General features: G+C 33.5%; 2 protein-coding genes across 2 annotated transcripts; both read left to right on the top strand.

Moving 5' to 3' along the window:
- The first annotated feature begins 31,416 nt into the window (after positions 1 to 31,416).
- Positions 31,417 to 43,708, top strand: LOC120090984 (EH domain-containing protein 1). The gene is made up of 16 exons (XM_039048731.2): positions 31,417 to 31,816; positions 31,909 to 31,988; positions 32,320 to 32,388; positions 32,469 to 32,532; positions 32,731 to 32,786; positions 34,828 to 34,870; positions 34,962 to 35,023; positions 35,121 to 35,234; positions 35,400 to 35,502; positions 35,727 to 35,776; positions 41,868 to 41,996; positions 42,071 to 42,322; positions 42,433 to 42,512; positions 42,794 to 42,920; positions 43,084 to 43,227; positions 43,304 to 43,708. The coding sequence occupies exons 1-16, from the start codon at positions 31,732 to 31,734 to the stop codon at positions 43,487 to 43,489; spliced, it is 1,644 nt and encodes a 547-aa protein (XP_038904659.1). The 5' UTR covers positions 31,417 to 31,731; the 3' UTR covers positions 43,490 to 43,708.
- A 13,717-nt stretch (positions 43,709 to 57,425) lies between these two features.
- MGE1 (Co-chaperone GrpE family protein) lies at positions 57,426 to 61,832 on the top strand. Its single transcript, XM_039047495.2, has 6 exons — positions 57,426 to 57,749; positions 58,347 to 58,512; positions 58,585 to 58,778; positions 58,907 to 59,074; positions 59,476 to 59,604; positions 61,374 to 61,832. The coding sequence occupies exons 1-6, from the start codon at positions 57,603 to 57,605 to the stop codon at positions 61,488 to 61,490; spliced, it is 921 nt and encodes a 306-aa protein (XP_038903423.1). The 5' UTR covers positions 57,426 to 57,602; the 3' UTR covers positions 61,491 to 61,832.
- The last annotated feature ends 10,257 nt before the right edge of the window (positions 61,833 to 72,089 follow it).

Here is a 72,089-nt window from a genome sequence, read left to right as displayed (position 1 = left end):
AAAGTTTTCTAGGTTTTTTGAAAATATTTTGGTTTAATTAAAAAGATTTGAAAAATGATAAATCTTTCTTAAAAACGTGTGAAAATAATATTGAATTTAAATGATCTTACAACATTTATACTTATATAATTTTGACTTTTAGAGTATTAAAGTTAAAGATTATTTAAGTTTTTGTATGTTTACAAGCATGGTAGGAGATATGACCAAAACAAAATTACGAATCAAGGACTCAGTGATCCCACACTCGAGGTTAGCGATTGGGCACATAATGTCAGCAAACGCACATCTTTTATTGTGCAACATTATTTTGTTTTGGTCATATTTTCGTCAATACAGGTCTATTTTAACTAAATGTCTATTCATTTTCATACATTTCTTTTTGTTATTTACGATGCTTATAAAAATGGAAAAATTTAAAAGAATATAGAATTTAAATAGCCTTACAACATTTAAGCTTATATAAATTTGGCTTTTGGAGTATTAAAGTCAAAGGTTGTTTAAATTTTTGTTCAATTTACAAGCATTGATACGAAAAAATATTTGCATTTAGCTAAAATGAAGTTATGTCGATGGAGATATGACCAAAACAAAATTGAAAAGTAAGGACTTAATGATCGTGCAACTGAGGTCAGTGATCGCACACCTTTTACTATACAACGGATGATTTTGTTTTGATCATATCTTCGTCGATACAATTTCGTTTTAACTAAATAACCAATTGCTTCCCTATGTTTTTTTGTTTTCTTTCCAACTATACTTATAAATTGAGCAAAATGTTAAAGCATCTTACTTTTGATCATATTTTGTTTTTTTGTTTTCGTTTTAACTAGATAACTTTTTGTATGTGATGTTTTGGTAATATAAGAAGAAACATAAATATAGGAGAAACCCAAAAACAAAGGGAGAAGCGAGAAGTGATTTATTTAAAATTGAAGGCAAAGTGCATATTTCACATTTCAAAAGTTAAAAAAACTATGTGTTAAAAAAAGAGGTCAATTACATAGACGTTTTTGGATTTTAGGTTAGTTTGGGCTGTTAGCATAAATTCTTTATATCTATATTGAATAGATAAACCCTAGGATCATTCATGTCAAATTGTCAAGAATAACATACCGGATTCCATTGCAAAATTGATGATAGCTTCAAGATGATGATGGATGACTATGGTCTTCCTCAACCAAAAGTCTGAATGCCCTTAGTGGGATCTCTCTCTAGATGGGATTCAAGAAAGACTGAGTGCTTATATTGTTTTGGTATATCGGGGACCATAGCCTAAGGTCTTTTTATATACTAGTTCAATTAGGGTTCCCATTAAACCCTAATTAACTAGAAATTGACTTCTACCCATTAAGTCCATACTCAATTAGGAATCTAGGGCCTTAATTATTTAGATCACATAATAGGGCCCAATCTAATAAAATAACCCAATGTGATAAATTATTAATCCACATACATAGCCTATACTTTAATTAAACATATTATTATTTAAATATGTCTAACAATCTCCCACTTGGGCTATGTCTATGTACCTAATATAATTAAATCACATAAACCTTAAGCGCGCATAAACATGTTATTTCAATAATAGAATTCCTCTTTAGTTCAATCTGGTCTGTCTCCTGTATTAGCATGGAATCAAGGCGGCTTTCGTCACTACCCTTGTAACTAAACCTTCCTTGATCACCAATTCCAATACATTCAATAACATAGATCAAGTATAGATGGACAGCATGGAAACTACATGCAAAATGATTTAGATCATGCCTGTTTCCAACTGGTCCAAATTCCTTAATGAGATCATTCTAAAAAAAAAAAAAACTTTATGCTAAACTACATGCATGATAAACAAATTCAGATATAAAACATAAACCATCAACTTTATTCTATATAAACAATAAACAAAAAAAGATCAAAGAACATCCTCAATAACAAACCCCCACTAAACCATGGAATCAGAAAAGTGACTAACATCCATGTGAGCAACATGCTCATGAAAAACTTTAGGTGGTAAACCTTTAGTCAATGGATCTGCCACCATAGAGTTTGTTCTTATGTGTTCTATCGAAATTTGACCATTCTGAACTATTTCTTTAACAACCAGAAACTTCACATCTACATGCTTTGACTTCGTATTGCTTCTATTGTTGTTGGAATACATCATCGCCGACTTATTGTCACAAAATAATTTTAGTGGTCTTTCTATGCCAACCACTATCCGCAGCCCAGTGACAAAATTTCGCAACCGTATTCCATGATTGGATACCTCATAACATACTATAAACTCTGCAGCCATGGTAGAAGAAGCCATGAGTGTTTGTTTAACACTTTTCCAAGATACAGCTCCTCCAGCCAACATGAAGATATAGCCTGAAGTGGATCGCAAAGTGTCTTGACATCCAGCATAATCAGAATCAGAATACCCAATGATCTCTAAAACTTCCGATCTCCGATAAGTGAGCATATAATCTTTTGTTCTCTGTAAATACCTCATAATCCGTTTGGCTTCTTTCCAATGATCCATCCCCGGGTTACTCAAATATCTGCCTAACACTCCAACTATGAACGCAATATCTGGACGCGTACATACTTGAGCATACATTAGACTTCCAATGGCTGATGCATAAGGAACCTTCTGCATCTCTTTAGTCTCGAGTGTGGTCTTGGGGCATTGGCCTAAATGAAATTTATCACCTTTAGCGATCGGGGTATCTCCCGACGCACAGTCTTTCATGCCAAATCTACTCAAGATCTTTTCACTGTAGTTCTTTTGTGACAATCTCAAAGTACCTTGAGAATGATCTCGCAGTATTTCAATTCCTAATACAAAAGAAGCATCATCAAGATCCTTCATCTCAAATTTTCTTTTGAGAAATCTTTTAGTGTCATGCAATAAACCTGCATCATTACTAGCTATCAGTATGTCATCGACATATAACACCAGAAAGATTGAATTACTCCCACTGAACTTGTGATATACACAATCTTCCACAATGTTCACCTCAAAACGAAATGAGGTTATCACTTCATGGAATTTGTGATACCATTGATGAGAGGCTTGCTTGAGACCGTAGATGGATTTCTTTAATTTGCACATCATAGACTTTGAATTATCAGACACAAAGTTTTCTGGTTGCACCATATAAATCGTCTCATCAATGTTCCCATTGAGAAACATAGTTTTTACATCCATCTGGTGTAGCTTTAAATCAAAGTGAGCTACCAATACCATGATTACCCTAAAAGAGTCTTTCGATGAAACCGGAGAGAAAGTCTCTTTGTAATCAATGCCTTCCTTTTGAGTAAAACCCTTTGCAACAAGACGAACCTTATATCTTTCGATATTGCCATATGAATCCCTTTTGGTTTTAAATATCCATTTACAACCTATGGGTTTCACTCTTGATGGTAGTTCGACAAATTTCCAAACGTCATTGTCTTTCATGGATTTTATTTCTTCTTCCATAGCACTTATCCACTTTTGAGAGTTAGAATTTTGTAAAGCTTGTTGGAAGTTGATTGGATCATCTTCCATTACGCCCACATCATCCTGATGTTCTTGAAGAAACACAATATAATCATCTGGAATTGCACTTATTCTCTCTCTAGTAGATCTTCTTAGTGGCACTTCTTAAGGTTGTTGAGTTTGAACTTCAGGTTCAACAACGGGGACTTCGTGTTGTCTTGTTCTATAATTGGTTCAATAATGAAGTCAGGAATTGGAGCCTGAACATCATTTATAATCACATGAGGAAAAGAAACCAATTCCTCTTCGAAGACAACTTTCCTTATGTTATCTCCCACCAAACTCAACATCCTCATGGAATCTAGTATTTCCTGTCTCAAACAATGATCTAGAAGTGGGATCATAAAACTTGAAACCCCGAGAGTGCTCAGAATACTCAACAAAATAGTAGCTAATAGTTCTTGAGTCCAATTTCTTTCATTAGGCCTATAAGGCCTAGCCTCAGCTGGACAACCCTATATGTGAAGATGCCTAATACTAGGCTTATTTCCTATCCACAACTCATAAGGGGTTTTGGCTATTGCTTTATTAGGTACCCTATTAAGGATATATATTGCAGTCTTTAGTGCCTCACCCCAAACGGATTTTGGTAGAGAAGAATGACTAATCATACTTCTTACCATATCCTTAAGTGTTCTATTTCGCCTTTCCACTACACCATTCATGCTAGGTTTGCCCGGCATAAGATATAAGTACCAGATGCACGAGTAAATTTTCATTTATCTCGATATCAAGTGCCTTTAATTTACCTGCGAGATTGGACATTTCCATAATGTACTCCCTTATGTTTCCATATCTCATAGAAGTTAAAGAAGTCAAAAGACTACTTGCTTCCTCTTTCTCATTTTTAGCAAAATATTTCTCAATTTGAGTAAGGAACTTATTAGGATTTTCACTTTCTGTGATAGAGCCCCGAAAAGACTCCGGAATGGAGTGCTTAATGATCATCATACACATGCGATTTGACCGTTCCCATTTCTCTATATTAGCCGTATTTGGCTGTTCCTCAGTAGAAGTAAGTTTATCGGTCCTTAATGCAATGTCCAAATCCATACACCCAAGAAGTATCTCTAGGCTTTCTTTCCAAATCTTGAAGTTCGTTCCATTCAACTTAGGGATTGAACTTAGATTTCCAGATATTTAAGTAAGACCAACTGAAACAATAAACAACAAAACATATGCTCACGACTAAAATAATTTCACATATGTGGTGGGCCCCTTTAACAAGATACATAGCACAACATTGATGTCCAGCCTTTGGGCAAAAAACACCAATTGTAAGTGGTACTCTCAACGTAGTGATCAAAGTACTGACAATTAACTCTGTCAAAAAATAGCCTTTCTTTGGACCGACTATTTTTCACATGAGTAATCCTTATAATTGTCACATACTTATTACCACATGCATACCTACAATTTGGCCAAATAATTATCTTCCTTTAGACCGACAATTATCGGCATAAATTCATGAATATGCACATTTTATATTTCATAATTAAAATTATCTAGATAATAGAGGCTACTTTGGTAACATATTATTTTTTACCAATTCAATCTAAAATATAAGATACAATAATATAATAATATTATTGTACAAAAAATAAAGGAGGAAGAACACCAAATAGTCTTTTACAAAATTCACTTAATAATTGCATACATATAATACAATTAAAGTAACATAAACATGTGAATATCACAAAAAACAATAATATTATAGATTTTAATTCACAAACTTATCAATCAAGAACTAAGAACCCTTTTCAAGAATTTCACCAAGTTATTAATCAATAAGTAACATAAACAAGTGAATATCACAAAAAACAATCAAATTGTAGATTTTAATTCACAAACTTATCAATCAAGAACTAAGAACCCTTTTCAAAAATTTCACCAAGTTATTAATCAATAAAACTTAGATTCACTAAATTCAATCATTTTTTTTTGAAACTCATATTCATCAATTAAGTATTAACATAATTTTTCAGTTAAAAAAAAAAAGAAAAAAAAACAGCGACAACATTAACTTTTCCATTACTAATCAAATTTAAAACTGAACTCATAAAGTCATTCATTAAGAATTAAAGAAAAAAAATTGATAATTAAAACCAAGAACAACTGGCAAGACTTTAATCGGTAATTGATCGATATCTTCACTCAACGGCAACTCCAGTCAGTCATTAACCGAAAGTCTTGATGGGTAAAACTTGTAGCAACTAAAGACCTAACTCCTTCGATCGGTCTTTAACTTTTTTTCCAGTGGATTTAATCACATTGGTGGACTTTTGTCAAGAATGTTGAACTGAACATCCTTAATTTTGACAATAATAGAACTAAGGTTTTTTCTTTTTCTTAAAAAAAAAACTTTAGGAAACCACGTTCAATCAAAATAATCAACAAAAAAAAAAAACACTTTAATCCACCACTAGCACATCAGTCATAATCGGTAATGGATATGCCAAATACCACAGACAAGAATACGGGTTGCAAGAACACATATTACCAAAGAAAAAAATGACCGCCGAGATTTCCATCCTATCGTCGATGAGTTTACAACGCTAATATAGTAAGCCGACCATTTTTTTTTAATTCTTTAAATTCTTTACCGAAACCAAAATTTAATCAGCAATGCCAATAGAAAATGCATAAACTAACAATCCAACATGAAATTCATGCTTTGATACCACTTGTTAGCATAAATTTTTTATATCTATATTGAATAGATAAACCCTAGGATCATGTCAAATTGTCAAGAATAACATACCGGATTCTATTGCAAAATTGATGATAGCTTCAAGATGATGATGGATGACTATGGTCTTCCTCAACCAAAACTTCGAATGCCCTTAGTGGGATCTCTCTAGATGGGATTCAAGAAAGACTGAGTGTTTATATTGTTTTGGTATATCGGGGACCATAGCCTAAGGTCTCTTTATATACTAGTTCAATTAGGGTTCCTATTAAACCCTAATTAACTAGGAATGGATTTCTACCTATTAAGTATATACTCAATTAGGAATCTAGGGCCTTAATTAATTAGATCACATAATAGGGTCCAATCTAATAAAATAACTCAATGTGATAAATTATTAATCCACATACATAGCCTATACTTTAATTAAACATATTATTATTTAAATATGTCTAACATGGGCAATTTTCAAATTTAATTTGGGGTTAGTTTGGGCAATTTCCATCTTATATATATATTAAGAACAATGTTTAAAGTTTCGGTCTAGGACATTTACACCTATGGAATGTAAAAGATAATTCCAACTATGGATCTTGGTTTGTTGACATTAACAGGGCATTTACGAATTTTTTTTTTTAGCAAATTATACAAAATACCCCTAAACTTTATATTGTGTGGCTTTAACTTTCAAAAGTTTTAAAAATGCCTTCAACATCCAAAATGAATTTAAAAAAATACCTTATTATAAGTTTTGTATAGAAATTATTAGTATTTTATATAAAAAAAATCTATGAACTCTCAAAAGTTCAAAGATACCCTTAATTTTTTTTCTTAAATATCTTTATTATTAGTATATGAACATAAATTATTAGTACTCTCTTAATTCTCTATTCTCCCTCTTTTTCTCTCATCTCTTTCTCAATACCCTTTAATTTTCATTTTTGTTAACTATTTGACATTTGTTTATTGAAAGAAAATAAATAAATAAAACTCTCTACTTCATTAAGATATATTAACTATATAAGAAGAAAGAGAACAATGGTAACATAAAAAAAATTTATGACTTAAATATTTTAACGAAGATGTAAGTTAGTAGTTGGGTGTGTGTTAATAGTCAAATATATTTTTTTATGTTTTAAAGGAAAATTTTGATTTTCGAATTTTGTGTGATTTTATGTTTTAGACTTAAAATTTTGGTTTTTATTTTGATGGTTAAGAAAATTGGAGTAAGAATTGAAAAGGAAGGAAAAAAACGAGTTTAAAATTAGTTCTTTTGGAACTAAGTAAACCTCAAACAAATTGGTCCTTATACTAACGTTAGAGGCATTTTAAAGTTTTTTTTTTTAAAAAAAAATTAGAGTTATTTTTGCAAGAAGGTATTAACGACTTATGTTTATATATTAATAGTAAGAGTAGTTTTAAATTTTTTTTTTTAAGTTTAAAGGTATTTTTAAATAAAACACTAATGATTTTCATGCGGAACTAACAATAAGAGTATTTTTTTTTAACTCTTTTTGAAAGTTTAAAGATACTTTTGAAACTTCTGAAAGTTTATGGATATTTTTGACACAAAGTGCAAAGTTCAAGAGCAATTTTTTATGATTTAACATTTTCCTTTTTTTTCCCCATCTTTTAAATATATGTGGGATGAACGAATTAAACCTCCAACTTCAAGATTGATATTAAGAAATATGTCAATTGAACCGTGCTAATTTTGACTTACATTTTCATTATATCATCGAATAATTTAAAGTATATATATATATATTTAAAATATCAACAAAATTATGTTATCTTATATGTATGTATTAAATGGCAAAAACATGTTCATTGTCTGTAAATATAGCAAATAACTTAAAACTCACCGCTTAAATGGCAATCTGATTTTTTTTCAATTAATTCCAACTTTACCCTTAAAATGCAGATACATCTTCTTTGTTCTTAATTAAAACGAAGGTGGAGAAGATTGAAAAAACTAGAGACAATCCAATTATCAAATCCTCATCCTCCTCCGACTTCCTTGTTCCCAACACCTTCATTGAATAAAGGATGTCCTTATATTCCTTATATATTACTTTCATGTGCATGTAGATATTTGCAATTGCACCTATAAAATTACATGAATGTATATTTAAATATGAGTATATTCATATATCTACCCTCATTTAACTTTAAATCAGTAACATTAACTCACACACTGATTACAATAATGCATAGATAACTCTTCATGGTGTATTATATTCGTACATATAGCTGCATAAAAGTAAGTTAAAATATGACTATATGGGTATATATACTCTCACATAATATGAAATCAGTAGCCTCAATCCACACACATATATATTAAAATGATTGATAGGACCACAAATGTTCATCCTTTGTGGGTGGATCTTGTTGATCCAAACTTTACAGGATTCGTGCTAAATATTCTGAGGTCAAGGCCATTCGAGGGTAAAAAGATCTGTGATGTTTTCTCTCTATTCTTTATTGGATATCGATGATATTTCATTTCTAGTTGAAGGCTCGTTGCTTCTACTTTTACCGGTTTGAAGTCACTGTCTAGAGGTGATAGTCGGTTTAGTTTTGTTGGTTTTAGGGCCAACCAAGAACCAAACCAAACTAACCAAACTAATCACTTTTATAAAGAAAAGACCAAACTTGTTACTGCAATGTGATTGACTAATTTTATTACAGGGCTGCAATGTGGTTGGCTGATTTTATTACAGGTACAACTTGAGCAACATGTTGTGCGACATGTCAAAGACATTGTAATAAAAATTGTTACATATTTGGCAGCATATTCTGCAAAATATCTTTTCCATATATGTCTACGTGATTTGCAGATTTTCGTATCTACCTTCCTTATTGTCCTGCAGAGAATATTTATTCACTCTAGAAATGTATTCCCATAACTAGCCTTATTTATATTATACTCTTACTCATTTTTTTAGCTAGCCGCCTTCTTAGAAAAATGTGTATTGAGAGTTTTGAGTTTAGGGTTTATCTAAGCCTTAACCTCCATGTATTGTTATTGAAAATCTTTGTACTTGTAGTTAGAATTTTGGTCTACAATAATTGTAGAACTCGGAAGGAGTTTGACTTGATATTGTATTTAAGGGGAGTTTAAGTACGTTGAAGATGATGAAAACTCATATTTAGGGAAAGCCTAAATATGATGAATGTGAGGGGATCTCACTCTTAGGGGAACCTAAGTATGTTATATTGAGAGGATCTCATACAAAGCTTGAAGAAACATTATTGTGGAAGTGAGGGGAGCCTAGGTTAAAACTGAAGAGGAAGCTATATGTGAGTCACTAAAGAGGGAGTCTATCAGATAAGTACTTTTATTATAATTGCTAAACTCTTTATAGTGAAGTATCGTTCCACCCCCCAGACATAGGTGATTTTGCACCGAACTGGGTGACCAATCTTTGTGTCGTTATTTTTTTTGTTTGCTTTTATGTTGCCCACTTGTCATAAATATTGTTTGTGACATTGTGATTGACATTGTATTTTGTGTCAGATCTACCTAATTTTTCAATTGTTATCAGAGCGGGTTAACTGCTAGTTCATTAAGTATTTAATGGAGTTGATCAGGGAAGGTAGATCAACTACTGGTCCTCCTATTTTAGATGGAACGAACTACTCGTACTGAAAAGCTCGAATGATTGCTTTTCTAAAATCTATTGATAGCAAGTCATGGAAGGTTGTCGTGATTGGATGGTCTCCTCCTCAAGTTGTTGATAAGAATGGAGTTATCAGTCTGAAACTCGAAAGAGATTGGACAGAAGCTGAAAATGAAGCATCGTTAGAAAACTCTCGTGCTCTGAATGTAATCTTCAATGGAATGGATAAGAACATATTCAGATTGATCAATACTTGTGTTTCAACAAAGGAGGCTTGGGATGTACTTATTGTCGCTCATGAAGGAAAATCTAAGGTGAATATGTCAAGACTGCAATTCTTGACTTCCAAATTTGAATCTCTGAAGATGCTTGATGATGAAACTATTGCAAAGTTTAACGTGTGTCTTCTAGACATTGTCAACGAATCTTTTGCCCTCGGAGAGAAAATTTTAGAGGATAAGCTTGTTCAAAAAAAAATTATGCTCATTACCTAAAAGATATGAAGGTCACAACTATTAAAGAGGCCCATGATATTGGCAACATGAAAGTTGATGAACTGTTTGAATCCCTTCGAACATTCGAAATGTCCCTTGAAGGTCAACTTGAGAAAAGGTCCAAGGGAATTGCACTACAATCCTCAATGAGCAATGAAAGTTCTAAGAGCAACAATAAAAAAGCTGATGAAAATCTAGCTTTCCCTTATGGCAAAATAGTTTGGCAAAGCTCTTAGACGATGGGACAGACATTCAATATCCCGTGGAAACTGTGTCCTTCCATGTCAAGGACATTAGTAACTTCAGCAATAACCTTGATCCAAAGCTTCTAAAAGTTCCTGCAAAGAGGATAGAAAGTGATAGAGGAGTCAACAGTAGTCAAGGTGTCAAAGAGAAACATTTTAAATGTCGAGAATGTGAGGGGCTCAGACACTTTCAAACTGAATGTCCAAACTTTCTAAGAAGACAAAATAAAGAATATTCTGCTATCATATCAGATGATGAAACTGAGTCAAACAATGACTCTGACAAGGAAGTTCGAGCTCTTATAGGAAGTTTTTCTCTTGAATGTTCTAATGTAATTGATCATTCTAATGAATGTAATTCTGTGGCAGGAAAGGAAACATAACAAAATGTAATTACCTCTGAATCCTTATCTTTTGAAGAAGTCTATCAACTGTGGATACAGGACTCTAAAGTCTTGAAAATTCAAAAGGAGAGAATAGAAAAAATAATTGAAGATAATCATTGTCTGTTAAGCACCATTTACAAGCTGAAGAAAGAGTTAAAGGCATTAAAATTTGAACTCAAATCGATGCCAAAGTTTGTTTTCATGATGAACTCAAGCACTGATGATCTTAATATGATTCTATCATCTAGCAAGTAGGTTTCTAATAAGCGTGGCATCGGGTTCAAGCAGTAGGGTAAGTGATTCTATAAAGGTGAATAATCTTTGTTAAATCATTTTGTTCCAGCCCATGACTCTCTAATGTCAGTCTCTTTGTCAAAGACAAAGGATGTGTCAACATACCCTCAATGTTACAATGAGAAATTAATATGGATTTGTCAATGTTGTGGAAAGGTCTGACATATTTGTCATTACTGTTTTGAGAAGAATTAGTCATTTACCTTCTTGGAATTACTCTAAAAAGACCTTGATGGTTTTCAATTCTGTCAAATCAGAACATAGAAATAGATTTGAATGGAGAATTAAGAAGTCTGAATCTTCTTTTGAGTCTCAATGTCAAGTGACATTCACCTCTCTTCGTTCCTCAGGAAAAGAAGACCGATACTTTGATAGCGGATGTTCTCATCCATGACTGGTGAAAAGTCATTTGTCACCAATGTGCAATCATGCAGTTCTGGTCATGTTACTTTTGGAGATGGAGTAAAAAGGAAAGTACTGGAAAAAGCACAACCATTGTACCCCGGTCTTCCAATACTGGAGGAGGTCATTCTTGTATAAGAGTTAATGGAAAACTTAATCAGAATAAGCTATTTGATCAGGGACTTATTGTGAGCTTCTCAAAAGATAAATATTTGGTGACCAATAAAGACAATGTGAATGTCATGTTAGGTACGCGCTCATTTGGTAATTGCTACTTATGGACTCTTAATGCTGTTAATCATGTTTTTACCAGTCCTAAGTGTCGAGGTGTATGCCCTAAAGCCTCATAGTTTTATGTTAGTTTAACCAATGGTTGATAGATTTTATATTACTTGTACAATAATCCATTAACCTAAGATCCAAGGTTATTATGTAACTTAAACATGTATGTGGAGACATATAAGTAGATCATGTTTAAATAATAACCTAAATGGTCTATAGTATATGGATAAGGTTGGGTGTCTTATCATGGCAACACTACTGATACGACCCACTTTGTAGTTGTTAACTTCTGCCTATGAGGCGATCCTTTGATTTGTTGGGTGAGAGTGGCTAGACTCGCCGACTCAATAAGCCTACCATTTTGGGGATTCATCTGATTGGGGAGCTGGAAACACATCTACACAAGAAGGAATTCAGTCCTTCCCTATACTTAGGGTAAGAAGATAAATTGTTTCCTTACGGGCTAATTCCGGGGCTTGAACAATGAGGCGCCTCACCCTCCCCTAACCCAAGAGGGATCCAGTCATAGTTAGACTATGACTAATTGTTCATTGAAGAGATCAATATTACTTAAGGAGTTAGATGTAACTACAAGAGTAAAATGGTAATTTGACCCAGCTGTACTTACAAGCAATTTGTGAATGGTCAACACATTGTTGATTAACATCCTAAATTTTTCAGGTAATTTGCATTAAATTATTTTGAAATATTTGGACGTTATTTTGATAAATTGGGGCTAAAAATTTAATTTGGGAGGCAAGATAGTTAATTTAAAAAATATTTGTAAATAATTGAAAATTTAATTCGATTTAAGGAAAAATTGGATTAATTTATTTTGGGGAAAGTGTGTTTGTAAATTGATTAAATATTTGGAATGATGTAATTTATCTCAATCTATTGTATGTTCCCTTTAAATTTGGTGGGGCCAAAATTAAGTTAATTGAAGAAGTTAATTTGGTTGAGATTAATTTGATAAGAGATTTGGAATTTTTGAAAATAAAGAAAAGGAAAAAAAATTAGGATTTTGAAAACTAAAAAGAATTTGAAATTTAAGAAGGAAATTGGACATTGTGATTCTAAATTTTATCCTCTTTCATTTTAGAGTTTGGATCAAAATTGGAGAAGATAACTAATTTAAGTTGAGTTGATAAAATAAATTTGAATTTAATTTAAATTAAATTAATTAGATGATGGATTTTCTAATTAATTTAAATATAGATTTCCTAATTAGAGAAAATGTCTTATTAAAAAAGGAAATGTAATCTATCTACTACTTCAAGTAATGGAATCCCAAATAATTTAGGATTAGGAGAATTTTTCCTCTATAAATACAACCATCACTTCATTCCAAGAGAGGTCAATTAGAGAGAAAAATCCCTGTTACTTTCATATTTTTTTAGCTGGTCATTGTCGCTTGCTGGATCTTTATTTGTTGAGTTGTTGATAGTTTTTCTTTGGATTCCTTGATTGGTTCTTACACACTGAATTTTGGGCCAACTTGATTTACCTATAAGATTTGGAGCATTGATTCAAGTTTTTGAAAGTCATTAGTGTACTATTCAACAAGTTTCGAAGCTTTGGAGCCATAATTGGTGAGTATTAAGACTATGGAACTTTTTGGATTAGTTATAAATGTTGAAAATTGGATTTAAATCCTAAACTATGGTTTATGTATATATTTGAATCCTTGAGTGAAGTTTGGAATAAATTTGGAGTAAACAAAGCATTTGAGACATTAATTCAAGTTTTTGTTGGAGGTTGGTTTCTAGGATTAGTTTTAGAATTTCAATTTGAGGTAAGTAATCTTATTACTGGAACTGTCTGTGTCAGGCGATAAATTTAATATTAATTTTGAGGATTCTAAGACTGATTACATCGAGATGCATACGGATAAATAAATTGACCTTGATTATGTTTGAAGCAATTATGAGTGCTGACATGAACTAAGTTAATTTGTTATTATGATTTGCTAGATGAACATTGAGCTTGATGATACGTATTTGCATGTTGTGGAACTATGTTTTATGATGCATGTTATATTTATGATGGTGGTAGCAGTTACCTCTACTCGTAATTAGACACCCATCAGAGGTGGTGATCTCCTCCGGGATTTCACCAGAGCTTTGTGTTTCCTTCGAAATTTACCAAAGGTTTGTGTTTTCTTCGGAATTCACTAGAGGTGGTGATCTCTTTCGAAATTTCACTAGAGGTCTCGTGTTTCCTTTGAGATTCACCAAAAGTTTGTGTTTCCTTTGGGATTCATCAGAGGTTTATGGGTACACCTAACCTACGATATAGTGGGTTCAACTATTCACGAGTTAGCCATCCCATGGAAAGTAGAGTTTTATGCACGTCCCATTAGAGAGTAACATTTAAAGAACATAGATGCTTAACTTGACCCCGGTAGTGGGGTTACTTACTGAGTATTTTATACTCATCATCTTTTTATGTCATGTTTTTCAAGTAAATGCAAAGACGTACCAACGAATGGTTAAAGGAATCTGTGATCATGCCATTGAGACCAGAGAGATGATTCCGCTCATGTTTTCATGTTTTAGTATTTTAAATTCTAGTCTTGATGTTTGAACTTAGAGTTTCATTGTTGAAATTTTTATTTATAAAACTTCAAGAAATTTATTTTGAACTTATATTTTAAAGGGACCCCAATAAAAAAAATTTCAGTTATTTAGATTTTATAAAAGTTATTTATTTAATAAAATTCGTTTGATTTAGTTAAAATTTGTGAGAGAGTCGTTTTGAGATTTATGCCTACATATAGTAACGACCTAATATAAGTCCTAGGGAGTCGGGCCATTACATTGGTTATATCCAATGGACACATAAATATATATATATAGTGTGAAGAGTTCAGCTGTCAATTTTTAGTATAGTGGCCGACAGTTAATGAATGTCGATTAATTTGATTAATAGAATTTAATCAATGAATCTCGTATCATTGAAGCTTCAATCTATAGGTCCAAAAGATCATTTCGTTAGCTCAATGAGGACTGATGAGAATCAAATTCATTTTGGTTTAATTTGAATTGTTCAAATTAATTAAAGAGAATTAATTGTATGAGATTCAATTAAATAATATATATATAGATACATTATATAATGTATGTTGATACATTACATAATTTTATGAGAGAAATAAATATTTAAATATGATTCAAATATCAATTATATAAATATGATTTATATGTTAAAATTTAATGTGAATATGATTCATATTAAATTTATATATAGTTTTATGAAAGAAATTAATATTTGAATATGATTTAAATATTAATTATATGAATATGATTCATATAAACTTTATATGTTAAAATTTAATGTGAATATGATTCTTATTAAATTTATATAGTTTTATGATAGAAATAAATACTATAATATGATTCAAATATTAATTACGTGAATATGATTCATATAGAAACTATATGTTAAAATTAATATGAATATGATTCATATTAAATTTATATAGTTTGATGAGAGGGGTTATTATTTAAATGCGATTCAAATATTAAATTATATGAATGTGATTTATATAAAAACTATAGGTTATATTATATGTGATATAATATTATTGGATTTTATGTCCTAAAACTCGTAGTTTGTAATATCATATTCTTGTTCAATAAAGTTATTATTGAAAATCTTTAGTAAATTTAAAGTCTATATTCATGAATCCAATAAACTAAGGTTCCGAGGCTATTAAGTTTAAGTTTGAACGTTATATAGTGACATAAATGTGGATCAAGTTCAAATATATAGCCAAAATGGTCTATAGTATATGAATAAGGTTGGACGCCTTATTTTGGGGACATTATGGATGCGGCCCATTTTATAGTTAGTACAAACGATGTGATTCTAAACCGTTCATGTGAAGTCATGAAAATGGGAGCATCCTATGCAAAGAGTTTACATAAGACTGAACCATGAAATAGTCACTTTTTATGTTCTAAATGCCGTTTAATGTATAAAACTGACTATTTCGTTAATTGATGACCTAGGTAACTTAATCTTAATCCTAAGCTAACTATAAACTCATGTTCACTCAAAATTATCCTTAGATCTACATAGGTGAGGGCAGCTCAATATCGCTAGCCCAATAAGCCTCCCATTTCAGGGATAAGATCAGGTGGATAGCTGGGAACATAGGGTACAAGACGGAATTCACTCCTACCCGTTATAGGGACAGTAGATAGGTTGTTCCCTTTAGTACTGAATCCAGGTCTTGAACAAGGGGCCCCACCCTCTCCTTGGCCTGAGAGGGATTCGGTTTATAGGTTAGACCTTAAACCAATTTTTCATTAGAGGATCAGTGGAACTTAAGGAACAAGATGTAGTCTTGGGGGTAAAACGGTTTTTATGACCCAGTCGAGATTACGAACAACCTGTGAAAGATTAACTTACTAATCATGGTTATATCAAATGGACACAAATATATCTATAGTAAGGGGAGTGCAACTACGGGACTTTAGTGGAATGACCCGTTAGTTAATGAATGTTGATTAGCTCCGTCTAAAGAGTTTAGCTAGCTAATCTATGATAGAATAATTCGAATTGTTCGAATTAGGTGAAGAGAGAGAAACTGACAAGTATATGTGATATAGTGGTCTTTTTTTTAGTTTAGAGATACAATTTTAATATTTAAATGTTATTTAAATATCAAGAATATGAATACGTTCATATTCGGAAGCTCGGAAATAATGAAAATGATCAAAGATGTAAAAAGTCAAAGAGTTGACTTTTGACTTTGAAAAGTCAAACTTTGACCGACCTTATATTCAAATGTGATTTGAATTTCAAGAAAATGAATACGGATTCATGCTCGGGAGATCAAAATTAGTCAACACGGAAAAGATCATAAAAAGTCAAATTGTTGACTTTTCGGTCAAAGTTTGACTTTGACCAAATGACTATTTTGCACTTTGACTAAAGTTAGTGGGAAAATCCAAACTTTTGTTGGATAATTCCACTAACAAAATAATGGGCTAGATGTTGGCTTATAGTGGAGACATTAAGCCCACTTAGATAGTGGATTCTAGGTGTTGGGTTTTTATGAAGTTATTTCATACAATTTTGCATGACCATTTTCTATAAATATGGGCTTGTCATTTTGGATTAAAAACTTTTGGACATTTTGCAAAATTAGTTTTTAAAAACTGGGCTGAAAAAATCCAAACCAACCCATTTTTCACTCTACTATTTTCATATTTTTCTCTCTCTCGGGTTCTTCATCCATCAGGTCCCACAACCTGGTTCTGAGTCTAGAGGATAGTAGGTCAACTCTAGTGGTTGTTCGGTTCGTGTTTGAGTGGAGATAGACGAGTTTTGAGAGCTTCAAAGATAATGTTTCTAAATAACCCTAATTAGTTTATTTAGGGTTGCATATTTAATTTGTGCAATTAGAGTAAAATCGATTCTCATTTTCGCTGCGCATGCCTATATTTACATCAAATATAAACTATAGGTTATACGTTATATGTAATCTAACATATAACTTAATATTTTTATATATTAAGTTAGTTAATATATATATATATATATATATCTTTTATTATTTTATTAAAATTCAAAATTTGAATTATTAAAAGGGAGGGAGTTATAACTCCCTCAACCCCTTCAACTCCTAAGAGCAAGTAAAAGAAAGTAGAGAGAGAAAAAAACTCTCTGATCTTCATCTCCTTCTCTCTTTGTTCTACAGAAAACAATTTTTCTCAGAATAATCTCTCAGTTCTCTTCTACTTCCCTCATTCCAAATTTAAGTGCAAGCTCACACCTTTACATGGTTCTCGTCCCTGAGAATAATGGGGAAGACCTCGTGATGGTGTCTGGTTCGGTGTTCATGAGATCGGGAGAAGACGACGCGAATTGGAGAGGAACACGAAAAATTAGTCTTCAATGGGTATGTGATATCCTAACCTTTCTTCTTCTTCTAGTATAGTAGAAAGCATGTTTAATTAGTTTTGTTTATCTTGTATTTCCGTCCTCTAATTATTGTTCTGTAAAATTAAAATTAGGACACGATTTCTTCCATTGTGGGGGAATTTCAATCCCTTTACTAAGCACAATGAAGTTGTGTATTTCCCCAAAAGAGTGGAATAGTCATGTATAAGACTAGTACTAAGGGACGACTTTTGATATGATGCAATGTATTAATTGTCATGTTTCCAATTGCCTTGTTCTTGAGTCAAGGTGTGTGTGCCCAAATGCTGAAATATATGGGAAGGAATTTTAATAATTTTAATAATTCTAATTATGGTAAATATTTTCATCCTTTTAATGGCACGAGTTATATTCTGGCTAATTGTGCCTTTAGACAAAAATGGGTTCCAAGTAGTAATTACAATATATTTTTGGGATATTCCACCAACAATCGAGTGCATCATGAGTAGAACTGAAGTTGTTCTATTTTTCAAGAAGTCAGAAGGAAATTTGATTGCTTTTCAAATTTATGGTGATAAAATAGCTTTCATAAGGATGTCTAAAAAGATGGTGGAGCATTCTATCCAACACATGTAAATTGAGCTTGAAATTAGTTTGGTCAAACAACTTACTTACTTTTTGAGATCTTGGGATAAACAGATGGAAGTTATGGAGGTTGTTTAATTGAAATTTTCATGATAACCTTATATCTTTGCAAAACCGTCTTATAACAACTAAAGATATATGATCAAAGAAAGTCAAAGTGGGTCAAGTTAGCTTTTAGAAGTAGGAAAATCTCGATGGTGGTTTTGAAATATACTAGGATTGTTGGTTTTGTGTTTGGTTTGCCCTCAATTGTGCATATTCTACTTTTTATTGCCAAAGTGAATTCTTGTCAAGATACTCTGGCTTTTGAAAGTAAAATGATTAATAGATCAATAAAGAAGAAAAAGAGTTTCAAGAAGGGTCGTTTTCCATCAAGAGTCAAAATCTATGGTGTTCAAGCGTGAGGTCTTTCTTTCTCTTTCAGTGGTGAGCCTACGATACATAATAAAACTAAGAAGGAAAGGTGTGATGTTAAACGGGTTGTCCTAACAATGAAATACCTCATAAGTCATGTCATTGAGTTCACCAAGTATGTGTCTATGGAAACAACATATCAGGCATCTGCTTCCACTAAAGATCTTGAAGGATACATATCTACTGCTAAATTTGATTTTTCTATTGAGATGTCTAGAAATTTGACTTCTTTTGCCTTGCTTGTGTTTACTGAAGAAACTAAAGTTGAGAGTAGAGATCAAATTATTAGTAATATTGATAATACTATGATAGAATCTATGTCTATTGTTGATCATGCTGAGCTATTTGATGTTTTGCTTATTGCACATATTATTGAACCCACTGCTTAGAATGTTGATATGCTTGTTTCTTCTGTTATTCATTTTTGTTGGTCTTTGGGCCTATTGAACTCACTGCTCAGAATGTTGATCTGCTTGTTTCCTATGTTATTCATTTTTGTTGGTCTTGAGGCTAACCAAAAACAAAACAAAACCAATTGATTTTATAAAGAAGGGATCCAAACTTATGTCCAATAATAAAAAAAAAAAACTAATGGATGGGTTTTTTAAATAAAAGTTATCTAACACACAACAAAACTTGTTACATGTAATGCTACATCATTTCTAGAAATATCATAGATAAATGCATAAAACTAAAGTAAGAACATAATACAAAGTCTAGCCTCCTCATAGTCGACTTCAACATGACAACAAGTGAGAAATTCTCCTCATAGTTGACTCCCTCAACTTGGGTATAACCCTTTGCCACAAGTCTAACCTTGAAGGTTTGCATATTCCCATCAACACCCCGTTTTCTCTTATAGATCCATTTGCGACCTATAGGCTTAACACCATCAGGTTGTTCTACAAGATCCCAAACAAAATTGAAGTACGTAGACTCCATTTCGAGATTGATAGCTTTGATCCACTCATCTTTGTCAACATCCTTCATTGTCTTCTTGTACGAAAATGGATCCTCAACATCTTCGTCAGCTACCATAGCTAGGATTTATATTAAATCCATATAATGGACAGATGGGTTCGCAATCCTTCCACTACGTCGAGGTTCCCTTAACACTTGAGGTGGACATGACCTACTAGATGAACCAACGTCAACAACTCTTGTTGAGGTGGTAGGTTCTTCAATAACTCTTGTTGAATATTCACTAGTTTCCTTGGAAAGTTCATTCAACACAATCTTACTGTAGAGTTTATGCTCCCTTATATGGCCCTCTTCTAAAAATGTAGCATTTGTCGCTACAAACACAAGATCGTAGAAGTAACCACCTCTCGTTCCTTTAGGGTAGCCTACAAATAGGCACGATTTTGAACGAAGTTCTAGTTTCTTAAGATTTTCCTCTAGCATATGTGTTCGGCAACCCCAGATCCTGAAATGGTGTAAGCTACTTTTACGACCATTCCATAAGTCCAAAGGTATTCTTGCAACATTTTTAGACAATTCAAAATATAAGTTGCATTATGTATTGCATAACCCCAAAACGAGTCAGGTAAGGAAGCATAACTCATCATAGACCGAGCCATGTCCAACAAGGTTCAATTTCTCCTTTCTAATACACCATTTTGTTGATGTGTACCAGGTACTGAGAGTTAGGATACAATTTCATGTGTTATCAAATAGTTCTAGAATGTAAGATCCAAAAACTCTCTACCTCGTTCAGATCGAAATGTTTTAATTATTTTATTTAATGCATTTTCAACTTCAACCTTAAACTCTTTGAACTTTTCAAAAGCTTCAAACTTCTGTTGTATTAAATAAACATACTCATATCGTGAATAATTATCAGTAAAAGTGATGAAATTTTCAAACCCTCCTCTTGCTCTAATATTCATCAGACCACAGAGGTCATAATGTACAAGCTCTAAGGGTTCTTTGGCCCTATGATCCTTTCCAGTAAAAGATCTTTTAGTCAATTTGCCTTCAAAGCATGACTCACACCGAAGTAAAGAATTTTCTTCTAACTCGCTTAGAAGTCCAATCTTAACTAATCTTTCAATCCTATTGAAATTGATGTGTCCTAACCTTAGGTGTCAAAGACGAACATTTTCTTTACGATAAATTTTAAGTTTTTTATCTTGAGTTACTGCAGTTTTAAACAGTTTAGTATCTAGGAGTGCTTTAGTTGCTAACGGTAGCATAACTATTTTTCAACTGAGCATAACAAAGATCTATACCATTCTTGGAAATAAACGCTTTATTTACAAAGAAATGTACAAAATAGTTTTGTTCAGTCAAACACTTTATAGAAATTAAGTTCCTCTTTAATTCAGGAACAACAAATACATTTTCTAATAAAATATATCTATTCTATAAAGTAAGCCGAAGTCCTCCCACTAGCACAGTTGAGACGACGTGCCCAGTTTCAACACGCATCGTCATCTCCCCAACTTCCTGTTGTTGCCAGGAACTAATTCCCTGAAATGAAGAATAAACATGGTTAGTGGTGCTTGAATCAATTATCCAGGTTGAACCATCATTATCCATTAAACAAGTTTCTAATGCAAGTAAATAATATTTACCTTGCTTTGTCTTCTTCTTTTCTGCCAAGTATTTAGGATAATTCCTCTTCCAATGTCCCTCGCGGTTGCATGGAAACAAATTCTCTTTGCAGCCTTGGCCTTTTTGCCCTTCTGGGCAGAAGTTGGTAGGTTAGCTTTCCCCTTTCTACCTTTCTTCTTCTACTACTTCTTGGTGCCGGAAGAAGAAGGCACAAACTTAGTTCCAGAGGACGATCCTTTGTAGAATTTCTTAGAGAACGAGGTAATATTTGCCTCTTTCTTTTGTTCCTTGTTTTTCATTAAATACTGGAAAGTCTGTAGTTCATTGAGCAAAATGGTCAGGTTGTAGTCAATCCTGTTCATAACAACATTGCTACAAAACTGTAAGAAACTTCCAAGTAAAGATTCCAAGATGAAGCTAACCTGACTAGCCTCATCGATGACAGACCCATTCATCTCCGCTACATTGAAGTGGACTATCATGTTGAGAACGTGATCTCTAACAAATGTCTCCTCTTGCATACAAGCATTGAAGATGTGTTTCAGAGCGTGATGCTTGAGTTATGTAGACGGTTGTCCGAACATCCCCCACAGGGACTCCATGATCTCACGGGCAGTGTTCGTAGGTTCATGCTTCTTGGCCAAGACTTTAGAAAGGATAGCCAAGATATACGATTGGGACTTCTCATTTTCTCGTACCCAATGCTCATATGCCTCTTGAACTTTTTGAGTGGCCAAGACTTTAGAAAGGCTAGCCAAGATATACGATCGGGACTTCTCATTTTCTCGTACCCAATGCTCAAATGTCTCCTCTTGCATACAAGCATTGAAGATGTGTTTCAGAGCGTGATGCTTGAGTTATGTAGACGGTTGTCCGAACATCCTCCACAGGGACTCCATGATCTCACAGGCAGTGTTCGTAGGTTCATGCTTCTTGGCCAAGACTTTAGAAAGGCTAGCCAAGATATACGATCGGGACTTCTCATTTTCTCGTACCCAATGCTCATATGCCTCTTGAACTTTTTGAGTGGCGTTTTGAGCTGGTATAGGAGGACAATCCTCCATAAGGAAAAATCTAAGGTCATCAATAATTAAAATTGTGTTGATTGTTTTTTCACGTAGTATAATTTTCGTTTGTAAGTTTGTTAGCAGCATGTAAGCTTAGTGTCGCGGAAGTCATAATATAATTTGCTGAAACCATAAAATTTATTTATTTTAGTTCTCTATGCATTGACCCATTTGGAAAAACTAATAGCAAAATAATCTAACGCATCCTAAGTGACATTTATTTTACAATGATGTTTCAGTGAGATAGGACAAAAACCACCATAGGGTGATCAGGCGCCCCTTCACGAAAATGAGACTATCTCAACCAATAGACAGAATAATTCCTTGTTACTGTAACTATCAATCACCATTGTTCGGTCTAGAGATTGTTAAACTTGCTTAACATTTTTTCTTAAGTGTAACCCCTCATTTTAAATTCTAGAGTTCCACCCCAATGAGTCAACCGTAAGGAAAAACCAATTGAAGAATAAACTAAAGCAATCCTATCAATTTCTGGAGTTTGAGTAAAAAATCATGCAAATGTCATCCGTATGAGGGAAAAGAGCAAAAGTTCCTCAAGGTCAAGCATGAAAATTTACTACAAACTAATGAGAGAGATCGGGGGATGTATTGACACATGTCCTGCTCCCACTTACTCTAAACACTCACTCCATTCACCTTGGTATTGACCTATACAAACACCACTCGTAGGAGGACACAAGCAAAGGTGCCTTGAGGCCGAGTATGGATCTTACGGTATGAACTTTGAGAGAGAAACGTGAAAAGGAAAATTGTAGTACCATGTACCCCATTTTTCTCCCACTGTGTGTTTTACCTAGGCTTATTTAACTTAGAAAAATACGCCTGCTTATTTTTACCAAGTGTTTGTTTAAATTTGCCTAAAAGTAAAACTTCTTGTATATAGTTAATCAACATTGATTAATGTTTAGTAAACACAACAAACTTTAATCAATAATTGCATGCTTGTAGCAAATCTATCTAATTCACCTTTCCAGATTAGTTCCCAGGTAGGGGTGTTTCGATTCTGTCAACTTAAATACCCAACCTAGATAGAATTAGCCTTAGACAAAAAGTCCCTTATAAATATGTTTGTTACGAATTTAATCTTTTAATTATAACCAATTTAATCCCATTAAAATGATTAAAAGATTAAACTAATTTCTAATCTTATTAGAAATTTTGTGATCTTAGCTCTATGTGAATCATATTTTAAAACTTTTTTTTAAAAATGATTTTAACCTAAGTTTGCATGAAACTATGAATTATTGATTTTAATTTTTAAATTTATTTAATTGTAACAATTATAAAGTAAATTAAACAAATTAAAATCGTTTATTGCATTCAATGACATACTTAATAAAATTATAACATTTATAAAATTATATAAGTTAGTGTCGCATCATGCAATTCCCATTTCATTACTAAACATACATAACACTTATATACTAAAGTAATTAAATAATTAATAACATACATACATCCATATATCCAAACTATATATTATAATGTTTATAATATAAATGATGCACAACTATATTATTAATCATGCAAGGATATATTATAACACTTATATTATATGATGCATGAGCTTGCTATAAAATTAAATCATGCAACTATATATTATAACATTTATATATAAATGATGCATGAATAATGCATGCCCTATGATGAGATTTTACTATACGGCATACATTATGACATATATAATTAAAATTAAACCATACATCAAATCATAATTTAAACAACAATTTATGGATCGAGATTGGACTCCTAAACCTTTAATTAAATTAATATAATATTTATATTAATTTAATTAACCAAAATAATCTATTACAAATAATAGTCAAACCGGTCCAAAATAAGTGAACCGGGTCTCGAACTGCACGAATCGGACCGCCCAGCACTGAATCGCCCACAAACCGCTCGAACCAAGTGAACTAGACATGAATCAACTGAGCCACAAATCAAACCGCGAGCGTTGCAACGCTGTGACCTAGCATTACAATGCTATGGAAAGAACATTTCATTCGCCTCTTTGCAGCGTTGTAACGCTACTGTACAGTCATGATCTTCATCAATTTTGCTCCGACATGGGCCTCGAAACCATCAGAATATCACCGAAAAATTCACAAACGACACAAACTCAATAGCTTTAAATGCCCAAAACATCAAACTAATTTGTAAAGAAAAACAATAAAAACTGCTGACGAATCCAAAAATTATCCACAATTGCAAACCATTCACATTCCATACATTCATCAACATGAATAAAATACATAATGCGACCCACCAATTCTGTAAAATAAATTCTGAAAATTAAAATTGGGACCAAGAACCTACGCTCTGACACCAATTGAAGAAACTGTGAGGTCCATAGCAGAAGCGGGATCGGTCTCAAATTTTAGTTTCACATAAATCAAAATTTACAGTACATTAATTATGCATCAAAATAAAATTTACAACATTCATTCAACAAAAGAAATTAGGGAAAAGGAAGCAAAAACTTCTTCACGAATCCTCTTCTCTGAATCGATCATGAACACGTCAGTGAAGACACCACCACAAGAATTTCCTCTGCATTCTTTGTAGGGGATGAGAATAATAGGAGGTGTCGGCTCTGTGTTTCTTTTGGGGAGAGTGAGAGTGATTTAGAGAGCACTAGTTCTTCGGAGATTTTTCAAATCAAATAAAAATCATAACACACCTTCAACCTCTGTGAAAAAATCCTCTATGAAGAAGATTAATCTCCTGTAAAACTACCCCACTAACCACGTTATTAACAAAATTAAAAGGATGGAGGTTATTTCCTTCCCATTAATTTTGAAAAAAAAAATTAAATTAAAATTAGTTTTATTTAAATAATAATTATATATAATAACTAACTTAGTATATGTATATATAACTATATGTTATATCATATATAACACATAACCTTAGTTATTAATTCTCTCAATAATATATGATATTTAATATAAATCAAATTCATATTAAATTTAATTATATAAATCCCATCCATATAATTAGTATTTGAATTATATCACATATAATTAATTCCCTCAATTAATTTGAACAATTCAGATTAATCCAAAATTAATTCTCAATAATCCCTGTTAAACCATAGATGGGACCTTATGGACCTGTAGATTGAAACTTAAATAGTACTTGAATAATTAACTAAATTCATTTAATTAAATTATTCAACATCCATTAACTATCGGTCACTTCACTAAAGACTGACAACTGCACTCTTCGCACTACAGATATATTTCTATGTTCATTAGATATAACCAGTCAACGGTTCAATGACCTTCACAAATTGCTCGTAAGTACAAGGACTAAACTTATCGTTTTGCCTTTATACTTATATCTAACTCCTTAAGTACCACTAATCCCTCTAATGAACAATAAGTCATAGTCTAACTATGACTAAACCCCTCTCGCCCCAAGAGAGGGTGTGGCTCCACATTGTTTACGCCCCAGAATCAGCCCTTAAGGGAGCAATTTATCTACTTACTCCGACATTAGAAAATGAGTGAATTTCATCGTTCCCAGTTCCCTAATCAGACAAATCCCCAAAATGGTAGGCTTATTGAGTCAGCGATCTGACCACTCTCACTCATACAAATCAAAAGACTGCCTTCATAGGCAGAAGTTCACAACTCACTTAGGATTCAGGTCATGTCACCTATGGTCATTCTGATGAAATGTAAGTCTCTATTATTAACGGTGTTATATAATAAGACTAATCATTTTGTGGTTTGGTCTTATACAAACTCTTTTATATAGAATACACCGGCTCATATGTCTCTACATGAATGATCAAGATCATACCATTTGTAGCATTTTACAACAATTGTAACATCTACAAAGCGGTTCGTATTTGTAATGTCACTAGGATAAGAAACCCAGCCTTATCCATCTACTACAGACCATTTAGGTTATCACTTAAACATGATCCACCTATATGTCTCTACATACATGTTTAAGCTACAGAAGATAACCTTGGATGTTAGTTTATTGGTTTGCGGGTTAATGCTATTAAATGTCGATTAAATTATTAATGCTATTAAATGTCGATTAAATTATCTCATACTTTATTGAATAGATAAAATTGTTTGTACATTATAATTACAAACTACAGAACCCACGAGATTTAGGGCATCAACCCCAACATTTATATAGATAGCTTTAAGAAGATATTCAAGGAAAGAATAAATCGACTCTACTAGGAAAAAGAAAGTAGCCACGAAATATGCAAAATTCTGTTGACAAGTAAGGAAAAATCTTCTGCATAATTTTCTGTCTGTCACGAGCATGTTATAAGATATGTCACACATTTTATAGAATGATGTTGTTCATGTTCTGTCTGTAATAAATAAGCCAATCATACTACAATGTGATGACAAACACCCCAATAGTTTTTATTTGGTTCGACTTATTATTGGTTTTGTTTTTGGTATTGTGCGTTTTTTTTTATTTTTTTATTTGTACTTTTGTTTGTGGGCATTTTTACCATTTTCAAATTAAAATTGGCCTACTTCTCCTTTTTTTTTTTTAATAGATTGAAATTGGACCTTTTTGTTATTTTTCTTGGCACTTTTCCAAATAACAAACATACATGCTCCATAATAAAAAACAAATATAGATGCATAATAATAATAATTAAAATACTAAAAGATACCTAATGTTAGAGTGTATTTTTAAAGGTATATATATATATATATCCTCGGTTCGGTTTTTAGTTGGTTCCTCAATTAAAAACTGATTCGAATAAATAGTTTTTGGTCTTTTCAAATGCAAATAAAAATTTCCAATTTTATACTAAAAAAAACTAAACAAAGCCAGTGAATCAGTTTGTAGAGAGTGTTTAAATAACCCGACAACCCGAACAACCCAAACTACCCAACCCAAAGTATAAGGGTTGGGTTGGGTATCGGGTTGCATTTTCAAAAATTCAAATTAACCCAACCCATCCCAACCCTATATATATATAGAAAAGTCTTAAAGAGAAAACTTTAGCAACGGTAGGAGTTACTACTTACGCCAGCACCTGACGAGCTTACCTGAACCTTCCTTCGCAACAAGAAGAGGACTTTGAGGCCTAAACGCCGAGTACCCAATTCACACATGGATAATTTTCATTGCATACATATACTCAATCCAAATCGTTATCTGTCTTCTGTTGGTCAAATCAATCCCTCTTGAAACAACATTAATGGAAGCCAAAGATACACCCTCACTTATATACTCATATGGTTGACATCAAACCTTATAAACATGATAAGTTGAATTTTCATAGTGACATAATTTTATAAGAATTCATAGAAATGGAAAAGTCAGAAGCATATCTAGTAGCAGATGCAAAGAGAGCATAGCCAGGTTATAAGGCTCGAGATAGAAGATCTACATTAACCAGCTTACCTTGCAACATCCATCAAGGGGTATCATCAGTAGCAGGGATGTTGCCAGTCGATTCAAACGTTGTTCTACAGAAATCACCACCTACATAGGTATTTACAAACCTAGTTTTCTTACTGGCATATGATCTTGGACATGTCTTGTTGGCTTGATGCACCGGCAGAGCTTCCAGATTGAAGATTTTGACCATATGGTCGATGTCCCGAAGCATGTTCAGCTACAAGAACCTATCTAAAGCACCCTGAGTAATAAAATCGAGATTGACCCCTTGCACCCAACCTAGTTTTGGGGCTCAAGTCGAGTCTCCTCGGATCTCACTTGTCGTTGAGTCTACCTCTCCACTCTCTAGCTTCAGCTCGTCTTCATCTCCACTCTCCAACTTTCGATTTCTCTTTGTCTTCAACTTGTTCATCTGGTCTGAGTCCCTCACTCTCGTTTGCATCAATCGCTCACCATCATTCGCCTCAGTCCCATTGTCTTTAACTTTGATTATTTCTTAAGATTTTTCTTTCGTTTAATCTCTCACCCTCGTTTGTCTCTAGCTTTAGTTCGTCTTTTCAACTTCAGGTAGCCTTCAATTCTTTCTCTTTTGTCTCCTTCACCCCAGACTTAGCTTTAGCTTTCTCTTATATATATATTTTTTAATTTCATATCTTTATATTTGGAATCTCAAATTCCAGTGGTCGATTTCTTGAATGTGAGATTTGTAAAATTGTAAATCGATTTATGAATCGTTTATCATGAAGTTGTGAATTTTAAAGTGTTTGTATTTCATTGTTAAGGTTGTTTCTATGTTATGTTGGTTTTTTGTTATTTTTTAAGTGCGTTTTTCTCTGTTAAGGTTGTTCTTATGCTAAATTCAGGGTTCATTGCCTTGTATCCAATGTTTCAAAACATAAAATATAGTGGAAGTAGTGATGATTGAATGGTGGAAAACAACTGAATACTTTATCTAATGTTTAAGAACTAAATTCATGGATTCATGGATTCATAGAAGGTTGGTTTTTTGCTTGACTAATAGGACAAGCAGGGGAGAAAACAGTAAAAGAAAAATGAAAAACAAAAAGAAAAAACAAACAACCTGACAACCCAACCTGAATTTTTAAGGGTTGGGTTGGGTTGGATCGGTGACTAGGATATCCAACCCGAGAGATGGTCCAAAAAAATTTTGGATTGGTCTAAAAAAATTTTCCCAACCCAACCCAACCCGTGTACACCCCCATCAGTTTGGTTCCATTCAAATTTTCAGTTTTTCATTTTTTATTGAACTCCTACCGTCAACATTCAAGTGATATATCATTATGTAAGAATCAATTCCTAGTATATTTTAATGCGACTATAGGAGTATATCTATATTGACCCTAAGGAAAATGATCAAGTTTTTTCTTTTTTTTTTTTTCTCTATTCAACCCCCATATCATTAGAGACAAATGGAATGGATTTCAGCTTTTTTGTTGGTAAACTTTTTGGTCGACCTTAATATCCTCTTCTAAGCTGAAGAGTTGGTTAGCTTTTCCCTTCTTTGCAACACTGTGAGTTTGCTCCGGTTCAAGTCACCCCTTAGCCAAAATCCTAGGATCGACCTCGACCAAATGTTGGAAGGCCTTTCACTTAAATTGTCAACGCCTTCTCTTATAATCATTGCTTGGATCCAAGTCTTTGGAGTCATTTTTTTTTTGTTCTTGCACGTTCCTACCTAGGGTTAACTTTTCTCTTGATTTCAGATTATGGGTGTGTGCCTCTCTCACATCTTTCTTCATCTGAGGTTTTTTTTAGCGGGGTCTTGAAGAATTTTCCATTTGATTTTGAACTTGTTTCCATGTGATTGGGTGTCCATGAATATCGTCTCCTCATAAATGACCCAATTCATGCTAAACTTTTAGCAACTCAACTTTTTTCCATGAAACATTCTCAATCTTGTTTTTATCTTGGTTCATTTTCTCTTAATCAAACCTTGCAAGTCCATCTCTGTAGAGTCTTCAACCTATTACTGGGGCAATTAGGATTTGTGCTTAGCCTCAGCTCGACCTCCTAGTTATTATTTGGATGATGGATTTAATATCATCAAACCTCTTTCTCTTCTATTATGAGTTTCCTTCTCTTTTAGTTTTCGATTGGGGGAATAATCTCGTTTGCATCCTTTCGCCTTCTACATTTGTTTTTGCCAAGGTTTAAGCTTTCCCTTTGGTGTTGGATCACAAGAATTTTGCTCTTCACCACATAAGCTCTTCCTTTCATAGGATCACAAACGAAGTTAATTCCATGGTTTGTTGGTTTTTGTGTTGAAAATTTTTGTCTGTCTAAAATCTAAAAAACACGAGCCAAACTTCGATCCATCCCTTCCGTTGTCTTTCAGGCCGCCCTCCTATAGTTGAGGTTGAAATGTGTTTTTTATGTGTTCTTTGCATGTGGGATTTTAATTGGAGTCATCTCTTTCTAAGTTGATGTTGACCATTATTCTGATCTATAGAAAATTTGATGTGCATGTTTTAGTCAAAATACTTTTTCTTCCCCATATAAAATGTCAATTGTTGATGAAAAATCCTAACATAAAAAATACACCTGAATTTTGCACGTGGCTCAATAATGAATTCGTACAGACTATACAACAAGAAGATATGCATACTTGTGTGGTACTGATCACACACTCTGATGCTTAACAATGGGAATTACCTTTGTTGGAGTTAAAAGAATGTATTTATAGGAGAATTGACCTAGACCTCTTATTGTTTCCATCACAAACTAGGATAAGTAGAGAAACAAATTGAGCTTCTCAAAAGTGATGATGTCACCCAGTTAACAACATGGATATCTCGACCTCGATAGACAAGGATTGGGTTGAATGATCCAATCTCAATATGGGCCTCGATCTCGTTCTCATAGGAAAAACCCAATCTATCTTAGAAAAAGAGTTTACATATTCTTTTTAATGTATATTAAAATGAAAACAAAAAAATACATCTACTTTTCTTTATCAATTAAAAGCAATACTGTTTCACTTTAATGTCATTGCAAGTTTTCAGTTAAAATGCACTTCAAAATTAAGAAGTAAGGAACTATTAATTTTTTTTTTTCAATCTAATACATTCCATTATTTATTAGTCACTTTCATATTCCTTATAAATCAAACTAACACAATACATATATATAGTCGATACTTTTTAAATCATAACTTTTTAATACATAAATTAGTAACTTTATGCCAAATTAATACAAAAAATTATATGTACATCACTCATGTTTTCTAATTGTAGGTGTATTAGCAAATGTTATTAAAAAAAAAGAAAAAAAAAGAAGATAGACATATTAGAGGATAAAAAATCTAGGCATCAATTCATTTTCTTTATCATCTAATATGTCACTAAATGATTTATTAATTATTTTCTTCGATACTACTGTGTTTTTATGAAGTTACCCATCGTTGTGGATGCCACGTGGAGGCTACTGGGAAATTTGAATACGACGACGTTTCTAGCTTTCATTACATTACATCTTCGTCGGCATGAAACGTTAACGGACAAAAAGTATCAAAAAACAAGAACTCCAATTCCCATCTCTCTCCACTTCCGTTCCAGTTCCTTCTCCCTTCTCTCTCTCTCTCTCTCCTCAAAAGAGGGACGAACAGAAAGGGAGAGAACTCCGGAATCAGTTCTTCTGAGTTTCACATTCCATTGATTGTTTCTTCTTTTCGTGATCTCGGAATTCGCCTGGAACTGGAAGAACGGAATCAAGCGGAGGAGGAAGCAATTCACCGGAGGTATACGTATACATATAACCGCTGTTCTCTTATCAGCTTTTATGGAAATCGCTTCCTATCCTATCGGTTCCTGCTCCCGAGAACATCAGAAAATCTATCAAGAATGGTTTGATTACGCTGATTCTGGTATTTCTTTTTCATTTGAGTTGTTTTAATGATTGTCTGTTTCTCTTGTGAGTCAATGTTGGATTCTTAATTCATTCGCTAATTAATTTCAGATGGAGACGGGCGTGTTACGGGGAATGATGCTATTAAGTTCTTTTCCATGTCGACTTTGCCTCGTCAAGATCTCAAGAAGGTTCGGCTTCCTTTCGTGTTTTTTTTCCCCCCCGTTTAATTGGCTTAGACATTTTTGCGTTTTCGGCTCTCTCTTTTCATGTTTTCTTTATTTTCTGGTCGTTGTAATTATTTTATCTTACTACTTTATAAATAAAAGTTGAACTATATTTTGAAATTTCTGATTAGTTTCTTTCTTATGTTATCTAACTAACGTAGCTCTTTGTTCTGGCAACATTATGTGAAAACTTTGATGATCACGTGAACTTGGTGGTTAAAGATATATGGTCGTGTCTTCACTTTTCATTTTCTTTATTATGACGATGATTTTCTGTATACCATTTTGTTCAAAGGTGTGGGCAATTGCAGATTCCAAGCGGCAAGGATATCTTGGGTTCAAGGAGTTTATTACTGCAATGCAGGTTGTAGTTTTAGAATCTTGAGTACGTGGATTGAAAATGTCAACTTATTTTCTAAAGTAATATGTTTCTTTTATGCTTAGCTTGTTTCTTTGGCGCAATCTGGAGGGGAAGTAACTCATGATGTACTGACTTCAAATAGCGAAGGTCTGTTTCCTATCCTGAGTTCGTATTTTTCAATCATTACTATCTTGTGGCCGTTATAACCAACCCCCTATTATTAAGCCAACACTTGCAAACCCATTTTCAAATTGTTGGTAACTTTTCTATACTGTTCAATGTACTATGTTTCTGTCCTAAAAGCGTAGACTTTTGATTTGATGTGATTGGTCATATTTATTGCAGTTGATTTGAAGAGTTTGAATCCTCCTAGAATGGAGGGGCTGGATGTCATATTAGCTGTGAGTATGCTTCTTCTGTAGTCTAATTGAACTGCTAAAAGAACTAGTTTTTCTAATTAGAAGTTTTATTTGATAATATTCGTGAGTATCTAGGTCAACTTGGCACAACTTTACTATTCTAACAAGAGGATCGCTTGATCCTACTACATTTGATTTCGAGGAAACTTTTATAGTTAGTAGTTAATTAACATTATATCAAAGTATAGATTTGTATCCAAATTTCTCAATCAATTCATTTTTGAGGAAAGGGGCTAATGCAGTAGCACGTTCCACGACTGATGAATCATCTAGAGATCTTCACTTCCTTGAAAATTGTTACATTCCTTACTAGCTACTTTCCCAAAAAAGCACTTAAAATGTACACTATAACACTTGTGCTTTATTTTTTTAAACCGAAAATCAGTATTTCATCATAGGAAATTTGGAGATTGCCTTGGGAGGCTATGGTGGCATACGGGCAATAAAAAAAACTCATAAGCTTCTGCCAAATGGTTGATGGATTAACCACAAGAAGAAATGATGTGTATTTATAGATCCTTTCCACTTTAGACACACCAACTATGCAGCAAGCACAAGTGACAGCGAGTGCCAAGGTCCTTAGCCAGGGCTGACAAAAAGAAATATACTTCTCAAAGTATGGTTACTTCCAAGTCGTATGACAAGTCGCATGGGTGTTGATTGAGATTTTAGGTATAGGACTCATGGAAGAATCTAGGTGAAAACATTGTTGGTCTTTCTCCATACCAAGTTCAAAGGAAAAAAAGGTCTATTAGTCTTTTCTGGATAATACTTCTCTCTTTTTTTCTTTTTTCTTTTTTTTTTGGGTTATTATGTAAAGAAAAAGGGTATGAGGCAATGAGGTGCAGGATGTTCTTGCACTAAGAGCGTTTTCTTGGAAGTGAGGCACATTTAATGCATGGTTTTCAATACACTGGGTATAAAAGGATGGTGCATTAAGATGCAGTGGACATACTTTGACCAATGATCTACCACAAGAAAAATTAAATCATATTTTTCTGACAGTGACACAGGTCAACCTTTGACCCACAAGGTCGATTGAAGTGCCCTCGCAAGTATGATATGGAATGCTTTTCAAAAGAAGTATGATATGGAATGGGTGAAGGTCAAAACAAACTAGGTAGAACTAAAGCTAAAAACTTAGGGCTTGTTTGAGATGATGGGTTTGAAAAAGAATTTTTAAGTGCACAAATTGTTTTTGAACACTTAAAATGTCATTCCAAACAGACCTTAGTTCGTTGATGGAGAACATGCAAGCTCACAAATAAGTGTCCCTTGTGCCTTTATTCCTTTCCAATATACCTCCTTTTGCCTACTCTGGTAAGTTTTTGAACACTTAAAATGTCATTCCAAACAGACCTTAGTTCGTTGATGGAGAACATGCAAGCTCACAATAAGTGTCCCTTGTGCCTTTATTCCTTTCCAATATACCTCCTTTTGCCTACTCTGGTAAGTCTTTAAAGCATCACCATGTCCCACCACTAATGAGGAATGAAATTTTAGTGGCAATAACACAGTATGGTTAGGGAGTCTTTAGCCTGTAGGTAGGACTAGTTTACATTCACAATACATCCTCCACATGGGAAGTACCTTGTTGGTGGTGCTGGCTTCTCTTCCAACTGTCACTCCTTGATGGTTCCCAATTCTAAGGATCGTAGCTTACTGTTATGCAAGCAATACAATTTTTTTTTTACTGAAAATGGAGTCCACCAAAGGTATGGTTCAGGTCTCTTCCTTGCTTGTTTAAGACCTTAAAAATTGACCTCTCTAAAAGAGTTATCCATATACAATTCATTGAACAAATGAGTTGGGTTGATCAAACTTTGGCTTTGAGATGGTTGGGGTTTGGACTATAGCCTTTGGGCCAAGCCTTTGGGCCATGGGCCTTCTCACGAGGCTAAAGCTAGCAGTTAAGTATTTGCTTTGCTAATGTAAATAGTGAGTGCTGTAGGACAGGATTAGGAAGGCACAACTTTTGTAATTAGGTTCAAAGTTCTAACTTTTGTATTTGTCTATCACACAGAAGAAAGCCCGTAAACAGAAGTCAAATGACCATGAGACAAATGGTAGCAACTTTATCTCTGCAATTAATGAAAGGAGGCCCATTCATACTTTTGCTTTCCTCTTTTAACTTGGCAATTGATGATGGCTTTGCAGGTAGCTCTAAGGGGCAGTCACCTGTTTCAGCAAGTTGGTTTTCATCAAAATCATCTAAAAAGGTTTGTGATCATGAACATTTAGCAGTTGCTAGTTACTGCAGTCAATTCTAGCTTTGGTGTCTGGCCTCATGATTCCCCCTCCAAAATTCTGTTTCAGATACCTCTTTCTTCCGTTACATCTATCATTGATGGTTTGAAAAGGCTGTATATTCAGAAGTTGAAGCCGTTAGAAGTTAGTTATCGATTTAATGATTTTGTTTCCCCATTGCTGGTGAGTGTCATGTATGTTTTTGCATTTTAATTGTATATTTCATTACATATGTCACGTGAGATTATTTCTCTCATAAAAATATTCTCTTTATTTAACTTTCACTGTATGATGGACCATGGTTTACGATGTGATTATATATTTATGTTGGCTTGCGCTATGACTCAGACAAATAGTGACTTCGATGCTAAACCTATGGTTATGCTTTTGGGTCAATACTCTACTGGCAAAACGACATTTATCAAACATCTGCTGAAAAGCAGTTATCCAGGTGAGATATTGTACTTGTTATGTTGAGAGTAACAAATTACTTTCCCAAAGCAGTATGAGGTTCCATGATCAGAGAGAGAGGGAAGGGCTGATCCATAGGCCCCCTCTTCCCCCCACACCCCGCTCACACACCAATTATTCACCCTACTTAACGGGGGGACCATGTTGTGTCTTGAACATCCAACTTTGATTTAATTTTCTTCCCATTTTATGCACTTTTAACAGGAGCCCACATTGGACCGGAACCTACAACTGACAGATTTGTTGTTGTTATGGTAAGTGCTTCTTTTTTCTAATCCACTCTCCCCCTGCAAAGGCGGCATGGATGAAATAAAATCGTGTATTTTCATATAATCTGCCAAGCTTGCAATTTATTCAGCTTGGCAATCTGTTTCTTGCAGTTTCCAAATAAATTATATTACTGGTTACTTCTATTGTATTTCTCACTTTTTATGCATAGTTGATCTACTTCTATTTAGTTTGAAGATACTCTATCTGGCTTTGTCTTTATGGCACATGCCTTTTATTCTGTGAAAAATGATCGTTCACACATTATAATAGTTTCTGTTGCATCTTTTTTAGTCCTTTGTTTCGAAGAAGGGGAACGGAACTAAATTCTGATGAAAATAGAAAACGAGAAATGAACATACAGTTTACGTAGAAAACCCTAGAATAGGGAGAAAAAACCACGATTGAGACTTATTTTTATTATTGGTTTGATACACAAAGTATAAGAGAGCAGACCAAATAAATAGACAATGGGAAGTCCTAGGGTACAAGATATTACAAAAATGCCCCTAGGTTAATATGCTATTTTTGACACTCCCTCTCAAGTTGGGGCGTAAATATTAATAAGGTCCAACTTGCTGACACAATAATCAAAGATTTGTCTAAGCAATCCCTTTGTGAGCACATCTACAACTTGCTGACTTGAAGGAACGTAAGAAATGCATATACTTCCATTGTCCAGTCTTTCCTTGATAAAATGACTGTCAATCTCAACATTTTTGGTTCTGTCATGCTGAACTCGATTATTTGCAATACTTATTGCTACCTTATTGTCACAAAACAACTTCATTCGAAGCTCGCTATCTTGATGAAGATCTGACAACACTTTCATCAACCAGATTTCTTCACATATCCCTAAACTCATGGCCTGATATTCAGTCTCAACAATACTTTCGGCCACAACTCTCTGTTTTTTGCTTCTCCAAGACACCATATTACCCCAGACAAACGTGCAATACCCAGATGTTGACTTTCTATCAACAACAAACCCTGCCCAGTCAGAATCAATGTGAGCTTCAATGCATCGTTTATCGGACTTCTTGAACATCAAGCCTTGCTAGGGGTTCCCTTTAATTATCGTAGAATGCGCTCAACTGCTTTCATATGTTCCTCATGAGGAGCTTGCATAAACTGACTGACAATGCTAACTGCATAGGATATATCAGGTCTCGTGTGAGATAAGTAGATCAATTTCCCAACCAATCGCTGATACCTTTCTTTGTTGACAGGGACACTGTTACTTGTATTACTAAGCTTTGGATTATACTCAATCGGGGTCTTAACAGGTTTACAACCAGTTATTATTCTTTCCTTGAGTAAATCAACAGTGTACTTCCATTAGGACACTGAAATCCCTTCCTTTGATCGAGCTACAATATCTCAACTTCCCAAGGTCTTTAATCTCTAATTCTTTGGCCATTTTTGCTTTAAGTCTCATAATTTCATCACCATCATCTCCAGAAAGCACAATATCATCAACATACATAAAGAGAACTACAATCTTCCTTGAAGTTGACTTCTTGTAAATAGTGTGTGATCTGAGTGCCCTTGGGTATATCCCTGTCCTTTGACAAAGGTGGTAAATCTGTCAAATCAAGCCCTCGGAGACTGTTTCAACCCATATAGTGACTTCCTCAATCGGCACACTCGGTGGTTGAATTGACTCAAAACCGGGGGAGGACTCATGTATACTTCCTCTTCAAGTTCCCCATTAAGAAACGCATTCTTTACATCCAGTTGATGAAGAGGCCAATCCTTGTTTACTGCAATTGACAATAATATCCAGATAGTATTAAGCTTAGCTATGGGGGAGAATGTCTCGGGGTATTCCACACCAATGGTTTAAGTAAAGCCTTTGGCAACCAACTTGGCCTTGTATCGGTCAATCATTCCATCAGACTTATACTTTATAGTAAAGACCCATTTGCACCCAACTGTCTTGTGCCCTTCGGGTAGAATCACCTGATCCCACGTTCCGTTTTTCTCAAGTGCCCTCATTTCTTCCATGACTGCAACCTTCCATTCAGGAGTTTCCATTGTAGCCTGTATGCTACTCGGTACCATCCTTGTATCTAGACTGGTGGTAAATGCCTTGAACTCAGGTGACAAATTACTGTACGTCATGTAACTATGCGTAGGGTACTTCGTACATGATCGAGTGCCTTTTCTCAAGGCTATAGGGAGATCGAGAAGTGCATCACGATTTTCCATCCTGTCAAGTTTCCTACTGTGATTGATCGTTTGCTCAACAAGGGTTTCACCTTCAGAGGTCTCCTCCATATCATCACCATCTCTAGTATCATTCTCATTTTCCGGAATTGTTTCCTGATTATTATTTTCAGTTGTCTCTCCATCTGCCATGGTGGTGCTGTTAGCACCTTCTTTGCCTTTTTCCTCTCTGCAATTGTTAGGCTCAGCACAAGTATCAATATCATTAATTTCAGGAACACACGTACCTGATGCTGGGCCTGACTCATGGACCGAGCCGGAGATACGACATATGGCGCTGTTTCCTTCCTAAGATTCTTCCTATAGTATGTTATCCATGGGACCTGGTTGGTAGGAAGGACATGGCCGAAATGTCCAGGAATAGGAGATGACTCTAAGGGAACTGCATATGTGGACCAGTTAGAATCTTCACTAGATTTCTCCCCTTGAAGATGGCTAATGGAAAGGAACGGTTGATCCTTAAGAAAGGTGATATCCATGGAAACAAAATATTTGTGAGATGACGGGTGGTAACACTTATACCCATGTTGGTAGAGAGGATACCCAAAAAGACACATTTTTTAGCACGAGGGGTGAATTTCATGCGGTTTAGACCATGGGAATGAACAAAGGCAACACAACCAAATACCCAAAGTGGAACATCTGAGATTAAACGAGTGGTTGGGTGCGACTCTTTAAAACAATCCAACAGATTCTGAAAGTTGAGGACGCGAGAAGGCATTCGATTGATTAAGTAGGCGACAGTGAGAATAGCATCCCCTCATAGGTAAGATGGAAGAGATGTGGACAACATTAAGGAATGGGCGACTTCCGCCAAATGACGATATTTCCTCTCGGCTACTCCATTTTGCTGAGGGACACGAGCTTTGGGGGATAATCCCTTTAGAAGTGAGGAAGTTCTGGAAAGAGGCGTTAAAGAATTCTCGCCCATTGTCACTTCTCAGAATTCCAATTTTCGCATTAAATTGGGTTTCCACAGTAGTATGGAATTGCTGGAATATTGACGACACCTCGGACTTAACAGTGAGAAGAAAGACCCAAGTAAGCCGAGTGTGGTCGTCTATAAAAGTGACATATCAGCGTTTTCCTGTGGAGGTGGTGGTTGGTGAGGGACCCCAGACATCACTATGAACTAAGGTGAAGGGTCTGGACGATTTGTAGGCTGAGAATGAAAGGAGACATGACTCTGTTTGGCACGAATACAAACATCACAGTTTAAACAAGATGTATTAATATTGCGAAACAAATGCGGAAACAAATATTTCATGTATTGAAAATTTGGATGTCCTAAGCGAAAATGCCACAACATAAAGTCATTCTCAGAAGTAGAAAAATTTAAAGAAACGAGACTAGCCCTATAATCATTCCTAGAAGAAATATCATCAGTCAAGAAGTAGAGCCCCCTATCGTGCCGGGCAGTGCCAATTATCGTCCTCGAGCTCAGATCCTGAAATGAAAAAGAGTCGGGTGAAAAAACTGCCTGACAACTGAGATCTCTTGTAATTTTACTAATAGATAATAAATTATATGATATCTTAGGAACATGCAACACATCAAGCAATACCAAACCCTCAAACGGAGAAGATGTCCTTTTCCTGCAACAGGGGCAAACGACCCATCTGCAATTCTAATCCGTTCATTACCAGCACTCGGACGGTATGAAAGAAATTGATCAGATGGGCAGTAAGATGATCTGTAGCCCCTGAGTCAACAAGCCAGGGTTTTTTTACCATTAATGCTAATAAGGCCAAAAAACTGAATCGTACCTAACTGTGCAATGGCACTGACCCCAATTGCACTTAGATTGGTCTTACTGTCTGTTGGAGGTTGATGCTGAGGATTCTCATTTGCCGAGTCACTCACTAGGGCACGCCTAGGGTTTGATTTGTCATGTGACTGGCGACGTCTACTGTTCGGAGGTCGTCCATGTAGCTTCCAACACTGGTCTTTTGTATGCCACGGCTTTTTGCAGTGCTCACAGACAGGAGTAGGTTTCTTATCGCCATCAGAGCTGGATGATTTTGTAGCAAAGGCTGCAGCCTCAGTTGAAGTGCTAACTAGGTTGTTCATAGCACTCGATCTGTCCTCTTCCAGCCGTATTTCCGAACATACTTCCATGAGAGAGGGTATAGGCCGTTGGCCCATTCGACTTCGAACAACATCGAATTTAGAGTTCAATCTAGCTAAGAAGTCATAGACTCGATCAGCTTCTTCAATCTTCAAATATTGGGCCCCATCTTGTGCACAATTCCAAACTATTTCTTGCAAAGATCCATCTCTTTCCATAATGGGGATAGTTTATTAAAATAAGAAGTTACATCCATGGTTCCTTGTTTGCAGTCGTGGACCTGCTTGCATAGCGTGTATAGCCGAGACGCATTCTGCCTTTTTGAGTAAAGTTTCTGCACAACATTCCAAATATCCTTGGCAGTTGTAACATACAGTAATTGTCTACCAATTTGGGTTTCCATACTATTAACAAGAACTGACCGTAACAGGGAGAATTCCCCTTTTCAGATACGTTCCTGAGGATCACCCGGTTCAGGTTTTGGCATCTCCTCCATTAAGTACCCAAACTCATGTCTCCCTTCCAGTGCCATTCTGATTGATTATGACCAGGAAAAATAATTCTGGCCATTCAACTTTTCTCCAATGATGAATCCTGCAGAATTGTCCATCGAGCCAGACAAATAATTCGTATTGGGTAAAACAGAGAAAGAGTTTACTGGATTCTCAGAGTAGAATTCTGGTTGTGGGTTCGTGCCAAGAACTGTTCCGAAGTCTGCTACTTGTTGTTGGAGATAGGCGAAACGACGCCGATTCTCGCTAGGGCATTGGGTCGCGCCGCTACTGCTTGGCGTGGCTGGACCTTTCTGTTCACCAGGAAACGGCACTGTCATTGGTTGGAAGATGTCAGTTGAGGGAGCCCAGCCACGACCAGCCGGCGTGGAAGGAATTGAAGGGCCAAATTCGGCGCGGCTAAACAAGGATCCCACGAATGAAGGGTTACTGGGCTCGGCGCGACTGGAAATCTCGATTGGATGTTGCGACTGAAGGGCGTGCGCCAGAACCACCTAAAAACGTCCATCGGCTAGGGTTTGCGCAGGTGGAAGTTGCGATCGAAAGTATCCAGCCGCGACCTCTAGGAACGACTCATTGGTTGGGCTCGGCGTGGTCTGCTGAGGCACGACTTCAATCGGCCGGGCTTCAAGCATCGAACGACTCTGACCACCGATTGACGCTCCGATCTGGGACGGACGACTCGATTGGCCTTCAAACGGCGGCTGGAATAAGATGAGGCAGCGCGACTTGGAGGTAATGCTCAACGGCTGCCTGAACGGTTGCTGTGGTATCGATGTTGGCGGCTCCACTGATCCCACGGAGACTGCTGAAGAAGAATGTGGTTGATTCTCATCAATGACGGCTAGGGTTTCGTCCCCTTGCTTTGATACCATGATGAAAATAGAAAACGAGAAACGAACACATAGTTTACGTGGAAAACCCTAGAATAGGGAGAAAACCACGATTGAGACTTTATTATTGGTTTGATACACAGCACAAGAGAACAAACCAAATAAATAGATAATGGGAAGCCCTAGGGTATAAGAAATTATGAAGATACCCCTAGCTTAATATGCTATTTTCGACAAATTCCAGCAAGTATTTTGTGCATGGTTCTTGGTGGTTTTGTGAGAATTTCGTCTTAAATTTCTTTGAAAATTTTTTCTGGGTATCAAAGATGGCTGTCGATTTTGTAGTTTTCTTTTCTTTTTTAAATTTGTAAATTGCAAAAGAACAGATAATCATTGGGTTTTCAAACCTAATTCATTGTTGTTTGCTCCCTTTTAGTCTGGACCTGATGAAAGAAGCATTCCTGGAAATACGATTGCCGTCCAAGCAGACATGCCATTTAATGGTCTCACAACATTTGGAACTTCTTTTCTATCAAAATTTGAGTGTTCACAAATGCCACATCCTGTAAGAATATAATCTGTTATTTCCATGAATATTGATTTTAATACTCTTTTCAAAAACTGTTATTTTTTGTGAAGCTGCTAGAACATATTACGTTTGTGGATACTCCTGGAGTTTTATCTGGAGAAAAACAACGAACACAGCGAGCATATGAGTTCACATCTGTAACATCATGGTTTGCTGCCAAGTGCGATCTTATTCTACTTTTATTTGATCCCCATAAACTCGATATTAGTGATGAATTCAAACGGGTTATAGCTTCATTACGTGGGCATGATGACAAAATTCGAGTAGTCTTGAACAAGGCAGACCAAGTTGACACACAACAGGTGACTTATTATTATTCATATTATTATTTTTATCTTTATTCTGGTTTACTTTGTACAAGATGAAATATATGGCCTCAGGGAATGTAATTAATCTCTTTTGGATATTTCAGTTGATGAGGGTTTATGGAGCATTAATGTGGTCGCTTGGGAAGGTTCTGAATACTCCAGAGGTTGTACGTGTTTATATTGGGTGCGGTCTCTTGCTTTAATATGATACTGGTGAATTTTTGTTTTCTTTTTAAAAATTTTATCAGCTAAGTGGTTTCTAATGGAATGGTTGACAATAATGCATCTTGCCAATTCACATACAGTTGAAAAATGTTTTAGGATGTTCTAGCACCAACTTTTAGTGCTTCATTTTTCATATATTGCCATCTAGTGGACATATCATTGTCTAGATCGCTAGTTTGATAGAATTCTTGTGTTGACTAGGATGTCTTGCTCATACATTCATGTGTTTCCTTGTGACAGCTCGTTTAATGACAAACCGGTTAACGAAGCTGCTACGGGTCCGCTCGGAAAAGAGCTCTTTGAGAAAGAACAGGAAGATCTTCTTTCCGATTTGAAGGATATCCCAAAGAAGGCGTGTGATCGAAGAGTGAGTTTCCCAAGTCTACTATCTTTATTTTTCTGATTGAAATGGTATTTATTTGTGTAATACAATGTTACATGGAAATGAAAAGGTCTTCTTGAAAATGCCCTGCCATCTTTCCCCCCTCGGAAAGAAGAAAGTAGTTTCTGATAACATCGGTTTCTGACAGATTAATGAATTCGTTAAGCGTGCAAGAGCTGCTAAAATTCATGCCTACATCATAAGCCATCTTAAGAGGGAGATGCCTGCCATGATCGGCAAAGCCAAGACCCAACAGCGACTCATCGATAATTTGGAAGATGAGTTTGGAAAGGTATTTCGTTTTAGTTAATTGTTAGCGTTCTCAACTCCCGAGGAATTGTATACTAAAAACTCTAAGCATCTCACAGGTACAAAGGGAATATCACTTACCTGCCGGAGATTTCCCGAACGTCGAACAATTCCGAGAGATATTAGGTGGTTACAACTTCGACAAATTTGAGAAGTTGAAACCAAAAATGATTCAGTCTGTCGACGATATGTTGGGATATGATGTCCCAGAACTTTTGAAGAACTTCAGAAATCCCTATGACTGAATGAGCCAGTAATTTCGAGCTCAGGTATAATACACGGCTGCTTTAAATGTTTTAACCCCAATATCAAGTTTAATGTAATGTATAATTGAAACTATAGTCTATTGGAAGCCATAGTTAGCGTTATTTTGGCCATCAGCATTCATTCTTTAAATTATCTTCTATTTAATAAAACAGTTCATACGTATTTTATTGTATTTATTCGAGCTTGACTTTCAGGTATACATGGCTGCCTTTAACATTCAGTTTCATATATAACGGTCAGTCTCCATATATATATTTAAAAAAATTGTTGTATTGGTAAATTAAGTTCAAGGTTCTGATTTATTAATATTGTTACTATTTTTTTTTTTTTAATCTTATAAATGATGAGTTAAAAAAATGAAATAAATTGTTCTAGATATCCGTCGAGTATTTGTTAAGGATATCTTGCAAGGAAAATTTCTAGGGGGTGTGTTTCATTAATTATTTTTCTTTTTTTAAAAAGGATATTGGTAATAGATAGAAAAATAAGGGGAGAAATCTAAAAATATAGTACATCTTTAAAATATTTAAATATGGTAGGGTTGATTAATACATTTTTTTTAATTTTTTCTAATTTCTAATTTTGTCTTTCCTTGTTTTGTTGCATGCCTTCTTCTTCTCTTTTTTTTTTTTCTTTCCTCTTTTTTCCCCCTAAATTTCTTTCCTTTTCTCTTTTTTTTTTTCCCTTTTTTTTCTTTTGTAAAAAGAAGTCTTTCCTTTTTCCATATTTTTTTTTCCGTTCTTCAATTTTTGCTTCAATCTCCCTAATTTCTTCATCTCTCCAAACATCACATAATACATAAATACTATCAGGGATATCCTTTACATCGATAGCAATAGAAGTTATCATTGATGGTAGCTATCAATAATATCCTCTATGACTATCAATGTAGAAGGATATCATTTTATACTTATATGCATCAATAGTGACATATAAACACATTACATGTATCAATAAATTATCGATAACCTCAGACCAATCAATCGTGGTGAGAGTTGTCATAGAATGGATACCTCGACTTAATATTTGTACCTGTTATTTATTGTTATATTAATTGTTCTCCAAGATCATTTAAAAAAAAAAAAAAACGAGTTGATCATACCCTTCTTTGAACACTCCACCCCTCTGTCAGTTTTAGCCAGAGCAGAGCATTTGGGCTGTCTTACGTGGTTGACCGAATCAAGGTTTCTCTATAATTGGAGCATAGTGCCCTATCCATTTATTCATTCGACCCCCAGTCTTCCATTCGATTCGGTCCTAACAGTGGCCCCAGGGTTGGGCAGTGGACTTGCTTCCGGCAAAGATCTCTTTCTTCCCCATAAGGCCCCACCGTCGGGGTCCATCGCTGTAGGATTCCTATTCAAGATCAAAAGGACCTCGATTATTTACAAATAAGTATAATATGATATCAAATTCAAATAACATCAAAACATTACCATTAATAGAAACATATTAACAGTAGTCACTATTTGGCTATTATTGATGGAAACATATTAGTGATAGCAATTGATAGCTCATTTCTCAAATTGAGACCTATAACTAATAGTAGCATTACAAATAATAACTATCAATGACAACAACTGGTAGCACATTTCTCAAATTGAAAGCTATCACTGATAACAATAGCAGTTATCAGTGATGATAGTAGCTATTAGTCATAGCAAACGATAACACATTTCTTAAATTGAAAGTGATCATCGATAGTAGTATCATTGATTACAATTATCAACGATAGCAACTAATAGCACACTTCTCAAATTGAAAAGTCACTGCTGATAGCAACTATCAACGATAACTACTGATAGCAGCTATCAGTGATAGCCAGTGATAGCACGCTTCTCAAATTGAAAGCTATCACTAATAGTTGTTATCAGTGATAGTTTTCAATTTGAGAAAATCGGGAAGCAGCGTCCAAAATGGTGGCTTGGTGTGAATTTTTTGGAATGTTCTATATATGCAATTATTTTATCCTTGTATTACATATTCTATTATTTTGGGCTTGAATTCTATTTATGCAACAAGTCATTTTAAAAAACTATAGTTTTCTTCTTTACTCATATTATTCATCTAATACTAAATAATTTAATTTTATTGAATAGGATATGTTGACTTTTACGTTTTACTCTTCCTTTATGTGATTTCTTAATAAATTAATCTTTTACATATAAAGAAAAATTTGTCCAAATTTAGACCAATAAATACAATGAAATGTAGATGCTAAATTATGTCTTTTTGTTTTTTAATTTAACAAAAAACTAAATTATATGTTATACATTATACTTCTACATATATATACACACACACACGAACGAAAATAGGTTCTTTTTTATAAAGTGTCGTATCCAACTTTTTATTTCAAAGTTTTCTATACATTTCAAATATATACATGAAAGTTGAACTTCTAGAAAATGTCTTAAAAAGTTCACTTCTATAATTACAATTGTAATATAATTTTGAAAAAGAAAAAACCTATTTTGGTTCCTGAGGGAGTATTTGATTCACCTGCTTAGAGTCATGTTAAAATATTTTCCTCTCTTTGGCTTGCATACTTTACAACATGTTCGATAAATAATTCAAATCTACTCGATCAATATTTACTATTGAAATCGACACATTTTGTTAATAAAAAACATTTAAACATATTTAAGTGTATAATATTTATTTATTAATTTAAATATGTTTTTTTTTTAATTCTATTTTATATTCTTTTAAGAATTATTCATCTATATTGATGTTTTCATCGACATTTTTATAAAATCTAGACTTCGATATTTGATTGATGTCAAGTAGCCTCTTTCAAAATTCTTAAAAAGGACTATTTTGATACGGCTTTTGTTAAGAAAGAAAAATATCATTCAATTCATATGATAATAAACAAGGAAGCTCATTTAAGATTGGTTAGAATTTGACACCACCTAAAATTCTATTTACAAGCGAAAGTGAGCTTATTTCAACAATGATTGACATGGTTTCTTTTCTAAAGATCGAAAGTTCGATTTCTCATTTCTATGGTGGTTGTAGTAAAAAATAATCTTACTCACAGACAAAAAAATGGAGTTGAAATAGAGACAACGTTTAACTTTAAAGATATTAATGGCTAATACAAAGATGAAATATATATACATTTTTAGTACAATAATCGAGGATGGGATTCAAACTTCAGACTTTGTGATTACTAAAAAAAAAAAAAAATCCCTTAGGTTTAAAATTTTAATTGAAACGATAATACTACATAAAAGATAAACTAGAAAAAGGTAATTGTCCTTGTTGCAATTTTTCTTTTATAAAAATATAATTTAAATTCATATGATCATAGATAACAAAATGTATTCAAATTTGTTAGGCTTTGAAATCATAGATGAACAAACCATCCATAAAAGATGGAGTTACAATACGACATTAAATTTAGCCATCCAAAGCTAAATCTCACCGATAGGAAACTAAAGTTTAATTCTCACGATTTTTCTTCTTAATCTATGGATATCCTAAAACGTTCGTTTTAACTATATTGATATGAAAGTATAGAGGATGTTTTATTTTAATATTGCAATTTGAAAAAATAATTAGTGAAATAGGGTACTTTTAAAAATATTTAAAAATTTATGGTAGTGTGGCAACCTTTTTATAAGTTCAAGGGCCAAGTTTTAAAATGATGTCGAGTCTTCAACCTTCGACATGCTCCTCGCCTGCCCCATCTGCCCATGTCGAGACTTGAAGTCTCTACCTATATAGGTCAAGTTTTCAATACTCGACATGCTGCCCCACCCGTCTACCAAGATTCCCTGCCACCTGTCAAGCCTGCAACCCTTTTCGAGACTTGAAATTTCGATCTGTCCCATCCACCTTTAATCCCCTCTTTAATCAGTTCACCTGCTCACGCTTGCTCTACTCACTTGCCACATTGAATCCGTGGGTCGAGTTTTCAAAACTCGACCTATGTGCTTTTAAACTGAAACCTTCCTCCCTCATTTCTTCACATTACTTCTTCCTCTCATCCTTTCAGATTACTCTCACTCTCTTATCATCTTTCCTCTCAGATTACTCTCATTCTCTTTAGATTACTCACTTTCTCTCACTCTCTTCTCATCTTTCGTGTGTGATTACTTTCTATCCACACATTTTCCCCTCTTCTTCTTCAAAAAATTGTAATAAATCTTCTTATTTTCCACATTTGTTCATCAAATTGTGAGGTTTGTACATTTACTCTACTAAATTTCTATTTTTAAAAAAGAATTATAAATTTTGTTCCTATTCTCATATTATCATATATTTTTTTTTATAGTTTTTATTGCTGTTTGGGAAACAAAGAACCAAAAATAGGTATACGTTCACTCAACTAAATTCATATTTTTTTAGTTAAAAAATAAGATAGATTCGTATTCTCATATTATTATATTTTTTTATAATTTTTGTTGTTGGATAACAAATAATAATAATAAAAGGTATTGTTATCACTTCGAGGAAAAAATAGATCCGCTATTGAATTTGTGAGTTTAATTTTTATTTTTATTTTTTGTTTTTAATACTTTTTTATATTTATATTATGCTAGATATACCATTTTAATTCCTTGTATATTGATGTTAGTGAAGGAACTCGTTTTTAAAGAGATCCTTGAGCGGAAGCGGATCGTCCAAATTCCATTTTGATTGAAAAACTAAATTCACAGTAAACATTCAACATATGCATTCAATAGTAAATTAGGATCGTTCAAATTCCATTTTGATTGAAAAACTAAATTCACAGTAAACATTCAACATATGCATTCAATAGTAAATTACAATATGCTTTTTATACAGAAAAAAGTTCTAGAGATATTAACTTTGAAGAACTTTTCTTCTTCGGAATCCTTTGAACGTTCACGAAACTCAAACTCGGCAACAAACCTGAAGACCTTCTTCAAGAATTTTACGAACCAAAACAGACACTAGCTTTGGTATACTCAGGGTGAGAGTCCAAGAGTGGTGGGCTCTGACTATTTTGGTTTGAAGGGTTTGTTTAGTTTGGAGGAGGAAGAAGATTGAAGAAGACAGAACATTTCTGTTCATACTATCATATATAAAACTTCAATCGTGTAGGTTCTCACTAAGTCAGTCTAAAGAAAAGAAACTAAATTCTTTTATTCCATTTGTCATAAAACCAATTAACCACCCACTAAGGTAGTTGGAAAGAAAAAAAGAATTATTATTTAAAGTAATAAAAATAATATAAATAAATATGATAACTAACTTATTATATCTTTTTTATATTAAACTATATGTTATATCAAATATAACACATAATCTGTAGCTTTAATATTGTATCATATACAATATAAACTATAGTTCCTTTTCTCTATTTTATGGCATTTAATATAAATCATATTTATATTAAATTTAATAACTATGAATCTCATTCATAGAAAATATATTTGAATCTCATTCAAATATTTATTTCCTCCAAATAAACTATAATGTATCAAATACATTATAACAATTATATCATATATAATTGAATCAATTTAATTATATCATATATAATTAAATTCTCTCTTATTAATTTGAACAATTCAAATTAACCAAAAAACTGATTCTCAACTAAATTCTTTTGAGCTACCAAGGGGACCTTATAGACTTGTAGCTTGAAATACGTAAATAATTAATTAAACTCTTAAATTACATTATCCACCATTCGTTAACTTTTGGGCACTTCACTAAAGACCGATAGCTGCACTTTTTATACTACAAATATATTTTTGTGTCCATTGGATATAACTAATCAACAGTACGATGACCCTTCACAAATTACTCATAAGTACAGTTGAACCAAATTACCATTTTGCCCCTTTAGTTACATCTAACTCTCTAAGTACCACTGATCCATTTAATGAACTAACCATAGTCCTACTATGACTAAACCCCTCTCAGGCAAGGAAAGAGTGTGGTGTCACATTGTTCAAGACGTAGAATCAGCCCCTAAGGGAACAATTTATCTACTTATCCCTACTTTAGGGAAAGAGTGAATTTCATCTTGTGTAGCTATATTCCTCGGCTCCCTAATCAGATGAATCCTTAAAATGGTAGGCTTGTTGAGTTGGCGATCTGACCATTCTCACCCATACAAATCAAAGGACTGCCCTCATGGACAAGAGTTCCCAACTCACTTAGGATTGAGGTCGTGTTACCTATAGTTATCCTAGTGAAATGAAGTCTCTATTATGAACGGTGTTATATAATGAGACTAAACATTTCGTGGTCCGATCTTATACAAACTTCTTTGTATGGAATATCCCCGCTTGCATGTCTAATACATGAATGATCAGGATCAAATCATTGGTAGCACTTTACAACAATTGTAACACCTACAAAGCGAGCCATACTCGTAGTGTCACCAGGATAAGGTACCCAACCTTATCCATATACTATAGATTATTTAGATTATCACTTAAACCTGATCCACCTGCATGTCTCCACATACATGTTTAAATTACAACGATAATCTTGGATGTTTTTATTGGTATGTGATTAATGCAACTAAAATATCACATATTTTATGGACAACGTGAATGAAAATATCATATATTATTAATCACATAAGAGTTTGTTCGTATAAAGTTTACAAACTATAGGACACTACGAGATTTAGGGCATCAATCCCAACAGTTAATAGTTTTTTAATATTATATATGTTGGCCTTTTACCCTTAACCTTAAATTAATTAATTAACTAATATTTTGATGATAAAAAACCTTCTTTTATTTATGATAATTCAAGTGTTTTGAAGTGTTTATTGCGTAGAGCTCGGAACAACGATTCCAACGCAATTTAAATCGCCCAAATCGGAGTTCAAACAAAAAAGATATAGGTAAAACAAGTTTAACGGAAAAATCTTGAGCTGGTGACGTGACATATTTTTTTCATCAAAGTGAACCAATTGAAAAGTGTAGCTTCGAGCATGGGAGGAATGACATATGATGGACTTTTGGTTTTCGGATTGGTTTAAAATGAAAATGATTTTTTTGAAAAAATGAATATAGTATTATTTTATGTTTGTGTTTAACGGCTAGTTGGACACATGATGAACTTTACTTTTTGTTGGGTTTTAAAAGAAAATGATTTAAATATATATATATATATTATAATATATTTGTGTCCAACGGTTAGTTGGTTTAAATCTCCACCATTCAATTTTCTTTTCCAAGATCCAACGACCCAAATTAAATGTGATTTCCAATAATTTTTCCTCTCTATTTAAACTCAACTTCTTCTCCAAATCATAATAACAATTACATATTTTTACAATCCTCAAAGCCACTATTGTAATTCTCTCAAAGCTCTCATTTTTTCTTTTCACCTTATTCTTGAGAGATTTATTGTATTACGAGGAATAATTTGTTGAGTACTACAATTTGTAAATCCACTATTTTAGAGAGTTTTTCTCATATTGTTCTTCATTTCTAAGTCTATTGTAAATGTTACTCTTGAACCCATAACAAGAGTATTATAACGATTTGATCCTCAACTATAGAAAAAATCGTGCTTATTTTTGCATTCGAAAAAAGAATGTTGTAGCGATTCAATTCTAAGTTGTGGAAAAGTCAAGTTTGTAGTGACATACCCAAGAGGAACTTGGAAAGTGAATATAGGTCAATTGTGTCGAACCACTATAAAATTTTCGGTGTTAATTTCTCTATCTCTCCTACTTTAATTTTGCAATTAATTAATTACAATATTTGTTCCTTAAATTAATTGCTTAATGTTTATTTAGGTTGGTTGAATTGATCTTTACATATCTCATACCAATCTTTTTATTAAAATCAAATTGAGTGCTTAAAAGTGTTGGTTTTATTTACTTGGCTATCTTGGATTGAATTTATTTGCATGAATTTATTGTTTAAATTATTTATTAGCGAAAAGTTGTTAATTTCTTTAGTTGGGCACATATTAGTAGAAAGTTTTAAATTAGTTTGATTAAATCTTATTCACCCCTCTAGAGTTGTCATATCAATCCTACAATTTATATATTGATGTTAGTAGATCTACCATGTTAATTTGTTTTAATAGTCGTTGAATTCAAGAATATTTATATATTGATATTACTAGTTTTTTCTTTGTAGTTTAATATTATTATTTACACTATGTTAGATTTAATACGTTAATATTTCCTTTTGCATTTTAAACAATATTAGATTTTGTTAATATTAGAAGTTTTTATACTTGGCTTTTCTTTAAAAGAAAAGTTAGTATTAGTGTTATTTTTTTTACTCCAATATTAGTTATTTGAATATTAGTTATTTTGTTAGTGTTAGGTTTTTAGGTTTAGAGTTCGTTTGAAGAAAATTTAGTATTAGAGTTTTAGACATTAGATTTTGTTTGTTTTTAATAAAAAATTCCTAATTGAATGAATTCTTTATACTATTTGACTTTTTTTTTTATTTAACTTTGATATTTATAGTTTAAAAGGTTTAGTATTTTTTTTTTTTGTTATTTAATATAAAATTATTAATTTGAGTGATTTTTTTTATATATACTTCATATGATATTTGATTTTTTTTAGTATTTAAGTTTCATGTTTAAAGTTTTTTAGTTAAAAAGTTTAGTATTTTTGTTTGTTTTTAATAAAAAATTAGTAATTTAAGTGATTTTTTTTTATATATATTTCTTATAATATTCGATTTTTTTTATTTAACTTTGATAGTATGAATATTATGTCAGTTGGCAAAAAGCTTAGTATTTCTTTGTTATTTAATACAAAATTATTAATGTGAGTCATTTATTTTTATATATTTCATTTTTTTGTTTGTATTTAAGTTTTATAATGAGTAATGTAATGTTTTGTCCTTTTTTTTTTTTTTTTTTGAAAATGACATATAAATGGTAGGGATGTCACTTGGTGTAGGTGTCAGATCAAATAGTTAGAAATAGTATATAGACATCCTAATCTAACACCACCGGGATAGTAAGGTTTATGTCATTATTCATAATGAATAAGCAATGAACTTGATGTTCTCAATTGCGATGTCACTTCCGAATTTAGTGCATTTATATGTTAGTGTGAGTAGGGTATGGTTGGATATAAACTTGAATGCATAACCCTTTAGTTGGTTTGAAGATCTGACTCAATGTATTGACCCGGACCCTGAATCAGTTGCACCAGCCTGTGATTATGAATATCTGGTGGCTAACAATCAATACATGAGTTTTATAATAGAAACAGACGATGAAATTGGCAGTTGGATTTTGATGGTCGTGAACATGAGTTACCTTAAGATACATTCAATTATTTGGATATGAATGTAATAGATAGCATTCGAGAACACGACCCAATTGTAGCCCTGTGGATGTTGACAATACCCAATTATATAAGGGGATGATTTGTCAAGACAAATCAATGCTACAACATGTGGTCAAGTGTTTTGCTATTAAGTGTCACGCACCATATGAGGTTGTGGAATCGACATTGACAATTTGGGCAATTAGGTATAAGAATTAGGAAAAAAAGTTGCAATTGGAGACTTCGTGCAACAAATAAAAAATCGCATGGCTTGTTTAAGATCACTAAGTATGTTGAGCAATATACATGTTTTTACTTAGAACTTAGTCAAAGCCATGCGTAGTTAGATTCTTTGATGATTGCACTGAGTTTTATGATATCATAAGATAAAAATTGTCCATCAGCGTGACACAACTGTAATCTGACATAAAAACAAAATCTGGATATCATATTCCTTACCATAGGGTGTGGGAGGACAAAAGAAAGACATTGGCTAAAATGTTAGGTGACTGGGATGAGTCATACATACCTAGGTGACTATATATGGTTAAGTATACCAATCCTAGAACGCATGTGGAGTGGAGAGTGAAAGAAATATCAACTGAAGGACATGTCATCTTTACTTATGTATTTTGGGCATTTGGTCCTTGTATAGAAGCTTTTAGTAGATGGCCGGTAGCCGGTGATTCAAATAGATGATACCCACTTGTATGGAATCCTCTTGCATTCGCCACTCATGGATATGGATCTTGAAACATTTGAGAGAAATTGTTATATACAAAGAGGTGTGTTTAATTTCGAATCGACATGTTGGCATTATCTCAATAGTGAACAGTCTAGAAAATGGTTGGTCATGACCAAAATGTCACCATCGATTCTGCTTACGATATATTGTCAGCAACTTCAACAAAAAAATACAAATTAAACACATTAAAGAATTATGTTTATCGTGTCGGATGTCAATTCAAAATTCAAAAATTTAATAAAGCCATTGAGGACATCAAAGGAATAAATCGGAGCTGTATGAGTTTTTTTTTTACAACATTGATATTGAGCAATAGACTTAAGCACACGATAGAAGGTTTAGATACGGGTGAATGATGACAATCTATCATCAATGAAGTCCTCAAAGAAGCTCGATTGAAATAACATTTTTCAAATGCATAAACTATTTTGAAAAAAAGAAAGAATAAATAAGAGTTGCTTTGGAACGTTGAGATAAATAGACCCAGTAATAATTTTTTATAGTAACCAACAATTTTTTTTCAAATATATTTGCAATACTAAGTGAGTAAATATTCAAGTACGCACATGTAAAAATTTTGGAATGGGCTGCAAGATCTAATAAACATGAAGCACACTCATACGATCGATATGAAGTATTTCATGTGAAAACTGGACGTCACAACCTCAATGCTAAAGGAGGAAGTGTTCAAATACTAAGGCTAAATGGGTCTGGGCGCTACTGTTCATATAACAAGTGGCAAGCTTTGACATTCATGCTCACATTTTATGGCGGTTTGTTCACGTTTTAACATGAACTATGGAGATTGTATTGAGGAATACTATAAACTGCCAATGTACGCTGTATACTACTCTCCTCAACTTAAACCTATACTGCATGTAGATTACTGAATCACGCACCATAATATACTTGTCTTACATGCTGACCCATCGTTGTTGAGAAAACCTGGTAAACCAAAGAGTTCACGATAGCATAATGAGATGGATTGGATAAAACCAAACACTCAAGTACGTTGTGGGTTTTGTAACCAGTTAGGTCATAATCGAAGGATGTCCTTCATTACAAAGACAAGCTTTAGACAGTTAGAGATTTTTATTGTTAATATTTTTATCTTGTAATTAATTATTTTTTTGTGTAATTAACGTTTTTATTGTGTGATTATTTTTTTATTGTGTAAATAATATTGTGCAATTAATATTTTTATTGTAATTTATTAAGTTGTACATGATTTTTATGTTTTATTTGAGAAATAAATATTTTTTTTTCTTTTAAATCATGACTTTAAACCTTGGACCGATTGGTCCTGATGTTCTATACAATCAATCTATTCATCGATCATCAATTGTATGGGAAGATCGTACCACAGGCAAGTTATACTGTAGACTTCGGGAGGTAGTTTTTCATCGCACTATCACACTCCAGCTAGAATACGGCCATTAAATTGTACATTCAAAATTAATGGAGTGGCCACCTTGGGACTCATTCAGCTAGATTGGCATTTCATCACTGCACTATTTGAGAGAAGGAGGCATGAGACGCGTACATTTCAATCTCTATGGTGCGGGACGGTATCCTTGGGGTGGAGCATGTTTAGCATGGTTGTATAGACAACTATGCAAAAAAACAAAACCTGACATTCGTGAAATCGTTGGTCCTCTGATACTTTTGCAATTATGAACTTGAGAATGATTTCAAATAATGGCTCCACAACTCCAACATGTCAATGATACACAATTAGCTGGACAAACTTACGGTTCTCGGTATATTATTTTAATTCAATTTAATTTAACAATTATTTTTGTATGATTGATCTAGTTAATTTAAAATCTAAAATATTAATTTTAATAATATAGGTGGAAAGAAAATTTTTGTGTAACTAGGTCAAGTAAACATGTAGTTAGCTAGTATAGATACTGATTTACTTCAACTTGATCATATACATTAATATTGAACCCCATTGATTTTTTTTTATACATATTTTTAATGTATTTTTCTTTAATTTTTTTAATATAATATTCTATGTTTCAGATTATTTGGGAGTCTTACAAAGTTGTTACAGACACTTTACCCAATTTCTGTACAAGTCTCTCATATGTTTTCACATTGGTGAGTGGCATCTTCCTGATAATCAAATAATTTGGTTTCCAGTAGGATGTTCCATCGCCTTGTAATACTAAACCTACTGCATGACATCGACCCAAGACCGGAGATTGGTATGAAAAAGTTGCACATTTGGCAGTGCAATGACACTATCGTGCAATGCTTGTTGCAATGGGGGTTTCAATTAGGCAATTTGATAGGGATGCAACTCAAAATTACATCAATTGGTACAGTAATATTACAATACACTACGTTACTCGTCTGGGAGCAACTGTGGGTTATCTTGTACATAATTAAATATTGTCTTATTATTTTTAATTTAAATTTATTTTAAATATTGTCTAATTGTTTTATAATTCACAAAAATCGAGCAACAATAGTATTTGTGATGTTGTAAATGATCAAAACCAGGTTCTTGTTATATGCACTAATAACTAGAACTATATGAAGGAGATACATTATATGTACGATATACCTATTGCTCCTCCACCCGTTCCTAGACGTAGGGGACCTACTCGAGAGAAGAAGATGAGTTTGATGAGGTCACCCACAACATGGAAGAATTGCCTCCTATGACGTAGACGCATAGCCAGACTGGTTATGTTCGTTTGATGATGGTGATGCTAGCATTTGGTTTGAGATATTATGATTCAGAGGTCGGTTTATCATCTTCATACATGCATGGACATGGACGCAACTGTGGAGAGCATAATACATATTTATACTATGAATTGCCTACTAAGGTACCAGAGCCACCAAAGCAACATCAAAAGAAACCAAAGCAACATCAAGAGGAATCAGAGCAACATAGAGTTTAAAGTCGACGACAACAACCAGTTCGAAATCGACGACGTCCGTCTTGTGGGACATATTGATTTTTTTATTATTATTTTTAAATGAATGAGATGCATTAAATTGTTGTATTGATATGAGCATTTTAATTTACATTTTATTATTTTTCAATTATGAACTATAGTTATAATATGAAAGAAAAAATGATTGAGAATTTGTTCTTTCCTATGATGTCTCTTAAAGTTAATATGTAAGGATGTAAATTTTATTTATTATTAAGAAATACAAGAACCCCCTTAAAGAAGGTAAATGAATATAAGTGCATAGAGTTTTTTAAACGTGGTAAAAGAATAATAGAATTTTCTTTTTTTAAAAAAAGAGGGTCGAGTGTTTACTCGACATACATACAATTTTTTTAAAAAACCATACAAGTCAAATCGAAAAAACTACCATATTTCTCTAATTATTTTGAAAATTACAATATTTCACTAAATACTTTTAAAACTTACAATATTCATCCAATTTTCCCAGTAATAGACATCATATAAATTAAGCATATGCAAATAATTATAGATAACACATCAAAATATCAAAATTGTCCGTGATAGGCTTCTATCATATATCACTTTATCATTATCAAATTTTCTTGAGGTTGAAACTACATCATTCTTACAAACATTTCCTTAAGTTGTGTTAGATTTGATTGATATTATTTTGAGTTAGGTGGAAAAAATTTTGGGTGCAAATAGGTATCGTTCAGGTAATTGTCCAATAAAATTTTATCATGTGATAATTTAAAAAATGTAAATTAATTTTATTTTTACGATCTATAGAAGGAAGGATGCATAAGATTAGGCATAGTTAATTATTGTCCTATTTACAACTGCTTCAAATAAAACATTGATCTTCGAAAACATCTAGTTAGTGGTTGAAATTCTTCAACCCATTTGAACTTTTTTTAAAAAAAAAAAAAAACCTTGAATCAATGACCTCTTCCTCAAGCAACTACCACGACGTCGTTTAGTAAGACACAAGTGAAGGGGCAGTTTCGTCAATTCGATCTTAAGCCACCGCAAAACCCTTGTTCTTGTTCTGACTCGTGTGTTCTTCTCCTCATCAACCACATTCTTCTCTTCATTTCTTTCCCTGAAAAAGCTTAATCCGATCTTCCTTTCCTGTTTTTGTTTCACCTTCATTGTTAGCTATGTTCGTCACGAAGCTTTTCTCACGCTCCTCCCGCAGCATTTTCCGCAGCTCGCTGCTCTCGTCGGCCTCTCAATCCGATAAAACCATTCACTTGCCAATTCTCACGAATCGCTTACACTATCTTGCTAATGAATCAACCAACAAGGTTCGATTTAAATACCTTCTAGTTACTCGGTTTTGTTTTCTGCTACGAGGGTTTAGCTAGGGTTTTGGGGTTTTCTCAATTTTTTTGTTTTCTGCTACGAGGGTTTAGCTAGGGTTTTGGGGTTTTCTCAAATCTTTTGTTTTCTGCTACGTGTGTTTGGCTAGGGTTTTGGGGTTTTCTCAAATCTTCCAACGACGACTGCAACGTAGTAATTCGAGTTCCTTCCATTTTTATGAAGTTTATATGGTTTCAGTCGCGTTTTGTTATTATTTTCTGTTATTATATGCATTTTGGACGCCCCTCCATCTTAGTTCTGTTGCTGGGTGTCTTGGATTTGTTATTATTTATGAACTTTGGTGCATTTTAATCTATGTTCTTTAATTTGAGAGCGTTTAAATGTTATGCAGCTTGGAACTAGTTTACCCTTGTTCTCATTTTTTTCCCCTTTTATTATTAGGAGATCATTGGGATTTATTGCTTAGTTTTTTTTGGTTACTTCTTTGGTTTCTTGTATATCACAAATTATAGGACGTTATATTCTACAACTTCCATTATTCATTGGTGTAATGTGCCTAGTTCGATTGTTTTTCTGTTCAGAAATCAGCGTTGCATCATTCATTTTTCCTTCAAAAATTTGGATTATCAACATCTCCATCCCCTGAGACTTCTAATAAGGAAAATGGCAATACAGTACCAAGTAATGGTGGCTCTACAACTGATGCAGAGCCAAAGGCTGAAACTAACGGACAAACTCAAGAATCAGGTTTAATATCCGGATGTTGATTTTTAATGCCTGCCTTTAATGGAGTAGTTACAACTCTGATTTCTCTTTCAGATATTGAGAGCGATGACAATCTTACCATGGATGATCTGGTGAAAGTTGTAGCGGAGAAGGAAGAGCTTTTGAAGTTAAAGCACAGAGAGATTGAACAAATGCAAGATAAAGTTGTTCGCACTTATGCAGAGATGGAGAATGTGATGGCTAGGACAAGGCGTGAAGCTGAGAATTCAAAGAAGTTTGCTATACAGGTTTTATTTTATATTTGGCCTATTTCTGGTCTTTGATATTTGTTATCATGTCGCAATGACATGGGGGAAGAAATTAATGTTCACTTGCAAAACTCTCTCCTGACATCAATCATTTATATGTATTTTAGAACTTTGCAAAGAGTTTACTGGACGTTGCAGACAATCTAGGACGAGCTTCATCAGTAGTCAAGGAAAGTTTTTCAAAGATTGATTCAACTAAGGACTCTGCAGGGGCAGTACCCTTATTGAAAACCCTTCTTGAAGGTGTTGAAATGACCGAGAAACAGCTGTCTGAGGTAAAGTATCTCATGTAAAATTTTTCTTGAGGTTTGCAGTTAATTTGAATCTATTTTCATTATAATAATAATTGGATGATTTAAGTGGTCAAGTTCCTTGAATTTGATGAAAGAACTAATGTCCATTAATTTAGGATGTTGGCATGCCATGTATTTTGTAATTCAATTTCTAAGTTATAGAGTCTGATCATAGAATAAAAATGGTGAGAATTTTGATTATCAGTCAAACTCATAAGTTATATGAGAAGAATCAGCCAATTGAAACCATCTGCTATGCCATAAACTTAAAATTTTAAATGTAATTAAACATGGTAAAATAGGTTACTGGGTATCTCCATCTAATTTGACTCTTCGTGGCACTCGTGTGGTAATGACGTTCCACTAAATTTTGTTGCTTGCAGGTGTTAAAGAAGTTTGGTGTGGAAATATTTGATCCTACAAATGAGCCATTTGATCCACATAGGCACAATGCAGTTTTTCAAGTACCAGATGGTTCTAAGCCTCCTGGTACCGTTGCAATTGTATTAAAGGTATGTCTCACGGTCATGATCATTGTTTTCTGTCTGGTTCCTGCCTTTTACCATTATTATATTTCAAATTCTTCATATGCCTTTAATTTGCATATGAAGTTTGTATGACGACAAATTGTAGGTTAGACAAAGTTTACATTTACAACGGTAATTAAAATGGGAATTTTGTGAACCTTTTCTTTGACCAATTAATTTCTCTTGAGAGCCGTCAGCTTCCCGTTCTTGTTGTAGCACTAGCACAACTCAAGAGAATTGGTTGTAACTTGTAAGTTGTCTAAAGATGATCGTTTCGTATACATTTAGATGTTGATAAAACAATCCTAGGATATATTCATAGTAAATATGGATGTCTTTCTATGTTTCTACAATTTTGTGAACTTGGTGTAAATTATAAATGTTCATTATTATTATTTTTATTTTGGTAATCATTATGATGCGTGGAAATAAGTATGTAGCCTGAGAATACTGTCTTAAAAGTTTAGATTTTAGTAGCTCGTGGGTTGTTTGATATGTAGCCTTGTATTTTCAAAGTGGTTAGTGCACTGAAGTGCAAAAATAGGTGAGGTTTCTTTAGTGAACAGCTGAAATGTATAAAGAATTTTTTATATTAGAGAAAATATAATATTATGAATGATAGGATTATGATCCTTAGTGGTTTATTTGGTTCATGTCTCTTTATAATTTGAGCTTTGCTCTTTTCATGTAAAAAAACAATCAACGATAGGATTATGAAACATCTAAGAAACTAATGTTTTATAGGAGATTGTTCTGAGAAATTAAGGTATCTGGAGCATTCTTAATTCTTCCATAAGAGGATGGCCTTCATTTGATTAGCTTGTTTCCAAGGGGTGAAATTAGATAACGAAATGACATTGTCATTTAATCTATTGCTCTCAAATTCATTATTGAGCTTGTGGCCCCTACACTAGGAGTGCTGCTCAAGCGAACAAGACTGGGTCTTTCATCAAATGAGAGTAATTTCTTAAAGAAATAGGTTAAAAATTCTTAGTGGCCCTCATCTGCGATATTAGTATCAGATGAACAAATCCCCCATTGTACCACCTAAATCCAAGCATTATAGCCAGAATAAATCGTGAGTGATATTAAAATAAGAGATCAAGATAAGAACTGCACGTCCTTAATTTAATCAACATCACTAGGATTGAAAAAAATAAAAACGCTTCAAAACCCAAAAAAGAATAACATTTAGAAAAGAGAATTAAAACCAGAGTTATAATGGGGGGGGCGGGCGGCGCTCAATACCAGAGTTATAACTGAATATGATTATTGATTTTTTGGTCAATGATTACTAAATTAGTCCGGATATAATATAATGAATATTTTAAAATATCAAGTTCAAAGTAAAACTTCAATCGGATACATCTCTAACTGGGTTATACACACACACACATGTATGTGTGTATTCTAGTCGATGAGAGGACGACCCTGTGGGTAACTGTATCATAAAATAATAATAATAATTAAAAAAATTGATATAGGATATCCACTAGCCTCTGTCAGGTTTTCGGCTATGTTTCATGTGCAAAGTTTGTTTTTTCTAAACAAACACATTACCTAAATGCTAAGCCGGGTAGCATGAGCTTGTTACCCTAGCAGGGGCAAATTCAAACACAATAACTAAACATGAAAACAGTATACGTGCATCTGTATCTATCGTGTTGAAGCAGAGCCAATGTTAGAACTTGCACTAAAGCTAAGCTATGATAATTGCAAAGGCCTAACTGTTATTTTGTTGTTTATGTCTATAGAAAGGATACATGCTTTATGAGCGAGTACTTCGACCTGCCGAAGTTGGTGTTACGACAGCCATGGAGAATGAGGACGATGCAACTGATGACGCAACCAAGAAGGGATCTCAAGGTTGAAGGGTGGGTTGGATGGATGGAGATGGTTTCCTCTAAAAAAAAAAAGTTTTGCTATACGGGAATGTTCTTTGGAAGAGAAGATATCTAATCTGGACTTGTTAATATGCACAGGGAAAGAGAAACAATTCATTGCTGGGATAAAATTTGATTTTGTTATGTATTTAGAGAGAGATATGAGAGTATTTTCCATGATTTCCTGTCAGCTCCAATTCAGAATATATATTTTGATACCATAAGCCTTTATGAGTAAACACTTTCGTTGAGGCATTTTTTCTTGTTGAAAAGTTAACAAAGGGCTTTCCGTCAAGGATGAACCAAATATAAATAGATGTTACTCGAGTACCCTTTTTATTTTTATTTTTATTTTTAATATTTTTAAAAATTAATTTCAGTTCGTATTAATCATTTAATTATTTATGAAATATTGTCTTCTCTTTTAATCATTTAATTTAACTAACTAACTAATTAATATATTATGTTTTATTTATTTTCATATCTATTTATTTTATTATATAATTATTATATTATATTTTCTTCATATTCATGTTCTCGTTGTGCTCTTTAAATTTACAACATGTTATTGACATGAATTCCTATTGTTTTCCTTGTTAAAGGTAGATCTTAAAAGTGTATTGGTTTTTTCTTTTTCGTTATAATTAATAAATTTAATGTTATTTTACATATTTAATATTTATTAATTTTCTAATATAAATACAATATTTTATGATAGTGTTGTCACGAAAAATCTTACCAAATTAAAATGTCACTCTTGTTATTAATGACAATCATTATTTGTCATGGGTGCTTGATGTCGCAATATACATAAAAATATGATTATTAAATTATGGATGTATTTAAGGCTCCAAAATTTTAAATCAATATACTAAAGAAGACATTTTTTTACATTTCGAATATGCTCATGTAATAGTAATATCGAAAGAAATATTTTAAAAGTATTCTACACTCATATGATGTCTTCTCGTGGCTGAATAAAATAACGAGTTATTGATTTAAAAAAAAAATATGAATCTCAGCCAACTAGAGCAACAACATTCTCTGAAGTGAATGTTGTAAATTTTAATAATCGTTGATGATAAATCATGAACCTTGACCAACCAGGATAACACCATTCCCTGAAGTGAATGTTGTGAATTTTAATAATAATCGTGGTCGAGATCGTGGTCATGGTCTAGGTCGTGACTGTGATAGAGAAAGAAATAATTACTATTTTCGTTGTGATCGTTCTAATGATTCAAATTTCAAAAGAACCACACAAAATGATAATCACAGAGGAAAAACTCCACAAGATAAGAGTTCAAAATGTGTTGAAAATAAACGGTTACGATGCGGAATTACTGGGCATTGGTCACGTATACGTCAAAACAAGGAAAAAAAGAAAAATGTGGAAGCAAATTTTGCATCCCAGAATAATGACATATTTGACTGATCTCATATGACAAATTTGGATGTAACTGACTTCTTTGTGTCTCCTGAAAAGAAAATCGGTAGAATTGATGGAACAACAAGTGTTTCCTTTGATTTTGAAAATATCTAAACTTAATATTGTTTTTTTTTATTCATCTCCATGCTTTTTTCTTCTCTTAGTAGATGTTAACCTTTATATATTCCAAATGTTATTTTTCTTATTGTAATTATTTTCTTTTAATGAAGAAATCTAGATCATTTTAATATATTGGGTGACTAAAAAATGAGTAAAGAAGATCTATGTCTGGCAGACAGTTGAACTACACATACAATACTTACAAATAAAAAATATTTTTCCAAACTGACAATGCTAGAAGCAAAAGTCAATACAATATCAGTTCTACAAACCTAATTGAAGAGTTTGGAAAAGAAAATATTATTTTTTCTAGAGGAATAAAATTTACAATTGACAATGCATTATTCTCTAGTCAATCAAAGAGAAATCTACTTAGTTTTAAAGATATATATTGCAATGATTATCATATTGAGACTGATATTAAGAATAATTATGGAGTATCTTTATATCATATCTACTATCTCAAATGAAAAACGCATATTAGAAGAGTTGTCTGTTTTATCTTCTGAATTATATTACACTCATATACAAGTAATTGAAACATATGCAACAATGAACCTGAAGTTCATGAATCCAGACATATTTACAATTTGGCATGATGGATCAGGTAATCCAGGATCTATAATGATGAGAAGAATTATTGAGAATTCAAATGGACACCCATTGAAGAGTAAGAAGATTCTTCAATCTAATGAATTATCATGTGATGCTTGCTCTCAAGGAAAATTGATAATTAGACAATCACCAGCTAAAGCGGGGAATGAATCACCTGCATTTTAGAAACGAATTAATGATGATATATGTATACTTATTAACCCACCAGATGGACCATTTAGATATTTTATGGTATTATATGTTTCAGTTGTTGGGTTTTATGTCCTAAAACTCGTAGATAGTGAATGTAATCAAATGGCTGTCATTAATAAATAGTTATTTTTTTTTAATTAATAAGTGTTATTGATGTTTTATTTAATTTTGTCTTATTAACCCTAAAATCCAATAAACTAACATCCTAAGATGTCTTATGAGTCTTGAACTGTATGTTGAGACATATAGAGATCAATGTTTAAGATACAACCTGAAGGGTCTATAGTATAAAGATAAGGTTGGGTATCTTATCCTGATAATGGATATGGCCCACTTTATATTTAATACAAACGCAGTGATCCAACGCGTTCGTGTAGGAGATACGCGAGTGGGGGTATCTTGTGCAATAAGTTTGCACAAGACCAGATCGTAAAATAGTAAATCACTAGATGTAACTCTATTGACTAGTTAGGTTTCTATTTCAATAGGATGACCTAGACAACTTAGTCTCACTTCTGAGTATATTATGAACTCCTGTTCATGAGGGATTGTCCTTTGATTTGTATGGGTGAGAGTAGCCAGTTCGTCGACTCAATATGTCTACCATTTTTGGGATAAGACCGAGTGGGTAGCTGAGAACATAATCATACAAGATGGATTTCACTCCTTCCCCACTTTAGGGTAAGTAGATGAGTGTTCCTTTAAGTAGTGTCTACAGGATTTAAACAAAGGCCCTACCCTCTCACTAGCCCGAAAGGGGTTTCTGTTTAATGGTTAGACCATAAACAGGTTGTTCATTAGAGGAACAGTGGTACTTAAGGATGTAGAGGTAACCTAGGAGTAAAATGGTAATTTGACCCAGTTGGTGTTACGAACACTCATGAAGGACTAACCTTCTGTTATTGGTCTATATCCATGGACACAAAAGCATATATGTAGTGAGAAGAGTGCAGTTATGGGTCTTTAGTGGAGCGTACCCACAGTTAATGTATATTGATTAATTTAGTTAATGAGTTTAGCCAATTAATCTCACATTGTTGGAGCTTCTGATCTGCAGGTCCATTAGGTCCCCTTCCTTGCTTGTAAAGGGTATTAAGGTAATTTGTCATTGAATTGAAGTTGAAATGTTCAAATTCAGAATTGGGAATTTTTTTTATGTATGTTGATACATTTTAATATAAAGTTTAATTGTAGACTTAACTATTAATTTTGGATATGATTCAAAATTAATAAATGAGAAAACGAAATATTTGAAAGAAGTTTCATATTTCTCATAAAAAACACAAGGATCATCTAAGCATTCAAATTCACTAATTTTGGCATAATATATCTCAAAAAACTCAAAAAACCATATCAGTGCACCAGTTTCATATTTCTCATATAAAACACCTACCAAACCAAAATTAAACTGAATTGGCTTATTTGATGCTCTGATGCAAATTGTAGGATTGTATCAATTGTAGCGGAAATACAAGGATCGTCTAAGCATTCAAATTCACTAATTTTGGCATAATATAAAGCATGCTTCTGTAGAAAAAATGAGTTTCAAGACGTACCTCTTGTAGAACTTCTTCAAAGCTCCATCTCCAGCTGTTATCTTCTCCATATCTTGTTATAAACCACCTCAAGATCTTCTTCACTATTCTCTTGGTGCTCTAGATTGAGTTGTGGGACTCAAAACAAGCTTGAATCAAGGGATGAAGGAGAATAGCTTACTGCAGCAACCTTGTTGAAGAACCATTCTTCAAACCGAATAAAATTTTGTAGATTGCATGCCCGATTTGCACTCCAATCTTTTCATTATATTGCAGATCAACATGCAAAGAGAAGAACTGCATGAGTTGTAGCTCATGCTTGGAGAAAACAAGGCAAATATATTGCTTCATGTGTGAGCTAATTCAATGATGGATAGTGGAAAAAACCATTTTTCCATTTAAGTGTGTTTTAGTTTTCCAATTTTTCAATTTTATCTAAAAATCAAATTTTTATTTAAAAATCTATTTGATTTTTAAAAAAGAAAAAATAATTAATTTCATAAATTAATTATTAAATAAAACTTAATTAATTTAATGTCAAATATTAAATTAATTTTAACACATATCCATCTTTATATATTTAAATCATATTTAAATATATAAATTCTCTTATTCCGTTTAATTCTAATTTTAAATATAATTATCTTTCATATAATTACAAATTCCCTTAATTCTAATTTGAACATTTCAAATTAACTTATCACGTTATCCTAGAGCTAGTCTATTACGAGCTAGTAGGGGGACCTAGCGGACTTACAGATCATAGGCTCGAACGATCCGAGATTAATTGGCTAAATTCATTAGACCAAATTAATCTCCATTCGTTAACTAATGGGTCACTCCACTAAATCTCATAGTTGCACTCCCCTCACTGTAGATATATTATGTCCACATGATTTAACCATAATCAACAAGTCGACTCTTCACAAGTTGTTCATAATAAAAGCTGGGTCAAATATCTGTTTTACCCCCGAGAGTACGTCTTATTCCTCAAGTCCCTACTGATCCTTTAATGAACAACTAGTTTGTGATCCAATCACCAAACCAAACTCTTTCAGCCCAGTGAGAGGGTGAGACCCTTTGTTCAAGACCTAGATTCAGTACTTGAAAGAACAACCTTTCTCCTATCCCTAAATCGAGTAGGCGTGAACTTCGTCTTGCACCTTATGTCCCCAACTATCTATCTTGTCTTACCCCTGAAATGGGAGTCTTATTGAGCTGGCACTATTGAGCCAACCCTCAACTATGAAAATCTAAGGGCAATTCCGAATAAACAAGAGTTCATAGTTAGCTCAGGATTAAGATCCAGTTACCTAGGTCATCTAGGTGAAATAGTCAGTCTTAAACAGTAAACAACGTTATAAAGTAAAAGTGACTTATTTCTTGGTCCTGATCTTATACAAATTCATTGCATAGGACGCCCCCACTCCTCATGTCATAACATGTACGAATTAGGATCACATCGTTTGTAGCATTTTACAACTCTTTGTAACAACTACAGAGTAGGCCGCATCCAATGGTGTTACCAGAAGAAGGTACTCAACCTCATTCATGTACCATAGATCATTTTGACTATTTACTCGAACCCGATCCACTCTTATGTCTCCACATAAAGTTCAAGTATTCATACAATAGTCATGGGTCTTAGTTTATTGGATTTAGACTTTCATACAATTTATGAAATCAATAACAAGTATATTGATAATAGAAAATGTTTATCATCTTACAAACTACGAGTTTTTAGGACATAAAATCCAACACTCAAGTGGTGGTGTCCCTCTTGAAGAAGGAGACTCGCGTGGAGAAGGTGTTCTGTTTGTGGCTTGTATGAGAGGGAGTTCTTGATGAAAGGGTTCTTCAAAGGTAAGGGTTTCTGAATCCCTAAATATTTTCTTTAAAGCAGGCTATAATTCAAGAAAATGCATATCTTGTTCTTATTTATTGTAAAACTTATATTCAATGAAAAATAGAATTTGGGTCAATCTTTGCTTCCGCTCAAATGATCTTTTTTGAAAATTTCCTTCACTAAAGACGACAGCTGTACTTTTCGAACTATAGATATATTTCTATGTATTGGATATAACCAGTCAATAGTGTGATGACCCTTCACAAATTGCTCGTAAGTACAGCTAGACCAAAATTACCGTTTTGTTTCTGTAGTTATATCTAACTTTTTAAGTGCCATTAATCCTTCTAATGAACAATAAGTCATAGTCTAACTACTCTCGGGCCAAGAGAAGGTATGACACCACATTGTTCAAGCTCCAAAATCAGTCCTTAAGGGAGCAATTTATCTACTTACCCCGACATCGGAGAAGGAGTGAATTCTATCTTGTGTAGTTATGTTCCCAGCTCCCCAATCAGACGAATTCCAAAAATGGTAGGCTTATTAAGTTGACGATCTTGCCACTTTCACCCATATAAATCAAAGGACCGTCTTCATAGGTAGAAGTTCACAACTCACTCAAGATTCAGGTCATGTCACCTATGGTCATCCTGGTTGAATGTAAGTCTCAATTATGAACGGTGTTATATAATAAGACTAGTCATTTCGTGGTCCAGTCTTATACAAACTCCTTTGTATAGAATACTCTCACTCACATGTCTCCATATGGTTGATGGTATAAATACTTATGAAAAAATCCTTGACATGACTCGTGAGGAAGGTGAAATACCTAAAGATAATAATGAGATTTCAATCAACTATGTCATGACAAGAAAAAGATGAAACCGAACTATTATAGTTATTGACAACATTTTTGCGTATAATGTTGCTCTTGATATTATATCTGAAAGTGAGAATCTTGAACCAAAATCTGTTGAAGAATGTCGACATAGAAAAGATTGACTTTAGTGGAAAGAAAAAATCAAGACAAAATTAAACTCACTTTCGAAACGTCATGTTTTTAGACTTGTAGTCCGAACACCAGAAGGTTCAAACCTGTGGAATTCGAATGAGTATTTGTGAGGAAAAGAAATGAAAATAATGAGGTCACAAGATATAAAGCAAGACTAGTTGCACAGGTTTTTTCACAAAGACCTGACATTGATTATGAGGAGACGTATTCTTCGATTTTGGATGCAATTACATTAAGATATTTAATTGGTTTGACTATGTATGAAAATCTGGACATGCATCCTATGGATGTAGTCACAACATATTTATATGGATCTCTTGATAATGATATTTATATGAGAATTCTAGAAGGATTTATGGTACCTTAAATATATAAATCAAATTCCTAGGAATTGTATTCAATAAAGTTACAGAGATCGCTATATGCATTGAAACAATCAAGACAAATGTGGTACAATCGCCTGAGTGGATATTTATTGAAAAAATGATATTAAAACAATCCAATATGTCCATGTGTTTTTATAAATAAATCACAGTCAAGATTTGCTATTATAATTGTATATGTTGTTGACTTAATTATAATTGGGACTCCTAAAGAGCTTTCAAAGGCAATAGAATATCTTAAGAAAGTATTTGAGATGAAAGATCTCGGAAAAACAAAATTTTACCTTGGTTTGCAAATTGAGCATTTAGCAGATGAGATATATGTTCATCAGTCAACTTATACAAAAAAAGTTTTGAAAAGATTTTATATGGACAATGCTCATTCATTGAACATTCCAATGAAAGTTCGTTCACTAGATATAAAGAAAGATATATTACAACCTCGAGATGATAATGACGAACTTTTTAGTCCTGAAGTACCATATCTTAGTCTAATTAGTGCAATTATGTATTTTGTTAATACTACAAAATCAGAAATTGCATTTTCAGTAAATTTATTGGCAAGATATAGTTCTTCTCCAACAAAAAAACATTGGAACATAATTAAGCATATACTCTATTATTTTCGAGGAACGATTGATACGGGTTGTTTTATTTAAATAAATCGAATTTTGATCTAGTTGGTTATGTAGATTATGGATATTTATCTGATCCACACAAAGCAAGATCTTAAACAGGTTATCTAATCACATATAGAAGAACTGCTTGTTGGGGTTGATGCCCTAAATCTTGTAGGGTCCTGTAGTTTGTAAACATCTGTATGAACAAACGATTTGTGATTTATAATATGAGATATTTTATTCACATCAGTCTATAAAATATGAGATATTTTAGTTGCATTAACCACAAACTAATAAACTAAGATCCCTGATTATGTTGTAACTTAAGCACATATGTGAAGACATACAAGTGGATCTTGCCTTAAGTGATAACTTAAATGGTCTGTAGTATATAGATATATGAGGGAAATCTTATCCTAGTGACACTACGGATACGACCCGCTTTGTAGATATTACAAGTGTTGTAAAGTGCTACAAATGATCTGATCCTAGTCATTCGTGTGGAGACATGCGAGCGGAGGTATCCTATACAAAGGAGTTTGTATAAGACCGGACCACAAAATGTTTTGTCTCATTATAGAACGTCGTTCATGACAAAGACTTCCATTTCACTAAGATGACCATAGATAACATGATCTTAATCCTGAGTGAATTGAGAACTCCTGCCTAAAAGGGTGGTCTTTTGATTTGCATAGGTGTGAGTGGCCAAATTGCCGACTCAAACCTACCACTTTGGGGATTCGTCTGATTAGAAAGCTGGAAACTCGGCTACACAAGACGAAATTCACTCATTCCTCAAAGAAGAGGTAAGTAGATAAATTGCTCCCTTAAGGGCTGATTCCGGGGCTTGAACAATGTGGCACCACACCTTCTCATGGCTCAAGAAGTGTTCATTCAAAGTGGGACTATGATGTGTTGTTCACTAGAGGAATCAGTGGTACTTAAGGAGTTAGACGTAACTATAGGGACAAAACGGTAAATTGATCTAACTATACTTACGAGCGATTTGTGAAGGGTCATCGTACTGTTGATTGGTTATATCCAATGGACACAGAAATATATTTGTAGCGTGAAGAATGCAGCTGTCGGTCTTTAGTGGAGTGCCTGGCAGTTAACGGATGGTGGATATCATGATTAAAGAGTTTAGTAAGTTATTCACGTACCGTTGGAGCTTCAAGCTATAGATCCATAAAGTCCCCTTGGTAGCTCAAAGGATTCATGTTGAAAATCAGTTTTTGGGTTAGTTTGAAGTGTTCAAATTAACAAGAGTGAATTTGATTATATATGATATAATTAAATTGACTCAATTATATGTGATATAATTGATTTAATGTATTAGATATATTAATTGGAGAAATCAATATAAATATGACTTATATTAAATGCAATAAAGGAGAAAAAAAATCATGATTTAAATATTACATATGATGTGGTATTAAAACTATAGATTATAAATGTAATATGATAAATTAGTTATTATATTTATTTGTTAAAAAAACAATTATAAGATAATTGTTGATGGTTAATTTTTTCTCCTTTAATCGTTTAGAGTGCGAAGTTTTTTAATCAGTTTTGATAACCGATGGATAAAAATGAAAAACGTTTTCATTTTTTATTATGAAACTCATTTTGATCGGGTGAAGAAAATAGCTATACGATAGCCTTTTAGATAGTGAACGATCAAGCATCGAGGCATCGAGTTTGCTAGACGATAGTTCCTCGTTACCCAACGATCGAGTACCAAGCCTATACAATAGACTTTTTCATTCTCTCACTTACTCGATCGTTTAAACGATCGTTCAGTTCGTCCTTCCCTCTACCAAATCCCTATAGAGCCCACACCTCTTGGATTCTCACACTGAGAATACCAAGGTAGCCTCTTAGTAGTGTCGAGTTTTCTGTTCGAGGGTCGAGGATCGAGTCTTATTCGATTGTGTTTGAGGATCTGACAGTTCATGTTATTCACTGGTTATTCGTTGCGTTCTTGCAATTCATCGAGTTTGCTTGGATGTTGGACTGGTTTTGATCGAGGGAATACTCAAAGAATAGTTCTTCAAAGGTATGTCACTCGATTCCTTTTGTTTTTAACTTAAAATCATACTGTAATTTACTCGATGATGCATAACTATTCTTGTTTGATTGTAAATGTGTTGTTCTTGCACAATGGGTTTGGAACGATCTGCTTCTACTTAACGATTCTCTTGTTTAAGAGTTCCTTCACTGCTATATCGTGACAGTCAGTGAAATAAACCATAATGCCTATTTCCTTAAATCTTGCTAAAATTCTTGCAATTTACGAGGCTAGTCGAGAATGTGTATGGCTAAGATCAATAACTCAGCACATTCGTGGAACATATGGCTTGTCTCCTAGTAAAAATCTTCCAACGTTATTATACGAAGACAACACAACATGCATATCCTGAATCAAAAGAGGATATATTTGTTGGTTTAAAGAAACACACAGCGAAAGAAAATAGGATCATTAAGCATTCTAATTCCTCAATTTTGACATCAAATTAAGTATGTTCATAGGGTATCAAGAGGGTTTCATTACATACCTTTGAAGATCCTCTTCTTCAACGAGATTCAGCTACAATCTTCTCCAATTCTTGCTGTGAACCACCACTAGAGCTTCCCTACTATCCTCTAGGATTCTTAGATTGAGTTATAAGACTCAAAACAAACTTGAATTTAGGAAAATTGGAGGAGAGGTATATTGTTTCAACCCAGCTGAAGAGTCCTTCTTCAACAGCAATTTCAAGAAATTTTCTACAACATTTGAATGCCCATTTCCACTTGAAATTGATTATTTTATATGTCTTTCATACAAATACT

This window comes from Benincasa hispida, chromosome 11 (assembly GCF_027475165.1).
Source record: "Benincasa hispida cultivar pf3 chromosome 11, pf3_genome.v1.1, whole genome shotgun sequence".
NCBI classification, from domain to species: domain Eukaryota; kingdom Viridiplantae; phylum Streptophyta; class Magnoliopsida; order Cucurbitales; family Cucurbitaceae; genus Benincasa; species Benincasa hispida.
This window is presented reverse-complemented; position numbering and strand designations above follow the sequence as displayed.

Excerpts from the sequence above, each read along its gene's own strand:
- LOC120090984 (XM_039048731.2), top strand. The coding sequence starts at position 31,732 with ATGGAAATCGCTTCCTATCCTATCGGTTCCTGCTCCCGAGAACATCAG. Across the intron at positions 31,989-32,319 it reads CTCGTCAAGATCTCAAGAAG|GTGTGGGCAATTGCAGATTC; the intron begins GTTCGGCTTCCT and ends TTTTGTTCAAAG. Across the intron at positions 42,921-43,083 it reads AGAAGGCGTGTGATCGAAGA|ATTAATGAATTCGTTAAGCG; the intron begins GTGAGTTTCCCA and ends GGTTTCTGACAG.
- MGE1 (XM_039047495.2), top strand. The coding sequence starts at position 57,603 with ATGTTCGTCACGAAGCTTTTCTCACGCTCCTCCCGCAGCATTTTCCGC. Across the intron at positions 57,750-58,346 it reads CTAATGAATCAACCAACAAG|AAATCAGCGTTGCATCATTC; the intron begins GTTCGATTTAAA and ends TTTTCTGTTCAG. Across the intron at positions 59,605-61,373 it reads CCGTTGCAATTGTATTAAAG|AAAGGATACATGCTTTATGA; the intron begins GTATGTCTCACG and ends TTATGTCTATAG.